Source organism: Herpailurus yagouaroundi, unplaced genomic scaffold (assembly GCF_014898765.1).
Source record: "Herpailurus yagouaroundi ecotype Mexico unplaced genomic scaffold, PumYag 67793, whole genome shotgun sequence".
In the NCBI taxonomy this organism is placed as follows: Eukaryota; Metazoa; Chordata; class Mammalia; order Carnivora; family Felidae; genus Herpailurus; species Herpailurus yagouaroundi.
Window position 1 is genome coordinate 17,658,245 of NW_024420586.1, and position 70,210 is coordinate 17,728,454.

A 70,210-nucleotide genomic window follows, 5' to 3' on the forward strand; every position below is an offset into this window, starting at 1 on the left:
GCGGTCTGGTTGGGGAGCAAATTCCTTCCCAACGCCCGCTGGAGAATAACGCACAGGCCCCAAGTCATAAAGCACTAGACAGGAGACAGGAGACAGAAGAAACAGGGGCGCCAGAGCCCTGAACGTTGTGTCGACGAAGTCAGATCCAGCACGCACCAGCTACTGGGCAAAGATTGGGCCCCTCTGGGTTCATCACACCAGAGGAAATTGGAGAGAAGATTTAAAAGGAGCCCATGGGGCGCCTGGGTGGCTCAGTCGGTTGAGCATCCGACTTCGGCTCAGGTCACGATCTCGCGGTGCATGGGTTCGAGCCCCGCATCGGGCTCTGTGCTGATGGCTCAGCCTGGAGCCTGTTTCCGATTCTGTGTCTCCCTCTCTCTCTGCCCCTCCCCTGCTCGTGCCCTGTCTCTCTCTCTCTCTCTCTCTCTCTCTCTCTCTCTCTCTCTCTCAAAAATAAATAAACATAAAAAAACTTAAAAAAAAAATAAAATAAAAAATAAAAATAAAAAATAAAAGGAGCCCAAGGCCAAGGAGAGAGTGAGATAAGTTGGCAGGGCAGAGAGGTTCAGAACAGGCCCAAAGCCCATTCAACGTTTTCTCTCTCTGGGTGTCTGTCTTTGCCTTTGTGCCTTTATTTTATTTTGTCTTTGTCTACAGTTTCTCTCTCCCCTCCCCCTCTTCCTTCTCCTCCTCTCCTTTTCTACTCCTCCCTCTCGCTGACTCTGTCTGGCTCCTTCCCGACTCATCGTCTCTTTCCCTTTCTGAATCCCTCTTTTAGAGTTTTCTGGTTTTTTCTTTCCAGCCTTTTAACCGATCTTCCCATCCTTCAGCTTTTCTTTCCGCGCCTCCCGTCCCGGACAAAAGGAGACAAGGAACTAAAAGTACGTTGTTGTTGTTGTTGTTGTTGTTGTTGTTTCGGCTCATCTGCTTAAAAACCATTCCACTTGATTTTTTTTTTTTATTGTAAAAAGTAAGAAGTGAACCAGCCTTTCGAGGGGGAAAACATAAACACTATTCACGTTACCGATTGTCATAAGTTGCCTTCGTGTGCGGTCTTCTTTAAGGTATTTGTGTCTGCTGTGACCAAAGCATATAAAAAACTCTTAGAAGATATTTTAAAAAAATAAAACATGGGGGCGCCTGGGTGGCTCAGTCGGTTAAGCGTCCGACTTCGGCTCAGGTCACGATCTCGCGGTCCGTGAGTTCGAGCCCCGCGTCGGGCTCTGTGCTGACAGCTCAGAGCCTGGAGCCCGTTTCGGATTCTGTGTCTCCCTCTCTCTCTGACCCTCCCCAGTTCATGCTCTGTCTCTCCCTGTCTCAAAAATAAATAAACATTAAAAAAATTTAAATAAATAAATAAATACCCCACATCGCCCCAAGCGGTGGGGGGGGGCCCGGGCGAAGGCCAAGGCCAAATAATACAGGTAAGCAAGCCATAGATGGGACACTCCTAAGGAAGATGCAGAGAGAATTGAGCCCCGTGAGTTATTAAGAGAGACGCAGACCCCAACAGCATCACTTCACTCCTGAGACATTGACAAAACTTACAAAGTTGAATAAAACCCAATGCCGTAGAAGATGTGGGGAAACGGGGAGTCTCACGCACCTGCTGCAAACCTTAGGAGCCAGGAACGCCCCGCATCTCCTCCCCCCCACCCCCGCCCCCGCCCCGCCCAGGGAAACTCGTGCATGGCTCACGACGGGGCATGACTGAGGCTGTCCGTCATAGCTGCCTTTGCAGGGGACAACCCGGGCATCCCTCACGAGGGCAAAGGAGAGGTAAGCTGCCCACACTTGCCTTCTTCCTCTGGCCCTGCTTGGCAAACTCCCAGCAGGACCGCCTGAATCAGAAGCCTGCAGATGGCCGATCGAGGGAAACGGCGGGGATGCTCGGGCCACGCCTGATGTCCGTCCACCTGTTGATGCTGGAACCCAGGCCGGGTCCCCACACGGAGGGGGCCGGGTCCTCCTCTTCCTCCCCCTGACCTCCGTGGGAGCCGCGCTCCTCTAACGGCCGATGGCGTGGAGAGGCGCGGAGCGGCACGGAGTAGCATGGCTCGCAGCCACTGTGTTGTCATAATTCTGTCCCCTGGAGAAAACTCCATCTCCCTCCGTCTGTGTGGGACGGATGTAATCCAGTTCTCCTTGGAACTCAGAGCACACAGTGATTCCTTTCTCCTTTTGTGGTCAGGAAATGAGTTTTGCTGTTTTTCACTTGGGGGCTTATTATGCAAGTGCTTAAAATATGCAACGGGATGCAGATATTTATATGAGGATGTTGAAATTATGACTTTTTAATGGAAGCAATCTAATTATGCCATATCTGCGCCCTTTTCGTTTTTTTTTTTTTTAATTATTTTTACGGTGTTTGAAAGAAGCAGCGATTTTGGTGTGTGCGTCTGGGTTGTGTTTTTGTTTTTGTTTAGGGTCTGCGGTTCTATTTAATCTCCCAGACTGTTTAAATGGATTGCAAAGGAAAAAAAAAAAATCCAAAAAGTATATGGCTGTGATTTAACAAGATAATTAGCAGCTGCACTTTATAACAAAATCTAAGGCAATTATCACTTCAGGAGGACCCAGAGGAATCCCAGCTGCCAACATCCTGCTTCTCTGCCAGAGGGAATGACATCACAACTGCTCCAGACAAAGGGGAGGTGGTTTCTGGTCACCGTGATGTCACTTGCTCCAGCAGACAGTCCCAGACAGCTGGAAGACAGGTGGCTGCTTCTCAGGACGTGAAGGAGGGGGATGGGCACCAGAAAGACATCAGTTATTTACGGGCCCAAACCCTGCCCCTTGCCCACCCCCCCCAACTCCCCCTGGGCCACCAAGACAGAAACACATTTACTTAGGCTTCTCCTCCTCCCTAAGACCTTGTAGTCCTCTCCAGAAGTTGAATCGGTCCTCTCCTCCTCTCCAAAGTCTCATTGCTAAATCTTTATCCCCACTAGTCAAACTTTCGTGGCGTGTTGGCTCTCGCTCACGGTCAAGTTTACCACTCAGCCAACACGTGTCCCTTCAAAGATGCGAACTGCTAAGTTACGATGGACAGCAAGTCAAAACAAGCTTAAGACGAAGATCTGTGTTTTCACATCGGGGTTGTGATCTTTCGCTCCGTGGCAGACGATTCGTCCTTCCGGCCTCCCGAGCGCTTTCTGGATCAGAAACAGAGCACGCGCCCGTCAGGGACCAGGTAGCAAACGGGAAATTTGCCATGGACTGAGTTTTATACATGACATTGAGCCAGACCATCTCATTCCATGATGATAAAATCCAGGAAACGTTTAAGTGCATCGCGGGATAGCCCACGATGCGCTTAAATGCTGAATACGCGCTCAGTCTTTGGAGGGTTGCAAAGGATAAAAAAAAAAAAAAAAAAAAAGCAGGCTGATTCTGGTTACAGGCAGCCAAGTGCCCCCACCCCCACCCCTTCGTGAAACTCTACAGTGCCAGATGACATTCCTGGTGCCCGGGTGGGAACTTGTCCTCTTGTCCTTTGACAGATAAATCACAAAAAGATGCGTGTTTGTTCTCACTCTCGGTTCCCCTTCTGCCTGAGAGCCATCCCCCTCGGGCCCAAGTGACAAACCCGGAGAAAATAAGAGCGGCAGGGACATCTTTCCTTCTTCCTCCCAACATCAGCTAGAAAGCGTCTGGGCCACACAGGGAACGGAGTGAGACTTGGACCGCCCCAAGAACGTCACCGACTGCCGGCTCTCACGGAAACTCTGCGGTTAACCTGGAGGTATAGCCACGCCAGGCCCGCCTCTGGAACTGGGCATAATCCTGCAGCGGGGGGCTAAGTGTGCAGCCACACAGCAGATCCTTTGGCCCAGTGCCCTTCTCAGGCTTCTAGAAAACTTCCTGCTTCCTTTATGGAAAACAGGTGTCCGTGTCTTCATGCATTAGTCTGGACATCAGGCAGGACCCTGGGCTGAGGGCTGTTTCCGTTATCTCTTTTTGTTCAACAAAGCTCCCAACCTTAGTGCTTTAAGCAACAAGCCTTTCGGTATGCTCCTGGATTCAGTGGGCCAGAAATCCAGACAGGGTTTTCTAGGGTCTCACTTGAGGACACTCGAGTGGCCAAGGGGTGACTCGCTGGCTGGAGGCCAGAATCATCCCGAAGCTCTTTTCCTCACAAGCCTGGTGCTTGGGCCCAAAGGGTGTGAAGGCTGGGCTCAGCCAGGACTGTGGATCGCCCCGTCCACACGTTGCCCCTCTGCGTGGACCGAGTCTCCACACGACATGGCGGTCAGACTTTTCACACAGCAGCTCGGAGCGCCAAGCGTGAGTGCTCCGGCCAAGAAGGCAGAATCCGCGCCGCATGGCCTTTCTGGAGTCACCCTTGGGACGGCGCTGGTGGTTGAAGCAGTCACGAGCCCACCCAGATTCAAGGAGAGAGGCCACAGAACCCCCCTTTTGGTTGGAAAGGTAACAAAGAATTTGCTGCCCTGTTTCAAAACCACCACGGGCCTGACGTCCCTACGGCCCTCACTGCCACCTTGAACACGAGGGCAATATTTTTTCCATCGGGATCAGAGACGTTAGAGCAACGCCTGGGATGGGGAGGAGGGTGGGGAGGGGAGGGAGAGGCACACAACTGTGGCTTGCCTTTTTTCAGTGTCTACCTCTCTTCTCTCATTTCCGAGGGTCCATAAAGATCTCTGGGACCCTCCCCCTGACGTCTTCTTCCAAAGCAGAGGGAAAAGGACGAGCCACGTGACAGCCACATTCTGGGCACAGATAACATGGCTGCCGTCGTACAGAGAGCGGAGAGAGGGAGACGCAGGAGGCCCGCCTCGAGAAAGCGGGTCTCTCCGTGGGCCCTGGGCAGGTGGAGGCACGGTGTCACTTCCCTCCCTTCTTCTCTTCCCACCCTCAAAGCCTGAACGCGGGTTGGGTTAGCCAGCGGCTCCGTTCTCGGGCTTCTGTCCCGAGAACGGAAATGTTCAGACGGAAAGCCACGGCATATCTGAGATTATGGCCAGAGTTCTTGGCAAGACACGGTCCTGAGGTGTTTGTTTTCCATTCCACCCCCTAGGATGTACCTGGTAGCTGGCCCGGGCCTCCGAAAAAGCGCCCGGCGTGGACATGGCCCCCTTCCAGGTGTTGAAATAGGTAAGGGAAGAGGGGGTCCCCGAGTCCGGGCTGGCGGGGAGCTTCTGGCCCAGGGAGGCCACCCCCCGACGCACACCCCCCCAGCCCACCCTGTCCTTTCTGCGGCTGAGGGAACCAACGCTCAGAGCGGCTGTGACTTGCCCAGGGTCACCGGCGTGTCGGTGGCTGAGCTGGCAGCTTGCGTCCCCTTACCCTCCACCGGGGGGCTTTTCTCACCGCCTGCTGACCGCCGGGGGTACGCTCAGGGGAAAGCCACCGGGTCACCGACAGTGAGCCGGCCCCGCCAGCCGCCCTGGGCCTTCGGGCCGCTCCGAGCATTAGACCTGGCATGGCTGCCTCCGGAGAGGTCGCTGGGAGGAGGCCGAGGCGGGGGGCCGGGGGACAGGAGACAGACTCGCCTCTGTCTCACTCCACCCTCTTCCACCCCCACCCCCGGTTCCCAGCCGGGGCCGCGATGACAATGCCAGGATTCACGAGCCCCTCGCACAAGCCACACGGGCCGCCAGTGTTGTGCGTGTCGGCGGAGATAACAGCTGTCTTTCACGGGGAAGGAATTGCCTGAAACCCAACTGGTCAGCCCCCCAGGAGGTGGCATCGGAGGGAGGGGGCCTTGCTCTGGGGGATGGGAGGTGACCCGGTAGGCAGCCCCCTCCCCGATTCCCATGATCCTCTGACACCCGAATGAGCTGCGCTGGCCCGTGTGGAAGATGGCCATCATGTCCCCGATGCCCGCCTGCGCCCCCGGCAAGGCTGGGTGGGGGCGACGAGGACGCTGGGGCGGGGCCCCCCAGGGGGGACTTTGTTGCCGGAGGAATTTCCCAGAGGCCAGGGGATGCTGGGAGACAGCAACGGAGGGCAGGACAAGGCCCCGGGCTGTTACCCGCCTTCCACAGCCTGAGAAATGGGTCCAAAGCGGAAAGGCTGCTCTGGGCCGAAGCTGGCACCAGTAGGTGTCACTGTAAGGAAAGGAGGGGCCCCGGGGGCTGTCTGCGGACTGTGCTGGTAAAAATAGAGCTCGCCCGTGTTCCCACTGCCAAGTCGCCGAGCCTGGTGATTTATAAGGCTGGGAGCAGACGTGTGTATAAATGTTTTTGCGTGCGAGATGCGTAGCCAACCGCAGGCTGGCTTTTTCAAACTTACAAGGAGAGAGGGAGGGAGGGAGGGGAGGGGGGGGAGAGCGAAGGCAGCCAGGGTGGGAAGCACATGGGCCACTTTTATGTAACACTCCTCTGATACACGCCGCAGTGGGGATTTATGCTCTCTTTGAAGTAAATTGCATCCCGGTGCACCATAGCATGAAAGTTAAGATTTACCATGGCTGGGACCTCCGAGACCCTGCTGGAAGCTAGAATAATTAGCACAGCATTTGGCTGCCTCTCCTCCCGCTCTGCGGGCGGTGACAGGAGTGCCACTAATAGATCTTCCAGGCCTGGGCCCCGTGTGTTTGTTATGGGGTCCATGGCGGCTGCGAGCAAAGAGGACTCTGGTCAAGCAGAGACATGGAGACAGGGAAGGGGCTGGGACCAAGCCCTTTGGCGAGGACAGTGGGACCTGCTCCTGCCGGAGATGCTCCTCTATCAAAGGGAGGGGCTTGGTCCCAACGAGCACTTTAGGAACCCAGGGAGGTTCCCTTATAAACAGATTCCAGGGCCAGACTCCTGACTTGCTACAGGTTGGCATCCGGGGGCGCTTGGCCTGTTTAGGATGCAGGGGGGGGGGCGGCCCAGATCACATCAGCTCCAGTATGCAATGGCTTTCAGAGGACAGTGCCTGGACCCACCCACCCCCCAAGCCCTCCTGACTTTGCCGCCTCCCCTTCCCCTCCTGCAAGCACCTTCCCAGGGTCCCAGCTCCTGTGCCAGGGCCTTGTACTGCCACGCCAGAGGAGCTGAGAAATGAACTTGACCGACACATCTTGAGTCCCGTGGGGGAGAGACCCAACAGCTGCCTGGACGCCCCTGCTCCGTCACTAACCAACTGTGTGATCTTGGGCAAGTTCCTGAACCTCTCTGGGCCTCAGCTTCCACCTGTGTGTCATGATGGGGGTAGATTTCCACTGGATCGTCTTGAAGGGCTTCCTCGAACGTTCCGTGATCTGACTCTCCTCCTCTCCGAGACACCCTCGTGGAGTTCTAAGGATTCAACGCACAGAAGGAATGGCCAGTCGTGGGGCCCCAGGCTCATGGTAGGATACTGGAGGGCAGAGGGGCCCGGCCAGCACTGCTCACCGCAAAGATCACAAGCGCCCACTCCAGGAAGGGCTTTCCTGAGGTTACGATAAGATCGTACGGTCAGTTATCATTCCACGGAGCAGAGCCGTTTCCTGGGGCCCCTGGAGACCCCACTCCAGAATCGTAATCATCAAAAAGCAACACCGAGTAGCATTTTCCGAGGCCCTCACCCGATCCTCACGATAGTTATTTTAAGATTGCTAATACAACTGTTCCCGTTCCGCCCCTGGGGAAACTGAGGCCCTGAGACAATGGCTGGCACAAGCGAGTCAATGGAACGTTGTAGAAGTACAGATGTTGAAATCAAATCCACGTGAGTGCAAACCTCAGCTCTGCCAGGCTAGCCGGGTGAAGCAGGATAAATGGGAAACGCTCAAAGCCTCGGTTGTGTCCTCTGTAAAATGGGCGTTAAGTCAACCGGAAAGGTTTGGAAAGGGCTGACTGAGCTTGCACACATGAAAGGGACACACGGAGCAGCCTCCCGTAGGGGACGTCAATGAGCAGAAGTTCTGCGGCCCAGAGTTGCTCGGCCAGCCAGGAGAGAGTCGGGCCTCAGACCCGGGCGGCTGGCTGCAAACCACTTTCGCCTCCCCGGTCTCAAGTGGTGCCCGACACGGTCGGGCCCAGTAAATATTTGCTGAACCGAATTACACCGGCTGCCACCACAGAGGCCTCACTGTCGAGCAGCGTTGGAGATGTGGCACATAAAAGCCAGGGGGACTGAAGTTTCTCCAAGGGAATTGGGGGCCTGCCACATGGAGAGTTTAGGGAAGGGGGAGATCCAAATTTAAATGTTTTTCTTATTATTTTTATTTGAGGGAGAGCATGAGTGGGGAAGAGGGGCAGAGGGAGAGAGAGAGAATCCTTAAGCCGGCTCCACACTCAGCATGGAGTCTCACGTGGGGCTCGATCCCACGACCCTGGGATCCTGACCCGAGCCGAAATAATAGTCAGACGCTTAACTGACCGAGACACCCAGGCGCCCCGAGTGGGGGAGATCCGAATTTAAAAGGCTCGCGCTGCGGGGTCTAGAGCGCGGTACAGGTTGGGACCAGAATCAGAAGCGGGCAGAGGTTCCTGGGCGGATTCTGCAGGATGAATCCCCAAACCGCGCTGAGCGGTCTTTCGGATCCATCATCCAAGGCTGGCGATTTGGGGAAATATGAATCCTGAGTGAACCGTCTTCCTGCTCCTCCCCCCCCCACCCCACCCTAAACCCCCTCTGCCAGGTACACACGAATGTGGGGGGGGGGAAGAGATGAGGTGGGGCTCTTCCCGGTGTAAATCTAGGCTGGAAAGGACGAGAGGGTCTCAGAATCACCCCAGCAAACCGCCAACCTCTGTCCCCAATCCAGGTTCTCTGGCCTCACGTCTCTCCCTGAACTGAAAGTGTCCGACATCCCGGGCCCTAGAGTGTTCCGTGACACCTGCCGTCTGCCCCATGGAGGGGAGGGCACAGTGAGGAGAGCCTTAGGCGCCTTCTGCAGAATGACCCCTCGTGCTCAGAGGCACCTCCGTTCCCTGAGGTCACACCCAGGACAGGCACCACAGTATAACCCCAGAGCTCTTCTCAAAGAACGGGGATGGATAAGTGGATGGATGGATGGATGGATGGACGGATGGACGGACGGACAGACGAACCAAATTCCCTAGCCCCTGCTGGCTCCTTGCTCTGGAGCCTGACAGCTATTATAATCAAGAGGTTATTCCAAGTGTTGTCCCTGCTTTCTCTCAACTGCGGCTTTAAAACACTCCCCTTTCTTGGGGCACCTGGGTGGCTCAGTCGGTTGAGTGTCCGACCTCAGCTCAGGTCGTGATCTTGAAGTTCACGGGTTCAAGCCCCGCGTCGGGCTCTGTGCTGACAGCTCAGAACCCGGAGCCTGCTTCGGATTCTGTGTCTCCCTCTCTCTCTGCCCCTCCTCACTCGTGCTCGCTCTCTTTCTCTCTCTCTCTCTCTCTCTCTCTCAAAAATATATAAACATTAAAAAAAAATTTAAGGGGCTAATAATACATACCTTTCTGGGTTGCCGTGGAGGGTAGACATATTTTATGGCAGGAGCCCAGCCCGTAGCCGGTGCTTAACAAATGGCAGCCAATATTATCTCCTGTGAAAGGATGTGGGGAAAGCGAGGCACAAAACGATCTGCCCAGGCAGGGAAAGAGCGATGAGGTCTCTGGGCTTCTGCGTGGCCCATGAGCCATGCCTCACCACCCGGGGTGACGTTACCTATGCCTGGTTCCCACTCAGGAAGCCTGGTGGGACCCAGCAGGCTCCCTCCCTGGTGATTAGGATTTGGCCTGACCTCTGACTGGTTGCTGCTCACAGTGGGGGAGGGTCCAGTCTCTTGGGCTTCCAATCCTGGGCTTTCCCCACACCTTCCCGAGGGGCACAGCCGGGTGATCGAGAACACCGGAGCCACGCCACCTCGGTTTCCAGTCCTGGGGCCACCACCGTGGGCTGCGTGACCGCTGGCCACGACACGGTCCCTCCGTGCCTCGGTAATGGGGATGATGACAGTGCCTACCTCAAAGAGGTACTGCGACAGGGAAACGGTGCCCGGGACATGCAAAGTCCCCAATCAATGTTAGCTACGATTATTGTTTGCTCTTTGCCACGTAGAGCTTTGATCTCTCAAAGACCCATTAATCGCTCAGCCCCTTCTTCAAGGGATTAAAAAAAAAAAAAAAACCCAGCAAATGAAATTCTACGTGAAATCATCGCTGTCATATTTCTGCTGCCGGGACAAACCATTAGGAGGGGGGAGGGGACCTGGCAGTGACACCACTGGCCTGCCCCGAATGAAAAAGGGACATTAGCTTGCCATCTAATGGCCAGGGAAGACGGAGGAGAAGCGGAGAGCGGTCAAAGGAGGGGACAGAGCGCTGGGCCCAGGAGCTTACCTCTCTGCGATCTCCCCCAGCCCTATATGGGCATCGGCTTTCCAGCTGAAGAGTGAGGGGTTTGGCCGAGGCCGCGGTTTCGAAAGCCGTGTCGGGGGCGCCCAAGGGGGCCCGCTGGAGGCCAAGGTTGGGTGTGGGCCTCCACCTTGCTTCTCCCAGAGCTGGCGCCCCACCAGCCGATGTGAGGACTGGGGATACAGAGAAATACAGTTTTGTTTAGCAAAAGGTTTTGCCGCTTCAAACTCAGGAACGTACGGAGGGGTCTCTGGCCACCCCTCCCCCAGCACATGCCCCCGGTCCTGGGAGGCACCAAGGGCAGGCAGGGGGCAGCTGGCTGGTTCGGCCCTGGCTCAGGGTCCGGAGGCCTCGCCGGTCCTCCTTCCCCAGTGGCCACCGGGCTATGCGTGTCACTTTCACCTCCAGCAAGGGCTGGCCGGACACAATGCCTTGGCCCAAAGCCCACTTGCAGGAGCCAAACCCAGCAGTCTCCTCAGCTTCCTGGCTTGTGCTGGCACCCTCCTTGGCAGAGGTGACCAGCGGGCAGAAGGAGCCTGAGGCTCAGAAGCACCCAGAAGGAGTCACATCCTGGGATCAGGCCTGCGGTGTCTCAACGGGCAATCCGTTCTGCTGGGGGGGGGGGGTGGGCAACGAAGGGTGGTTAAGGCGAGGCACCTGCTCGAGCCCGCCCTGGAGTTTTTTTCAGGAAGTGGTGTAAGCAATCCGGCACCCACCCACGCTGCGGGCACCCGCTTCTAAATCCAATCTTGCCTTCTGGCCAGAGACCCCCCTGGCTGAGTCATGGGGTATACATCTCAGAGAGTTTCCCAGCAGCGCGCCTTGTCGGGGCGAGGAAGAGCGCCAACACGTCAGGCCCGCCAAAGCTAGAAGTAGGGGTCGAGTGGCCCCGAAGGAGGAAGAAAGGTCCAGAAAAGACGGCCAGGGGGCTGACAGCCTTTTTTATAGTTTTGCTGGGGCATGAAACAGCCCATTGGTGTAGCAGTCAAGACCCTCTGGGTCAGGTTCCCGGCCTGCTCTCCCACCCCAGCAGCCGTTCATGTACCATCAGGCCACCTTCGTGCCTCTGTACCTTTGCACATGTCACGCCCCATAATGGAATGACCGTACCTTTCCCCCGGCCTAGTCTTAGCCTTATCCGCCTGGCAGGCTCCTACTCACCCTTCAGAACGCACTCTTCCTTCCTCTGTAAGGTCTTCTCTGGTTCCTTCCGGAGAGATTCTCACCCCCTCCTCTGTTTCCCCACAACATCTTACGCACCCCCACACACGTGCACATGACTTGCAGAAATTATTGTATTTATTGGAAGAACGTGTCTTTGGTCTGCATCACTGGACTGGGAGCTCCTGGATGTAAAGCGTAACTTTCTGTGTGCACATACGCTTACACGATTGTAAGTATTTTTGTCTCGCCCACCTAAAAAATTATCTGAGAGCACATCAGGAATAATGCTAACCAACATTCATCCGCGGCCCCGTGTGAGCCCGGTTTCCAACGGGTACTCCCCACAACACCTTGTAGTGGGGGCACCGTTACCCTATTTCACAAATGAGGAAACTGAGACTCAGGATGGTTAGGTACCACACAACCAGTAAAGCTAAGCCAGGGTGTGATCGCTGTCGCTGTTCTTGTAGATTCTAGAGCCCAGTGTTTGCACTGTCTTCTCATCCCACTGTCCTACCGCTGGAAGGTCTATCCCCATTTCTCCATCCCCCTGTGCCTCCCAGCGGATACCCAGACAGTGTGACCATGAACGGTCTGACAGCGTCCCCTGGGAGGGGTGGCCCTTGCTACTCAAAATGTGGTCCCTGGACCAGCATCGCCTGGGAGCTTGTACCAAATCTCGGGGCCACCCTGAGCTCCTGGATCGGAATCCGCATTTGAACGGGATCCCCAGGGGATTCGTGTGCAAGGTAACGTCTGTGCTTTGAGCACCCACTTCCACCAGGAAGAGCCAGGGGAAGCTTCGGACAGAGGAAGCTCACAGGGCCAAAGGAACAAATCACTTTTAAAGAGCGTCTCCAAAGCTCACTGCCCACGTTAAAATCAAAGTTTCCCTTTCTCACCGACCCTTGGCCAATTTCCCCCACGACAGTTTATTAGAGTATAAAAGGTATCAAAAATATTTTTTTTAATTTGTTTAAGTTTCATTTATTTATTGTGTGAGGGAAAGAGAGACAGAGAGCATGAGCAGGGGAGGGGCAGAGAGAGGGAGAGAGAGAACCCCAAGCAAGCTCCGAGCTATCGGCACAGAGCCCGACACAGGGCTCGAACCCAGGAACTGAGAGATCACGACCTGAGCCAAAACCAGAAGTTGGAAGAGTTGGACGTTTAGTGGACTAAGCCACCCAGGAACAAGAAGCTGAGGTTATGAAAAACCACTTGGCCTCATCAACTGCAGCTGAATGTACTTACACCCTTAGCTCCACCCACCGGGAGGTGTTACACGTATCCACCAAGGAGCCATGCTCTAGAATGTCTACAGCAAGGCTAGCCTACCCGGAGCCCATCCTCGGTGGGACGGATAAGGCAATGGTGGGAGGTCATGCAATAGCAAACCAACGGTGTTGAGAACAACAACAACAACAAATGCAACCACTTGCGACAAAGTGGGTACATCTCCCCATTTTGCTGTGGAGCAGAAGAGGCCAGACCCAAAAGAGGACCCATGTTTGGTTCCATTTCTGTAAGCTTCGCAGACAGGAGAAGCTGCCAGTGTAAAGTCAGGATACCTCCCGTGGGGGACGTGGTGACTGGGAGAGGGCCCCAGGGGGGCTCCCTTGGGGGCTGGTGATGTTCCGTGTCTTGACCCAGGGGCTCCTACACGGGGGCTTTCTGCTTGTAAGAACGGATCGAGCCTACGCTCAAGATGTGTGCGCTTCTCTGAATGTAGGTTATACTTCAATAAAAAGTTGAAAAAAAAAAAAGCTAATGTCGCCTAATGGCCTAAATTCTATAAATATGCAATAAACTTGCAGCATAAGAATTTTGTCCTGCAATTTGCTGCTGACTCCGAGTTCGGGAGGTGTCAGGGTAACAAAGCACCCCAGGGTGAGCATTTGACAGGAAGCATTAGCCGCCCCCCAGGAGCCTCAAATACCTGATGGGTTTTCTCCTGCTTAAAATTAAAAACCTGCCCGCAAAGATGCCGAGGAAGGGAGAATGTATCCACAGCCCTCATTTTGCAGTGTTATTAACTGTGGGAGTTGAACACAGTGGGTAGTGGGATTCGTTCTACAACTGCCGGCTGAACACCAGGTGCCCTGGAAGACGGGGCTGAGGCTTTCTTTCTTTACCTCTACGTGCCATGCCTGCGTGCGAGGGCGTGCGCAGGCACACACACACACACACACACACACCCTTACCCACAAAACCCCAAAGGTGTCTGTTGCCTAATAACGCTTGCCCGTGAACCAGAGCGCCATGGCAAGAGAAATAATAGCTCCTCCCTTTGATTTTGCACATGCCGTGTGCCCGGCACTTATTAAGTGACTTGTACGCATGATCTCACTTAACCCTCGTGACCACCCCGGGAGAGAATGGCCATTATTATTCCCATTTTCCAGATGAGACTTGGAGCTTGCCCAAGCAGAGCTGGGCTCGCACCCAGGTAGGGCATTGACCCAGAGCCTGCTGGGACCTCCAGGCATGGCTGCCCCCGAAGCCAGGGTAAGCCCCCAATTTTGCAAATGTGGCCCCTGGGTCGGTTGTTGGATTTAGCAAATAAGCATCCAGGCTGCCAAGTTAAAGTTGAATTTCAGCTAAATAATGCATCCTTTTTTAGTATACGCCAGGGTCACTGCGGCTCGCCCCCAGGCTCAGCCCAGCCCTAGGCTGCGGGGAGCACGGGGCCCCTCCTTTAGGGCAACCCAGGGGCTTCTAAATTCACAGCACGGGGACTCAGCCCTGCCACGGCTTCCTTTTCCACTGCGCGATCAGCCACGCCTGAACCCAGAGGCTTAAAACATGACCGTCGCTCCTCTTGCTCACGAATCTGTACTTCGGGCAGGCCTCGGCAGAGAAGACTCGTCTCTGTACCACAGAGCTCACCTGGGGACTGGAGCGGTCACCTCCCATGTGGCTGGTTCCCACTGCCCTCGCGGCTGGCAAGTCGGGGCTGGTAGTGAGCTTGGCACTTGGCCAAAGCTGAGGACCAGGGGTCATGGTTCCTCCGCGCAGGAGCCTCTGAAGGTCGCCTGGGCTTCCCCACGGCACGGTGCCCCAAGAGTGAGCGTCTCAAAAGAGAGCCAGGTGGGAGCTGAAGAGCCCTTTCGCGGTCCCCCCCCCCCAGGAGTCCCATGGTGCCATGTCTTTTCCGGTCAAGGCAGTCACAAAGACTTGGTTCTTTGGGGAGGGGACACAGATTTTATCTCCTGATCAGGGAGTGTCAACGTCTTGGAAAGCGTGCAAGACCGGAAATATTATTGTGTTACCTGGGACCACGCTCACACTTCTGAACCAAGGTTCAAACCAAGGTTCGGAGACCCCAGCATTGAAAATATTACGGCATGACCTTCCCACCGTTGGCTGGGCGCTCAAGATATTCTTTGTTAAAGGAAGGAAGTTCAAGGCGGCTGCAGAACAATACACATAATAAGATATCATTTGTGTTTAAACACGTTCACAAAAATTCTGAGTTTCTGTGTACGTCTGTGTGCATGGAAAGGCATTTTTTTCCGAGTCTTAGAGAAGAGGCATCCAAGAAAGGTACAAAGGTTTCCCCTTGGTGTTAGACTGGATCATTGTACCCAACTCTTCTCTCTGAGATAGAATCTTCCACCCATGTGCCCTTTGCTCTCTGACTGTGTCCCTCCTAGTGGACCAGACCCCTGACCTAGGCCTTATGACTGGCTGTGACCCGTGGAGTGTGGACAGAGGTCACGGTGGGCCAGTCCCAAACCTCGCCCTTCAGAGGCATTGTTCCTACCTAAATGCCCTCTTGAGTTTCTCCTCAGCCATGAGAACAACCTGCCCCAGGTACCTGCTCCTCCTTCAGCCTTGGTCCCAGGATGACAGAAATGGGAGTCCTGAGCACAACCCAAAGCCCCAAAGCCAGGAGCCCGGCCTTGGCCTGTAGAGCCACAGTCGAGCCCTGCTGACCCAAGAGGGGTAAATAAATGCCTGACGTCGCAAGCCACAAAGACATAGGGGCTGTTTGTTAAGCAGCATTATCGCAGCAGATACCTCGCTGGTGTAGTCTGTGAGACCCTGAGTAATCTGGCCCTTGACAGCCATTCCACACCCTTCTTTTTAAAGTATTTTTTTTTTAATGTTTATTTGTTTTTGAGAGAGAGACAGAGACAGAGACAGAGCGTGAGCGGGGGAGGGGCAGAGAGAGAGGGAGACACAGAATCGGAAACAGGCTCCAGGCTCCGAGCCGTCAGCACAGAGCCCGACGCGGGGCTCGAACCCACGGACCGCGAGATCATGACCTGAGCCGAAGTCGGAAGCTTAATCGTCTTCACATGAGAGACTCATTGTACTTAGCCTACATTCTACCCTTATTCTAGCTAATCCCTACTCATACCTCATGGCCTCATCTGAACACCCACTACCTCCCGCCTAAATTAGCTTCCACCTTGTTGGGCTCTGATGATTTATAATTTCACATCTCTCCGATTATTTGATTTCTGTGTCCTCCCCCACTGTCCTGTGCGCTCCATGAGGGCAAGGGCCGCGCCGAGTTCGTTCATCAATAAATATGTCCCCAGTGGTATCGAGCACGGTGCCTGGGACCTGGTGCCTGACTGGGTAAATGAGTATGGCTGAGTGTTTCCAATCACGTTCCAACAATCAGAGGAGGACGTCCTTCCCAGCAGGTCCAGGCTGCAATGAAGGAAGTGGGATCTCACTTGAGCCCTCAGTTATGGGTAGAATTTAATACAAGCAAAGACATGGCCACGGGAAGGTGCAGTGGCTCTAGGGAGCAGTGAAGGATGGAGAAGCTGGGTCGTTAGTACTGAGACGAGGAGGCCCGAGTCCATGCCTACCTGGCTGTGCTGCTCCAACTTTATCCAGTAGCCAGCAGGGGGTGGTGGCTGGGTTTGGAGCGAAGATAAGGAGTGACACAGTCATTAGAAGTCCCTTCTGGGGGCGCCTGGGTGGCGCAGTGGGTTAAGCATCCGACTTCGGCTCAGGTCACGATCTCGCGGTCCATGAGTTCGAGCCCCGCGTCGGGCTCTGGGCTGACGGCTCGGAGCCCGGAGCCTGCTTCCGATTCTGTGTCTCCCTCTCACTCTGCCCCTCCCCCTGCTCACGCTCTGCTTCTCTGTCTCTCAAAAATAATAAATAAACATTAAAAAAAAAAAAAGAAGTCCCTTCTGGAAGATGTCAGCAGGGGGGTGGATAGACTGGTGTGAGGTAAGGAGGGCGTGAGGGATGAGAGAAGAAACACCACTAAAGCAAAGACACTTCTGGCTGGGGTGGGGGGGGGGCGGTCCACATCGAGTAGCCCTCCCACCAGAGGAGCGATAAATATTTCTGGGTAATGACGACTGGATGTGGTGGAATAATATCCACGTTTCTGCCTTGAATGACTGGGGGAAATGGTACAACTACTAAGAGATGGGGGAGACAGGAAATGGGCTAGTTTGATGGAGAAGAGCGGAGGTCTAATTTTACATGTACCGGCTTTGATGTGAGCGCAGACTGCCCAGACGGCAATTTGGAGATGCGTATCAGAATTGAGGAGAACAGCTAGAGAAAATGCCCTTGTTTGGGTTTTTCCCGTAGCAGCTCTAAGACAAGGATCTCTGTGCTGGTGGCTTACGGGCCGGACTCCAGAAACATGGAGAGAGGAAGTAGGCTGGGGAAGAGAAGGGACCACGAAAAGGTGAGTTTCCCAGCAAGTTAGCACAACGGGATACTAGAGCTCAATCCTGCTGGGGGGCCGGGATCAAGCACCCACCTCAGAGTTCTCCCAGCCGGGGGCAGGGGAACAAGGTCCTTATGCACCAACGCCAGTCAGTCCTGGTTTGTAGGCTGTTCCGGAAAGAAAGTAGATTCTGGCAGTTGAAAGTGGGTAGCCATGCACGGAAATGGAACAGAAATGGTATCTTTTTAGTCCCCGTGATATGTCAGGCACACCCCTAGCGACTTACAAGTATTATCAGTTCCATGGTCACAAGAACGTTTTTACTGATGAGGAAACAGAATCCCAGAGCAACTAGCAGCTCTGAGCGTCAGATCACGGACACCTACCTTGCCAAAGCGAGCAGCCAAGAGGACGTAGGACCATGATGGCTACAGGGCATTGGTGACACTCAAACTTCCGGCCCCAAGAGCCCAAGAAGACAGCCAGAGAGGACTCTTGGGAGAGCCATGGTAATGGCGGCCATGTTGAACTCCCTGATTAACAACTGTCACAAAAGACAGAGGCGGTAAAGAACTTGGAAACCCTGCTGTTCCAATTTTAGTATATGTGCTGCCGAAGCGAGCACACCCTGCTGTTGTAGATGGACAGGACTGAGTGACAGCCATTCTAAGACTCTGAAGGAGGGGCGCCTGGGTGGCTCAGTCGGTTGAGCGTCCGACTTCGCCTCAGGTCACCATCTCACGGTCCGTGGGTTCGAGCCCCGCGTCAGGCTCTGTGCTGACGGCTCGGAGCCCGGAGCCTGCTTCCGATTCTGTGTCTCCCTCTCTCTCTGCCCCTCCCCCGCCTGCACTCTCTCCGTCTCCCTCTTTCTCAACAATAAACATTTTTAAAAAATTAAGATTCTGAAGGAAACGAAGCATTTAAATGGCACTGACGTAGACAGACTGGGGAAGCCTTTTCAACAGCGCGTGCTCCTAAAGATGGGAACGTCATAGGAGTAAGCTCCCGCTGTGGGCGTTCGTCTAAAGGCTGTCCCGTTGGGTGCCAACCCGCACAGGTTATCTCCCTCCTGGGAAAACAAGAGACACACTGGAGGGCCAGGTATTACAAACGAAATACTGGGCTTTCTCAGCCCACATCAAGGGCAAAAATAAAGGAAATTCATTTCTTGATGTTGTGTGAAGGCAAGGAATTGGCTCTGAAGAAGTGTGCCAAACGGCAGGGAAAATATGGAACAAAAAAAAATTGGAAAGCTCAGTTAATGCTAAACAAATTATTAATCATTAACAGTAGTTGGAAAACAGGCTGTACAGGCAGATGAAGGGAAATGGGATAGAGAAGGCTGTAAACAGTCAACTGTCTGTAAGTATGTGAGAGGTTATTAGTTATTTTCTTGTAATTCGGCGATTATGACTGAGGCAGTGTGGGAGGCGGGGCTGGGTAAAGAGGAAGGGGTAGTTATATCAGAACTAACCTGGGGACGCCTGGGTGGCTCAGTCGGCTGAGCGTCCGACTTCGGCTCAGGTCACGATCTCGCGGTTCGCGGGTTCGAGCCCCGCGTCGGGCTCTGTGCTGACAGCTCGGAGCCTGGAGCCTGTTTCCGATTCTGTGTCTCCCTCTCTCTCTGACCCACCCCGTTCATGCTCTATCTCTCTCTGTCTCAAAAATAAATAAACGTTAAAAAAAATTTTTATTTTAAAAGAATTAACCTGGGGAGCTTCTTCAAAATGCAAGTGACCCACGGCACCTCCAACTTCAGCAAGTTTCTCAGAATGTCCATCTCGCGCTTGCTCGGGCATCTGACATCTGTTGTCCTACGGTCATAGTAGAACTGCCTCTTGCGTGACTTGAGAGTGGGCCCTGCCATAGCTCACGTTCTCCGGGCTTCCGTGAGAAACAAAGGGCTGGGCAGAAAGTTCTTCCTCCCCCCGCGGTCCATCTGCCCAGCGCCCAGGTGAGATTGTGGAGCCCCCGAGAACAAGGCCTGGACGGCTTCGTGCGCTCTTGTCCTTCCCGCCCCCTGCTCGGTGCCCAGGACCCAGGCTGACGTGTGGTCTTTGAAGGAAGGACACAGGCACATCCCTCAACCCAACCAGAATGACCACTTCTGGGCGTTTCTTCCAAGACAAGGAGGTTCGTGATGGCAGCACGGCCTCTCCCTGGGTAGAAATGATAAGAGGAGAAATACGCACCCAGGGGCGAGAGGAGATTGGGCCCATGATGTCTTCAGGAAAACGTTAGCCCTCACAGCCACACGCAGCAGCAGCCGTGAGCCTGAGCCGAGGCCAGTCTCTGCCGTCACAGATCTCCCGCAGGCGCCATGGCCGTCCCAGCTCCTGTGGCTTTCACGGCTGTCGTGGCTGCTGTGGCCGTCTCAGCTCCCTCCGGCAGGGCTGCTTGGGAAGATCCCAGGGAAGACTGCCCTTGTCCCGGGCCCCGGGTGATTTATGGCCACATCCACACACGCACACTCACTCATCTTGTCCGCAGACTGAATCTGGGCTGAGGCCCATAAAATAGGCAACAGCTATTGGCAAATTCATTAATTAGGATTCTGTTTGTACTTTTATTGTGAAAGAAAATCATTTGTCAGCTTAAAGTCAGACCCAGTGCCTGATGAGAACTGTTATTCTAAGAAGGTATCGACGGACGGCTCTACGTGGCTTTCGCGCTCTCTCCCCGCCTGCACTCTGCCACCCCACCTCTACCCGGGCAGAGAAAGCCTCCTGTCCTTCCACTTGACCCAGGGCCTATGTGGCGGATTTGGGGAGGTGCTTTCCCAGTAGGCCTCCCCGCTTCTGCCCTGCCAACCTCCCCCCGATTTTGTTCAAGGACAGGGCAGTCAATGGGCGTCAAGGGCTCCTGGCCCCCCCCTCCCCGACTCTAGACAGTGAAGCTTGATAAGGCACAGTGAGTCAAGGCAACTCCATTTCCCTTCCCAGCGACACGATTCTGATCAATGACGTGTGAGAGGAAATCTGTTGGGACTCTTTTAAAGGGACTCGAGGAAGGTGCCTTCTCTCATCAGGCCTTCGGACTGGTGTTGGGACGCGACTGCTGGAACCAGAGGAGCCCTTCTGTGAACGCAGGGAAGCGAGACAGAGGACCGACACCGACATGCCGACGATGCCAGCACAAAAAGGTGGGAGGGACTTTGGTCCTGGATGACCCAGTGCTGAGTTAACCAACCCAGGAGTTGGCTTGCCTCTGGGATTCTGGATCACAGGACGTGATAATCTCCCCGTTGTCTACACCATATCCAGCGGGGTTTTGTTATTAGAACCAAACGCGTTGACGCTAGAGGCAAATATCCTACTACATTATAACCAACGCAGACTCAAAGTACCTCCGCTTAGATGCCTATTCCAGTAGATGGCAATGCTCCTGCTCCAGCTGCCTGTGGTTGTCCAATTTCAGACTCTCCCTAGACTCTAGTCACCCTGTCTTTGTTGGGAAAGAACCCAAGTCCTTCGTGTGAACCACTTTCCCATCAGCCATCTTGTTATCACTGGTGGAAACCACTCTCCCCTCCACCAAAAAACAAAAAAAAAAATCAGGAAGCTTGAGGCCACAGTGTGCAGAGGCACACACACACACACACACACACGCACACACACACAATCATCCCGTATGTGGATGTCTGTGTTATGGGTTGAGTTGCGTCCCCTCCCCCAATTCACATGTTGAAGTCCTAATCCCTAAGTACCTCAGAACATGACTGCGTTTGGAACCAGGGCCATTTTCAATGTCATTAATTAAGACGACATCGCGTTGGAGTAGGGTGGACCCCTACTCCAGTGTGAATGGTATCCCCGTAAAAAGGGGAAATCAGGACACACACGTGCATGCAGAGAAAACGCCATCCGAAGATTGGAATTATGCCACCATAAGCCAAGGAAGTGCCAGAGGTTAGAGAGAACGTGGCCCCGCTGACACCTTGACTGTGGACGACCAGCCCCCGGAGCTGTGAGGCAGCACATTTCCGTCGTTGAAGCCGTTCCGTCCATGATACTCCACGACAGCAGCGCTGCGAAATGAATCCGGTCTCTTAGACGATGAGCCGGGTCGGGGTAGTAGATGGAGGTACAGTTCACACATTGAGAACCCTAAGGCCGAGGTCATACCTTTCAGGTAGAACCCCGGTCTTCTATAAATTGCAGAGTCCCTCCTCGTGTCCTCAGACACTGAGCTAGCTGGGCAGGCCAGCTGGGTAGCTTCCCAGGGCACCAGTCTGTTAGAGGGTCCAAAATACCACTGGAATAAATAGAAATACCCCTGCCAGTTGACGCAAGTTTCCACAAGTTCCTACCAAAGTAAACAGCAGCCTTATATGGAAATTTAAAAAACACCCTGGCTGGCACTGACCCCTCTCTCTGGGTATTTTTGTAATACACACATACAGTTGCGATCAGCTGAAAATCTGAAACCAAATAAAGCATGGTGTAACTTTCTTACTCACGGCAAACAATGATTCGTTTTCTTAGATGATTTGTAAGCCCTTCGATAGGCTTCCCCCGCCAAATTTTCTGACTTGGGAAATTGCCAAGGCAAGCCGATACGAGGAAAAGAACCACAAAAAGTGTAAGACACTTTGCCCCTTTTTTAGACCATTAATTTTTCTACAGCCAGGGGAGGTAAATTAGTGAGTAAATCTGTCTGCGCATAAAACGTTTTAATTAATAAGTTTGGCGGAGTCCGCTTCTTAACCTACGGTGTCTTTTCTCCCCCCTCTTCCCCGCTAAGAGGATCAGCGACTGGAGCGGGGCACGTGGCCCCCGGAATACAGACCCCACGTCCCAGCCCCTCACAGCTAAGAGTGACCACGTGGGTGAGTTTTGGCCAATAGGCTATAATCAGAAGTATCACAATTCAGTTCTGGGGACCCTCTACTGCTTCTTCTTGGTCCTTTCTCCTCTCCGATGGCCGGAATGTCACTGTAGCAGTCAGTTGGGACCAACAGGTGACCTGGGGACGGGAGGCCATGCCTGGCAAAGCGGCAGTCTGGGTCCCTAAGGACTTAATAAACCAGGGCTCGCATGTCACACATAAGCCTGCTCGTGAGAGAGGAACACACCTCCATCTTGTTTTACATGGTGGGAAATGTATTGGTGGGAAATCCATTTTTTTTCCTTCTGTGGAGGGGCACCAAGTTATTCCCCTGTGCAGAGTCTCGGTCTGGCCTCAGCCAGAGAGAAAGCACGGCGTTCTCTCCTGGTCTGGCTCCCACGAAGGCTGTAGGTGGTGTGATGGCGGTCCTGTGGGAAGAGAGACCACGCATCGCGAAGGGTAGAGCCGTACGTCCCGAGTCCTGTGGGAATGGGAAGGGCGCTGGGAGCCGCTGCGGCGATCCTCAAGCATGGCTGCCAAGCCTTTGACTTTCCGGCCGTCGAGAGGTGGGTTCCAATCCCTTACCCTTGAATAAGGCCAGCCCCCGTGACCGCCTTCTAACAAAGAGAATCTGGTGGGAGTGATGGCGGGTGACTTCCAAAGCTGGTTAGTAAGGCTTCCATTGGGTACTCTCTCATTTGCCATCACAGAGGTTTCTAGAAAGTTCCAGCCTCGTTTCAGTGGGCTCCTGAGAAGAAAGCAGGGGTCCTGGGCCACACCTGGCCTGGGGGATGAAAGGGGGGACAGGTTGGTGGTTCAAGTGCCCAAAGCGGGGGCAGGGGGCAGGGCAGAAGAATCCGGCAGCCCCTTCCTGCCTGGAAGTTGTATTGTGCCCACAGAGACGTGGGAGAAAATGAATCTCAGGCCAGAACCCCAGCCCCAGGGCCCACACACAGAGCCCTCTACTCCCCCTCTTGTCATCTGACACTTCTCCTTCTAGGGCTCACCCAAGAGAGCCTGGGTTTCATTTCATTAAGGTCAGCAGTATTGCCTAGGTGCGCCCAGACATTTCCAGGAAGATTTCTTTAAAATTTTTTTGTTTAATTTTTAAAATTGTTAAAAAATATTTTAATTTTTTTTTAATTTTTTTATTTATTTTTAAGACAGAGAGAGACAGAGCATGAACGGGGGAGGGGCAGAGAGAGAGGGAGACACAGAATCGGAAGCAGGCTCCAGGCTCCGAGCTGTCGGCCCAGAGCCCGACGCGGGGCTCGAACCCACGGACCGCGAGATCGTGACCTGAGGCGAAGTCGGACGCTCAACCGACTGAGTCACCCAGGCGCCCCTCCAGGAAGATTTCTTGACACGAATCCCCGAGTCCCAGCAGCATTCAGAGTGAAGAGACAGCTCCCGAGAAGACCTACCTGGTGGGAGAATGTCCACGGTGGTCTGCTAAGAGTCCAAGGCCCCTCCCTGCAATGGAACGAATGAATGAACTCTGTCTTCCCAAATTCCTATGTAGAAGCCCTAACCTCCCCCCGCCCTCCGTGTGACTGAGGAGGTGGCTGAGGTTTGAGCTCGTCAGGGCGGGGCCCTCATTCAGCAGGACTGGGGTCCTTTCCAGAAGATGCACCAGAGAGCTTGCCCCTCCTGCGTGCACGCAGAGGAAGGGCCGTAGGAGGACACAGCGAGAGGGCGGCCATGGACAAGCCAAGGAGACAGGCCTCAGGAGAAACCAAGTCTAGTGGCACGCTGATCTGGGACTTCCAGCTTCCAGAACCGTGAGGAAATACCTGGGTGCTATTTGAGCCCCCCAGTCCGTGGTGAGGATGGCTTGACGTGCTGTGTCTCCCACATTCCCCTCCTCTTTGTTTCTCTCAGGCCGACTAAGACATTCCCTGAGAGAAACAAAGACGAGGGGGGAATGTGGGAGACACAGCACGTCAAGCCATCCTCACTTTGCTGGCGGTGACAGAGGCACACGCCCAGCAGCACGGTCCCACGCGGGGACTCCCCGCAGGCAGCGTGACTTCGGGCGACGTTTGCAGGAAACGACCCATCCTTGCCTCTCTCCCCTGAAATTGCCCCCTGGGGTTAAGCCTTGCCCTCTCCTTCCAGTCGACTCCCAGACCCAAAGTCCAGAAGGGCGCCACACCCTCCCTGTGCACTGACCTGCGGGGCAGCAGCTCTAGGGGTGGCGACCGCAGCCCTCCGGCCACGGCGCGGGGCGGGGGAGTCGGCATGGGTAGACCACTGCCTGACTTCCCCTCCCCTCCCGCATGCTTCCCGGTCACCTGGCAGACTGTCCCCAGCTCAGAACAAGCCCACCTGCCTCCCTGCTAGTGGCCGGGCTGGGCTGGCAATTCCTGCCTCTCTGCACCCGCCAACATCCGGGCTGCCGTTGTGCTTTGAATGTAAGTATGTTTCTGTCTGATTCCCTACCCCCTACCCCTCGGCCCCCAATACCTGAAGGGGAGGGAAGGAAGGAAGGAAGGAAGGAAGGAAGGAAGGAAGGAAGGAAGGAAGGAGTGAAGGACGGGAGAGGGAGGGAAGCATCTGTACTTCAGGGCTCAGAGATCCCTCCACCTCCCTACTCCATCTCAGCATGCTTTCTCGATGTTTCCTGTCGCTCCCCCCTTAAGGGCGCGACGCAGGGAACCCTGAGCTACCCTGTTGTCATTTGCTCTACTTGTGTGCCCAAGCCCAGCAAAGCTGCCCTGTGGCCAACACAGACGATCTGGCAGGAGTCCAAGACTTCTGGGTTAGAACCCCAGCTTGCAATGCACCACCGAGCAATACTTTGTCATGCATTCATCCAGCAAATTCTTGATCAATATTCACCCCACTGCTGCGGGCCAGGCTCTGCGCTAGAAGCACAGGCACAGCACTGAGCGAGGTGCACGGGGTCCCTGCTTTCTTCTTCTGGGAGAGACGGACAACAAGCAAATGAGCAAACGGCAGGTGGTGGTAAGTCCTACGCTGAGACCACAAACGGGACGCTTTGGTGGGCCGACTGGGGGGCGACTTTACGCGGGTGGCCAGAGAAGACCTCTCTCAGGGGACCCGTGAGGCGAACTGCGAAAGACACAAAGAAGTAGGCCCACGTTGACTGGGTGGAAAAGCATTCTAGGCCGAGGGAACAGCTATTACGAAGGCAGGGCCTCGGGGTGGGGGGGGGATGAACTTGGCACGTTCTGGCAAGAGCAGGACGGCCCGCGTGCCTCGGGTTCCCAGAAAGGTGATAAGGAGGCGACAGCACAAGTGCTTAACAGAGGCCAGATCACAGAGGTTCCGGGGACACCAAGATAAGTCATCAGGATTTCAACTGGGGTTAGGGACAGGAGGTGACCTAATCACATTTCCTGTTTTTAAAAGATTGCTCTGCCCATAAGATGCCTATTCATTACAAAGAAAAAAATAGCAACACAGTACAGAAACCTGGCAGACAGCACCGTCACCAAGTGATCAAAGTAAACACCACCAGTAATGGATCAAATGGACATCATGTGCCTCCCAATACGATGCCCTGAGAAGGACACACATCGCCTCGGCGGGGTTCCTGCCCAACACACAGAACCTGAATCTAGTCACAGGAAACATCAGACGAAGCCAAACTAAGCGATAGTCCACACAAAGAATCCCGGCCTAGACTTTTCAGAAGTGTTCATGTCACAAAAGGCAAAGACAGACTAAGGGACCACGCCAGATTAAAGGAGATTAAAAAGGCACAATAACTGAATACAATGTATGACTCAAGATTAGATCCTGGGCCAGAAAAATATTTTATTTCTTTTCTTACAAAGGACATTAGTGGGACAACTAATGAGAATTTGAATAAGAGCTGTCAATCAGGTAATAGGACTGCTTCCCTGTTCATTTCCTGATTTTGATCAACCAGACTGTGGTTATTTTACGAGAATGTCCTTCATTTTGCACTTTGAGGGAATGCAAGTGAAATATTTAGGGGCAAAGGAGCATCGTGTCTGCCACTTGATCTCGAAAGATTCAGGGGGAGAGCGGCAGGCGTGTGTGTGTGTGTGTGTGTGTGTGTGTGTGTGTGTGTGTGTGGAGAGAACGTGCACGCTTGCAAATTGGTAAAAATTGGCCAAAAACGCTTGGGGAGTCTGGGTAAAGGAACACGGGAACTCTTGGCGCTATGGCTCCGACGACTTTCCTTTGCAGCCACGCTGAAAAGCAATCAAAGTGAAAGCCCAGGGCAGCGGGGCCAGCGGGGCCTGCATGCAGCCCCAGGAGGTCTGTCAAGGAAGGGGGCAGACTGGCCAAGGCCCCTGCTGCCTTGTCACCTGCATCCCCGGGTGTCCCCCCCCCAATGCCTGTGCCCCCCCCCCTCGGCCAGCCTCAGCCCCTCAGGAAATACGGCTCTCCGGGCCCCAGCAGGCCTTTGCCAAGATCCTTTTGACCTTAGCCAGGGCTGGCCAGGGCTCGGTTCTGAAAGAAGAAAGGAACAAGGCTTCCTCCGGGGCCTGCCCCTCCCGGCTGGGTGCAGGCGACGCGTGGCGCAGCCAGCGAGGCTGTCTAAACAAGCAGGGCTTTAGCTGCGCACCAGGTGCCACGCTCATTAAACAGGGGCCGGCCGTGGGGCTAATCTGACAGGGCGGCCACCAGACGCCCGGTTCCCGCAGGTGGACGGGCACGCCCCGGCCCCGGGCACGTCTCAGGAAGCCGGGTGGCTGATGATTCCGGACAAATGTGCCGGCGGCTGCCCCGGGGAGAGAAGAAGCCCGCCTCTCCCGCCCTCCCTTATCGGGCCTGCGGACACACCGGGCTGTCGGGAAGGACGGGGGAGGCCCACACACCCCACATGTGATGGACCTCCTCGCCCTGCTTAGCGGTTCACAATTTGACACCCACAGCCCGCTTCGCTGGATTAGAGGCATTCACGGCTGGCAGGAAAAGGAGGCCCCAGCGTAGACGTGGTGATAGATTGCTATCAGCAGGCCCCTCGGAGAGCCTGTTGCTTTATTGTTTGGAGAAGCCTCTCACGGAGGCGGCCTAGGCGTGTTGACTCAGACGCTCCAGAATCGGGAGAAGCCAGGACCACGGGTCTGGGTGGGGATGTGGGCCTGTGTGTCGGGCCCGGCCCCTGGCGCCTGGCCAGCCGGGAGGCCGGGAGGCCGGCGGCCACATCAGGGAAGGACCCCGCCGCTGACTTACCTGCAGGTGATCCAGCTGCCGGGCGCGGGGAGATGGAATGACTTAGCCTGAGCCCCCCCCCCCACCCCCCGTGAATACCTACCCACCGCCTCCCTATGGTAGCAAGGCCTCTGGGAAACTTGGAAAGAGAAAACAGCGATGACCCACGCCTTCCTAGGTAGCCTGGCCCCTCAGGCCTCAGGGCTCATGCGTTCTGCCCGGGGTGGGGCAAGCCTGTGATGTTTCCCGGATTGTTCAGAGACTCTCTCCTCTTGGCTGGAAATGGCACGGCACCCGGCAGGGATTCTCGAACTATCTGAGGATGTGGGACCGGTCTTGTTTGTGTTGGTTTGTTTGTTAATTAATTTCAATCCGTCACGGGCGGATACTTTTGTCAAGTACAATAAATATGAGTTGCTAGAAAAAGGAAGTGAAGAAGAAACACGAGCTACAAAATACAAGCCCGAACTTTCATCGTTCGATCGTCTAACAGACATAAACATCCTGTCAAGTTGTGCCGTCAAGGTGGCTAAACACAGGCTCCCAATTTCTGTGCTTAGCTCACCGTGGACAGGTGCCAGTTTGTGGCCTGGCGCTGTAACGCCAGGTCAGAGCGTGTGGGTTCTCATCCCACTTCTGTCGCTCACCGGCTACGTGGCTTCTCCCTCGGAGCCACCACGTTCGTGCCCGGGTGCTCTTATATTTCCACGTGCCCTGTACTGCTCTCCTACAGGGTGGCGTCGGGGCGTATGGGGGAGGAGAACGGAACTCACGCCACCACCTCTCACACTTCAATGTGCACACAGATCCCCTGGGGAGACTTAACTTCCTGCACAGCGGGGGGGGGGGGGGGCGAGATTCTGCCTTCTTACCAGGGTTCCCGGTAAGGCAGCGGCTGCCGGTCCTGAGGCCACACTTCTGAATAGCTTCTGAAGGATGAGGGCTTATGGGGCCTCGTGCAGAGTGAGGAGTCAGGTCCTAGTGGATCGCCGCACAGGCCCCTCCCCCCCGGAAGGTTCCAGGTCTCTGCCGCGGAGTGTCTGGTCTTGGCCGCCCCTGGAATGGTGATTGCTGAGGTGCGGACAGTCCCCCCCCCCCACCACCACCACCTCCCTGACGTAAGTGTGCGCCCAGAGAACTGGTCCAGCCACCTGGGTGCAGTCAGAGACCCGTCACCCCAGCCAGCTCCATCTCCCCTCAGCAATCATGGGTGCCGTGGAACCCTCGAAGACTCGGTGACATTCCCCCATCTGGCCCTGGGCCTCGGCCCACTGGCCTCAACACAGCTACGTTACTCCCACCAACGGAAGCTCCAGCGCCATCGCCAGCCGCCAAGCAACAAGGACGGCTCTGCTCAGCACACGGTGCCACCGCTCCGAGTTCTCTGATGTGGAGCCCGCCGCACGAGTAAGGGCTGCAGACTCCACACTGTCCCCCCAGAGCCCCCAACACAGCCAGACGCTGCTATGCCGCCGCCCGAGACATGCCCTTCACTTCTCAAATATCCCCCCTCCCGCCAGATCCCCGAGCGGGTGAGCGGAACTCCTTCAGAATGCTTCCCCAGCCTCAGCCCCATCTTCCCGCCACCCTCCCACCGTCCTCCCGAAGCAGAAGGAATAGCCTCTCCCCATCCCTCTTCCTGTCTGGTTGGGATTTCCCTCTCAAAATAAAGGAAGAAGTGAAGGGATATAGGAAATCGTCTTCTCTCCGGACGATGCCTGACTTCTGCCCAGTTTCCCCCTCCCCACCCCCCGCCAGTTTCCTCCCTGTGGGTTGAAACACAGTCTGCTTTGACCAGAGCTAAGCAATGGCCTCCGTGGTGAATAGCGCTCTGGAAACCCAGAGAGCCACTGGCACCCCACCTGTAAACACTGTCCCGAATGATCCATCCTTGCCCCGTGAGAAATGAAGGTGTCTCTCATTAGCCCCAAGAAACCACAAAGCGCTAGTCTCTTAGCAACTTGGAAGAGGAGCACACTTCTTTTTTTAATGCTTATTTATTTATTTTGAGAGGAGAGAGAGAGAGAGAGAGAGAGAGAGAGAGAATATCCCAAGCAGGCTCCATGCTGTCAGTGCAGAGCCCGGTGAGGGGCTCGATCCCATGAACCGTGAGATCATGACCTGCGCCGAAATAAGGGTCGGACGCTCAACCTACTGAGCCACCCAGACGCCCCCAGGGGCACACTCCTTAAGGCCTCTGGGGCGGGTCTCAGATGATGGCACGGTTCCACAGGTTATCAGGCAGCACCCACTGGGCGCAAGGCACCTGTCGGGGACTGGCGAGATAGCTGGCCCAGAGTTTCTTTCAAAGCACTTACAAGTGACATCATCATCCCTCGTGGCAGGCACTGCGACGCACCATCCAGCTCCCTTTGCAAGGTCTGACTCACTTACTGAGAGCTCTTGGCCACGGCCACACCCTCCCGGGCAGCCCACACCCAATGACTGATGGGGAGTATCATCTGGGGACCGCTCTGAGGGGCCATTGGGCTACAGAGCTCCCCCTGGGCCCAGCTGAGGCTCCTCCCTCTGCCCACCCCAGTTCTGTCCTCACCCTTCCTCAGGTGTGGACCCCAACGGTCCTCCTTAATAAACACCCCGCAGCTAAACTCCATCTCAGAGTTTGTTTCTCGAAGAACCCAGCCCCCATCACCCGCAATGCCTGGGGGGTGGGAGATGGGAGGGGGGAGTGACCAGGAGATTTGCCCAGGCCCATCCTGAGAGAGAGCGTGGCCGGACCTGGGGCAACCGCCAGCAAAAGTGGGGGCTGGCCCTCCAGGAAGGCAGGCCTCGCTCTCTCCCTTCTTCGAGGAGAGCTGTGGAAGCAGCATCTGCTAGGCCACAACTGGGGGCGGGGGGGGGGGGGAGGAGAGGGGTAGCGGGGAGCTAGGAGGGCTGGGAAGCAGGATGGGAGACAGGCCTGCGGGCAGGAGTGGGAAGAAGAGACACGGTGGGGCGAGGTGGCAGGGTGCAGACACGGGACCCGGGCCTGGCCCTTGGGAAACACAAGTTCCCCCCCATCCAAGTTGGGCTGGGTGACACCGACCAGATCCCTCCTGGCTCTGGGCCTGCCCCCTCCCCTGTCAGATGAGGGAGTGCCTCTGTGGATGAGGTGGCCCGTGAGGCCTCCTGCCTCTGGCGTGCTGGCCTCGTGCTAGGCCGTGCCTGCGGCCCTGGGCCTCACAGACATAGCCCAGATTGCTGAGAAAGCACGGCAGAATTCAGCAAGGGGACATCGGCCCTCTCCGTTTCTGGCGGGCCAGGAGGAGTCTCGTTGTTATGGGTTGAACTGTGTCCCCCTGAAAATCATACGTTGAAGCCCAAACCCCCCCAGGACTTCAGAATGTGACTATATCCGAGATAAGGCCTTTACAGAGGTGATTCAGGGAACATGAGGTCATTGGGGTGGGCCCCAATCCAATCTGACCGGTGTCCTTATAAAAGAGGACATTAGGACACAGACATGCACAGAGAGAAGACGTGAGGACGTAGGGAAGGGACGACCATCTACGAGCCAACGAGAGAAGGAGGCGTCAGAAGAAACCAACGCTGCTGACCCCTCGATCCCAGACTTACGGCCTCCAGAACTGCGAGGAAAGTGCATGTGTGTTGTTTCAGCCACCCAGGCTGCGGTCTCGCCATGACAGCCGGAGCACGAGAAAAGGCTGGTCAGTTAAACGTATAGACAACCCCAAACCTAGCACTGGAAGGCTTTGCTCCGCATCGGGAGGCCCGGACACTCCTGAGGGATTCCTGGCTGAGCAAGCATGCTTGGGCTTTGGGCTGGGCACGGCTCCCGCTCACCACACGCCAGGCTCCGGGAGGGCTGCGTGGGGCGGGAAGCTGCGTGCGGACTGCAGAGCCGAGAGCGATCGGGTGGGGCCCCGACCGTGTGGTTGACAACCTCACACCGTGTACAGCCCGGCCTGGGTGTTCCGCACCAAGGAGGGAGAGGAGAGAATGTTCTGACGGGCCGTGGACCACCACCGCTGTCTGGGTCTGTTTCCTTACCTCTGAGGAGATTTTCCAATAGGCGTGTGGTTCATCGCTCACTGCGAAATACAATCGGAGACGTAATAAGCTGTCCTCGCGGCCCAGACTTGGGGAGGGTCCACGACCCTACCATGGCCTGCTTTGCCCACTCAGGGCAGCCCGGGGTGTCTCCGAAGGGAGGCCCGGGACCACTCCCAAGGCTCCAAGAGCCGATTCTGCTTAGGAAAGGCCTTTCTCTAAATATTTTCTCTCCAGGTTTGGCTGGAGACAGTCACAGCCCGTCAGGGGGCTTGGAGAGCAAGCCTGCCAAGAGCCTCTGAGGACCGCCTTTGTAAAGAGAACCCCAGGAGCAGGGCTGGCCCACACCCAGGCAGCAACGGGACAGGCCCCCCCCTCCCCTCCCTGGGTTCAAGCCAGGGCACCCACTGCGGCCGGGAGTTCTAGGCCCAGGCAGACCCCAGAAAACAGCCCACAGCCCTCCAGTCAGCTGCCGTGTGTTTGTTTTTACAGCTGGTCCTCCCCGCTCCGCTGTTCCAGTGAGCAAAGGAATCTGTTTGTCTGAGAAAAAGAATGTGGCAGAGAAGGCGGGAGACGGCCCCGGGGCAGCCCCGACGGACTCAGCAGCTACAGAGCTCGCCAAATCCAGCCAGACGCCCAGGAGAGTCACCCAAAGGCCTAGAGGCCAAGGTCACGGACTCAGAGACACCCTCCCCTCCTCCCCCTCCAGATGGCCCTGCTCCTTGGTGGGCCAGGGCTTTGCCCAGAGTCCTCTAGGCAGGTACCAGGCTGGCAGTCTAAGTGCACGGAACAGGGACCCACCCTCCGGAGGCATTTTATTTGCTTCTCTCTCATTCACACACACACACACACACACACACACACACACACATTGAGAAGGAGGTCAGTCAGCTGTGTGTATGAGACAAGCACACGGGACTGAAAGCCAGCAAGCCCGTAGACCAGCTCAGGGAGGCCATCTGCCACACTGGAGTTCCAGCGAGAGCCCTCAGACCTGTCCTCTTTGTTCTAGAGCATTCTGGGAGGTCCAGCAGGAAGCCAGGCAAGAATCAGCTCAAAGTCACCCTCATTTGGGTGGTCTTGGTCGCAGGGACACCTGATATCCACATGTACCCATCACCCTCACCAACCCCCTGGGCTGACCAAGAAGTTGCCCCGGAGGCTGGGACGAGGGGTAGAAGGGACACATCGTTTCCGGGTAAAGTTTCTAGATTACAGCAGGCCCTTGCCCTTAAGTCGTCAGATTTGGGTTAGAAAATACCCCCACTGCTATTGTGATCTGGCTTGTGTTAAATCCCTCAGAGGTGTCGGGGAAGAATGTATAACAACCAATCCACCCCCTAAATCTTTCCTGGTCAGATTAATAATCAGGCATTTCTGTGAAGCCCTCAGGCGGGGCCCTCATGCTCTTGGAGAATGTTCAGTCTTACTGGGTCCCCTGTCCTGGTTGCCCCTTACCTGGCACCTGAGGCTGGAATTTTCAAGGCTCCCCACTAGCCTGTGATGAAGTCAGCCTGTCAGGGTGTGCAGCTGGGGGAAGAGGTTGAGGTAGAAATAGCCACGGCGGGGGCGCCTGGGTGGCTCAGTCGGTGAAGCGTCTGACTTCGGCTCAGGTCACGATCTCACGGCCTGTGAGTTCGAGCCCCGCATCGGGCTCCGTGCTGACAGCTCGGAGCCCGGAGCCCGCAGCCCGCTTCGGGTTCTGTGTCTCCCTCCCTCTCTCTCTGCCCCTTCCCCACTCGCGCTCTGTCTCTCCCTCTCTCAAAAATAAATACACATCAAAAAAGTTAAAAAAAAAAAAAAAAAAGAAAAAACCAGCCGCGCCAACACACACACATGCACACACGTGTGCCGGTCGGACGCTCAACCACCTGAACCACACAGGTGCCCTTAACATGAGGACATTAATACCTGCCTCAGTCCCCAAAGGCTTGGTCTAAGCATTACACGTAATAGGAGGGCCTTCCTACCACAGCCACCGATCCATAGCAGGGGTAGTTAGCCATATTTGCTTTTCTTGAGGTGAAATTCACATCACGTAAAATTCGCCATGCGAAGCATCTCAGCACGTACACGGCGGCGGCATTCGGTGCCTTTACAACGTTGTGCAAGCCTCACCGCTTTGCAACGCTAGAACATTTCATCTCCCGACAAGGAACCCGGTACCCATGAAGCAGCCACTCTCCCTTCTCCCCTCCCCTCCCCCGCCCCCGACAACTCCCGATCTCCTTCCGGTTCCTGTAGACGTGCCGACTGCGGACACCTCATACAAATGGAACCACACAAGAGGTGGCCTTGTGTCCCTGGCTTCTATCACTCAGCACCGCGTCTTCAAGGTCCATCCAGGATGTAGCAGCCGAGTCTTTTATTCCTTTCTGTGGCGGGATGCTAACACCGCGTGGCTAGACCTCGTTTCGTGGACCCCTTCACCAGCTGATGAACATTTGGGCCGTTTCTATTCGGGGCGGGCTCTCCATGAACATGCGTGCCCCCACGTTTTCTGGGTGCACGAACGTTTTCGATTCCCTCGGGTACACGCTTCCGCATGAAATTGCTAATCCCGCAGCAAGTCTGCGTTTAACTTTTTGAGGCCCTGCCTCTCGTCCGCAGCAGCTACACCGGTTATGTTCCCACGGGGTTTCTATTTCTCCACATCCTTGCCAACACTTGTTATTTTCCTTGGGGGGGCCCCCCCCCCACGGCCAACGATGCTGGAGCCTCTTTTCATGTGCTTCCCGGCCCGTGTGTTTTTTTCAGGTGCCGGTCATTCCCAGCAAGAATTACCCCGGGATTCAGCCAGTACACAAGAGTGGATGGAGTTCAACAGGAGAGGGGATTCGAGAATGCCCCGACCTCCATCCCCTCGGTCCGGATGTCGGAGCCACTGGATGGCTTCGAGAGCCCGGAGCGTGAGGCCACCACGGTGGCTGGCTTCGTCGACGGCCCACAGTAGGAAGAGGAACGGCATATCCTAGCAGCTCATTTACCTACTTTTCCCCTTCTTTCGGATAGATTCCAGGAGGAAGGCCACCAAGACACAGGGGACAGCAGTCATCACTGCGCCCGTTGAAACTGCCACGAGCTACACACCCGTGGATTCTCGCTATCCTGACCTCTCCAGCGGTGGCTGTTGCGGGCACAACGCTTTCAATGTTTTTGGGAACTGGACATAAAATTGTTTTCTATTTTTGGATTATGTTCACATAACAGAAACCTAGAAATTAAATGTATATCTTATGTTTCCCTCTTCAGCTACCTGTGGATTTTGCTCATTTACTAAGATCAAGCCATAAAATGAGCTCTTTCATGAAATAACTGCATCAACTATATGCGTTGTCCTCAATCGGGTTTCCCTTTATAATTTGATCGGAGCGTGGCTTAGTTTTTTTCGTCTTTGCGTTAAGCATTTTTGATGATCTGTGCAGTTAACCTTTATTTTCTATTTTCTGATTCCTTCTATCACATCCAAACTTAAAACGTCCTTCCCCGGGGGCAGAACATTGTTTTAAGATGAGATTCTTCAGAGAAGAATGTTCCAGCTCCCGAGAAATCACAAAATCCCTCACACAGGTTAGAGGACATCTGTTTCTTCCTGTCCCCAAGGTCCTTCCAGGGAGGGGGGATGGTTTAGCATCACAGTTAAGAGCACGGGCTCTGGGGGCGCCTGGGGGGCTCAGTCGGTTGAGCGTCCGACTTCGGCCCAGGTCACGATCTCAAAGTTTGTGAGTTCGAGCCCCACGTCGGGCTCTGTGCTGACAGCTCAGAGCCCGGAGCCTGCTTTGGATTCTGTGTCTCCCTCTCTGCCCCTCCCCTGCTCACGGTCTGTCTGTCTCTCTCTCTCTTTCAAAAATAATAAAAATTAATATTAAAAAAAAAAAAAGAGCAGGGGGTCTGGAGCCAGACGGCTGAATTTGCCCCAGCTCTGTTGAATAGGGTTATTGAGAAGATTAAAGTGTACCCTACGTTCATCTAAGGAACGCTTGGATCTGGCCAGGGTCGCCGATGTCCCAGGGTAAGTGAAGTAGAAGGAGGCCCCAGGTATTCTTTCTGGGGCTGTCAAAGAGAGGGCTACGCACAGGTCCAAGCCCGCGGCAGCTGCAAGTGAAAACGGTCACTAGGTCAGGGCTCCTGTCCCGTCCTCTCCCCCACCCGGCCCCCACCCCCGGGTGGCCCAGTCCCTGGAATTTTAAGTGGCCTGGAATTAGAAACTCTGTTAAAGAGAGGAGCCCGGAGACAGGCCTGGGGTTGGGCTGGGGGGGTGGGGGGAGGGATTCAAATGCTTGTGACTTTCAGGTGAGGGACTCAGCTCCCCAGGAAGCCAGTCAGCAGGGGGATGGTGACACGGCCTCAGCCAGACCAGCTGGGGGAAGGGGTGGTGCTGAGCCCCGGGAGTCTCTGCTGTGGAAAACAATGATCCCCATGTTTCTTCAACCCGGGTGGAGTTGAAGTCCCTCAGCTTAAAATTCCTAACCCTCCCCAACCACCCACAAACATCCTGCAACGGAGTAGCTGATAATGATAACAGCGGCCTCGCCTTGGCTTTGCAAACGGGTCTTACATTTGCCGTCCGAGAGTCATTCCTCTTGTGAGGCAAAGAAGCTGAGTGCTGTGGCTTCCATTTTGCAGAAGAGGCGACTGAGGCCCAAAAAAGGAAACACCGAGGCCAAGGTGTGGTCAAAGTGGGTCTCAAGCCAAAGGTTCTAAATCTTCGCCCAAAGCAGTGTCTTTGGCACCTCAGAAGCCCCTGGAGAACCCCAGGTGCCCACCCTGCCCCAGATTTCTGATTTAGTGGGTCTAACCCGGGGCCAACAATTAACTTTTTTTTTTTGCCCCCGTCTTTATTGAGGTATCACTGACAAATAAAAAGTTGTGTATATTTCAGACGTTCGACTTAATGTTTTGATGCACATTGTGAAATCACCATCACAGTCATCCAAGAGAAATGAAATCAGTGTCCCGAAGAGAATTCATTTTTCTTGTTAAGTTTATTTATTTATTTTGAGCGCGAGAGAGAGACAGAGCAGAGAGAGAGAGAGAGGGAGAGAGAGAGAATCCCAAGCAGGTTCCGCAGCAGATCAGCACAGAGCCCGACGCCGGGCTCGAACTCACGAACCGCAAGATCATGACCTGAGCCGAAGTCAGACGCCTAACCGACTGAGCCACCCAGGCGCCCCGAGAACACACTTTTCTAACAAGCTTCCAGGTGACACTGATGCCGTAGGGCTGGGGTGCGCGCTTGGAGAATCGCTGAATTCTGCCACTGCCTCGTACCTCCTCATTGCGTTCATAAAGAAACGCTTCCGGCAGCTCTGGGTGGACAGATTTGGGTGTCTTCCAGAGAATCTGTTAACGGCAGCATCCCCGAAACAGAAGGCAGGAGCAGCAGCGTCCAGCTGCGGGGTGTTTCACACATCAGGGAAGGCGCTTGGACGGAGAGGCTGGGGTAGTCCGGGCCGGGGACCTGAGCACAGGGGGTTAATTCTCAGTTCCTGCTGGGGAGTCCACGTGACTGGGAAGGAAGCAGGTGGAATGATTGCTTATATACAGAACCATCAAGGTCTTGGCTGTGTAAAACCCAATCATTACGTCCAGGTAGTAATGCGTTTTAGGCAATGTCTTCTGCTTATGCTCAGCAATGCATGAGTCTCAGAGCGGTGGCCAGAGAAATGGCGAGTTGTCGGATATTGAGCGAGTGATAATGGAATCCAGGAGGTGGAAATTACACGTCGAAAAGTAAAATCAATGCCCCGACTGTGAAATGACGGAATGCCTGGTGAGGAACCGTGCAGAGATGTCCCCCCTCCTCCGACCGCCCCCTCGCTCGGCACCGACCCTTAAGGTGCTCATCAGTTCCGAAGTTCCTTGAGGGCAGGGACCGTGTTTGAATCATGGGGGTAATCATATCAGGTCAGGGCAGAAACGGACCTCAGACAGCTTCCAGCCCTGGAATGGCAGATCGGGTGCCAGCTCGGACCATTTAGCGGTGGCTGCCTGAAGTCTCTTGGCTCTGTGGGGCGCTGAGCCATCAGCAATTAGCCATTCTTACCACGGGGCTGGGGAGGGGACGCTACACGATACAAGACAGCACTTTGCTCGGATTGGCCAATCCAGTCTAGTCCCACCTGCCCCGCTGACAGGCGAGGGAAGGACCGCTCCACCGCCCGTCCGTGTCCGCAGCGTGCCCCTGTCCCCTAGCAGCCACTGCCTGCCAGGCCAAGGGGTTTGTGCATATGATTCAAGGGTCCACCACCCTGGATGGGAGGGAAAAAAAAAAAAAAATGACATCTTCGGTTTTACTAACCTCTAACTGAAATCGAGCACTTCCTTCCATTGTGAGCGTGGGCAACAAACCAGAGTAGCATCAGCAGTCGCTGACTGTCACCAGTAGAAACCACAGCTATCTTTGCAGCACATCAGAGTCACTGCAGATCTCGCCACAGATCGCTTACACTCCTCACTAGGATGATAGCAGTTATTAGATCTGCCCCGAAATCTCGTTGCCGAAGGCATTTGTAAGGAAGCACATAGATTTACTGCATCACAAAGTCGTTTGAAAATATTTGGGCGGCTGCGTCCCAGTGGGATTGCTTCCTCTGTAATCCCGGTGTATACCTTTAAGCACGTTATTCTGAGAAGGGGTCCCCCGGCTTCATCAGACGCCAAAGGGGTGCGTGGTCCGCAACAAAAGGGTAAACCCCCTCCCCCCCCCCCCCCCCCCCCTGTGCGGACGGCAAGTCCCGGGCGCCGGGGCCCCTCCGGGGGGCCTGGGCTTCAGTCGGAAAAGCGGATGTGGGCGACACGGGCCGCCTCTGGTACCTTGTATACTTTGCCGTGACTTGGCGGCGACTGGCAGTTGAGACAGTGTGTGAACTGGCTGCTCTCCACTCTGGGGAGACAGCTGACCTCGGGGGCTCGCTGAGCCCAGATGCCCAGACGGTGACAGCTCTGGTCCCGTGCCAGGGCCTCCCCGGTTTGGCCTTCCACAGCGATGGCCAGTCTGGGTCACAGACGCGGCTGCCTGATGCTCGGCTCCGGCCTTTTTCTTTCCCTCGCGGCAGCCCTTCCCTTCCACCGTGCTGTCCCCCGGGAGCCTGAAGGACAGGCTTCAGGGCTCTCACGCTGCCGCGTCTGGATGCCTGTTTGCTCGGCCTCGGGGCGGGGGAGACAGACAAGCTGGAGATTTCAATCACGGATCGCAAGCCGCAGCACCGTCTCCGTTTCATCTCCAAAATGCATCTCTCCCCCTTCCTCCAGACATGCAGATGCTAAATTCTAGGCTATTAGCCCAGAAAAGCACGTCAGAAAACTGTCTGTTGCTCACACCCTCCCTCCCTTCACTTTACAAAGCAGGACACGGGCTGCGAAAGGCAGCATGGCCCGCCCGCGTGGCACAGACCTGGAACCGGCAAGCCGGTCCTTTCCCCACCGTTGCACAGCCTCATAAATAATGTAAGATTTTGGCATCGTAACCATCTGTCTTAGGCCAGTGAAAAATAAAACCGCAAACCTGTTTCTCTTCAAAATCACTGTTTGATTAAGTTGGGGGGGGGGGGCGAGTTGCAGAATCGGGGCCACCGCCGCTGCTCCCTGTTCACGGCGGCCTCTCCGTAACTGACGCAGCTGGAGGGTCTGTGCCGAATGCTTGTTTGTTTTCATCTTCAAAGAGCCCTCGAGGAATTCTAGAAGTGTGGGGTGAGAGCGACAGCCTCCCATTTTCCATCGGCATCGGAGAAAACGCGTCCGGGAAGCTTTCGGTTCAGAGGCTGCTCCTTCTTCCGAGGATAGAAGGCGCTTCAGTTAGTCAAGAACAGGCAAGCAGCTGTAACAAACATCCCACAAATCCCAACAGCTTGACGAAACGTATGAAAGGTTTCTCTGCGAGCACCTGGGGGGCTCGGTCGGTTAGGCATCTGACTCCGGCTCGGGTCGTGATCTCGCGGTCCGTGGGTTCAAGTCTCGCGTCGGGCCCTGTGCTGACGGCGGCGAGGAGCCTGGAGCCTGCTTCCGTTTTTGTGTTCCCCCCCCCCCCTCCCCCCCCCCCCCCCCCGCTCGTGACCTGTCTCTCAAAAATAAATAAGCATGAAAAAAAAATTTTTGTTTAAAGGCTTCTTTCTCACTCAGGTCACATGCCAATCAGGTGTTTGGGGGGGTCAATCTTCCACAGGGTGACTCAGGGCCCAAGTGTCCTCCACCTGGTGGGAAATAGTACAACCAGCTTCAATATGTGGCTTCCAAGGTCCAAGCAGGCTAGGAAATGAAAATGAAGGTTCCTGAATGGGAGATTTTTGTGGTTGGGGTACATCACTTCCACCCTATTTCCATGGGCTAGAACTCTGCCACATGGTGCCAAGGAAGCCTGGACTCAAGAAGACAAGGCAATGGATTCCGTAGGAACAGGTTACTGTCCTTGCCACGGTCATTAACGTTATACTATTATCTCCGTGAAAGTTCTTTCGGTTGCATGGGACAAACCAGCTTCAGCCGGGTGGGGGAAATGTTGGATGAGGATGACAGAAACTTGGCATTGGACCAAGGATTCAGCTCCACTGAATGAGGCAGTGGAGCCCCATCAACAGCTTCCCGTTCTATGGGACCCCATGGTTTTCACCCTTTTTCTGTGATTCGTTCAGTCATTCAGCAAGCACTTAGTACCTGCTGGACGCCAGACCCGACTTGACTGCAGTGAGCACCCAGCCGTGTCCCGCTCCCACGGAGCTGACCCTGCGTTCAATTCTCTCTGCAGACGATCTTCTCTGCTTTGTGCCCGTGTTCCCAAGGACCGCTGTGGTCCCTGCACGGGATGTGATGGTGCTGGCATCTTGCAGGACGTTGGAGGGGCCACGTTGGCCTGTGGCTCTCCCAACTGCTCTTTCTGTCCCTTCCCCCTGCTAGTGTCCCCCACCTTCTGCCTACAGGATGTTTGGACAACCGGTTTGTGCCATCACTTGCGAGAGAGGTGCTGTCAGATGAGGACCTCCTGCTTACCATGCAGACCAGCTATCCTAATTCGAGTTCCCCCCAAAGGAAAGCCTGACACAAGGACTTGGGTGTCAGTGTTGTACTGCGGAGGTGAGCGCAGGAAGCATCAGCAGGGAAATGAGGAACTGAGATGGAGAGAAGAGGGAAGGTATGAAGGCGGGATTCACGAGCTGGTTTCCACACTGGGCAACCAGGGCTCAATCCTGGTGGGTACTTCTAATAGACTGTAGGGGGCACACCTCTGAATCAGCCCACCAATGGGCAAGAGGAAGCTCAGGATTCATCCCTTAACTTTTTTTAAGTTTATTTATTTCTTTTGAGAGAGACAGAGAGTGTGCGAGTGGGGGAGGGGCAGAGAGAGAGAGAGAGAGAGAGAGAGAGAGAGAATCTCAAGCAGGCTCACTGTCAGCACAGAGCCAAGCTCTTCAAAGTGGGGTCCAGGACCAGGACCCTCCACTTTGGAATCACCAGTACGACTTGTTCGACCTTCCCCCAGCTCCAGATCTTTCTGGAACGGGCACTTTCTACACACTCTCTAGGTGAGCGATGCCCTAATGTTGTTTAGCGTCCCGCTGTACTCGCAGTCCAAAGCACACACGACTGGAAGTCCATATATTAGAAGGAACCCACTCTGATGCCACCCGGGCCTCTGTTTCCTGCTCTGTAGAATGGATGTACTACTTACCTGAGAGCGTCGTGAGCGTTAAGGAAGCTAATGAAATTTACATATAAACATTGAGCGTGGTACTCAGTACCCGGAAGCATTCCGTAAATGCTAGCTTCGGAGTCTCCTTCCATCTGTCAGGATGCACGCGGCACATTGCCTGCCGCGCGGGATGCCCTGGGGATGCAAAGGTGGTCTTGACCTGGTCCCTGGGGTCTCCCAGATTTTGAAGAACCCAAGAGGGACAAAGTAATTGCCACCTAAGGTAAGCACAGCAGTGGAGCTGGGGGGGGGACCTGGCCCCAGAACCCCAAAGAAGGGACCTTGGGAGATTAACCAGAGTCGGCCGAGCTGCTGCTCTGTCTTATTCGCCTCACACTTCCCAACGGTTGGGCTTGGAAAGGCTCTATCATCGGGTCCCCAGTTAGAAACCCAGAGCAAAGGAAAGAAAATTCTCACAACCCCCATCACCGCAACCCCTACCTCCAGCCTCGCTAGCTTGTACTCACTGATTTTTACGAGCGTTACTTTTTGACCCTGATCCCTTGACTCAGGGTTTGGGGCCCAGACATGGGCCAACTTTAGCTTATTTCTATTTGCCCCTCTTCCGGAACCCTGCCGCCTGTGCCGTGGAGGTCAGCTCAAAGCGGGGCTTGGCAACATCGCACGGGGTGGGGGTTGGGGGGTGGAGAGAAGATGATGAGATTTCAGTTGCTTCTTGCGTTTCAACATCCCTTCTGATCTGGGAGGGGGGCGGGGGCAGAAAGAGGCAGCCCACGTGGGCGACTGGGGAAAACAAGGCGAGATAAGAGCTTCTTGACAGACCCGGCTAGCAAGGCCCTCATTCACACCGCTTCAAAGACAAACACTTTCCGTTTGTCGATTTGTTTTAGGCCTTGCCGAATCTGCAACTCTGTGGCCTTGACTCTAAAAATAAATCTCCTGCAATAATGACAAGGCTGCTGCAAAGAGGAAGGCGCGCACAGAAGGAAAGACGGGGAGAGGCGAAGGCGAGAGCGGGCGGGAGAGAAACCGAACACCCAAACAGGAAGTAGGGATGTAGGGAGATTGCCCTGGCTCCTTCCTCCCGACCTCAGGCCGGGCCCACTGCAAAAGCCAGCAGCGCCCGCCAGGCCCAGGCTCATTGGAACCCGACCCTGGAACGGGAAACCGTCCTATCTGGCCATCGCGACCCAGCTACTGTGGCCCCCACACCGGCAGCGCGGGCAGCCCTGCTGAATCCGAATCTGCGTGGTAACCAGCTCCCGGGGGGATTCGTGCACACCACAGTGCTGGAGTAGCCGGCCGAGTCCCTGGCGTTTCAGCGAACACAGCAACGTAGATGAGCCAGACCCTGAATTCTCGTCCCTTCTACCAAACCAGAGGTCAGCCCCTCCCCCCGGCCAAGGGGCTTCCTCCGGGGGCCTTTGCTTTGGCGAAAGGGACCTAGTGGCATCCAGCAAGTTTCCTCGTTGAGCCAGCTCATGTCATTAGAATGTTGCAATTCCTCACCCACCCCCCAGGATAATTAGGGATCTCTTGGCCCCGTTCTGTGGTCATTCAGCGTTCGCTTGGACGCGGGACCCAGGCTCATTACAGGCTAGTTACTCCCAGGGGTCTCTCTGGGATTCGTCATTTGGGTCCTTTCCCTCTCAGACTCTCGCTCTGTTATTCGTTCACCGGCTCCTGGCCTGAAATGTTTCCCTGTCTCCTCATCTTTATGAAACTCTATTTCATGGCCTCCGGGCAAGATTTTGATACACGGTGACACCCCCTCCCTTCGTTCTCCCCTTCCCTTAGGGCTCACGGACATATTTCAACCCTCCTTACTGTTCTCCCTGGTTCTCCAAAGGGACCGTCCTCTCCTCCTTTCTGCCTTGGCGGTCATAAACTCGGTTATTTAGTGTGGACTCTGGTTCCCCTTGCTCCTGTCCGGGCTGGGCAGGTGAGCAGCTGGGCCATTGTTTAGACGCTGAGCAGGTGACAAACAGTTATGGTTGTTCTTTGCTGGAATTCTAAATAGTGGCTGTCACTCTTCATTGACTATAAAATGTACAAATGTGAATGATAAGAAAGAACATAACTGTGCCCCATCTTATCAAATTTATTTTAGCTGTGCTTTAAAATCAATTTAATTTGTAAATTATTCATGGCATGTAGCAACTATTACAGACTTGCACTACCAAAACCTATGCTTTAAAGATCGTACTAACTTTTTCGAGGCATTTTGTGGATGCTTTTTATCATTTTGTATTACGGAGGTAATGCGTATCTATTTTGGAAAATGTGGATACTACAGATAAGCAAAAATAATTATTGTATTATTATCACCTCTAATCCTATGACCAAGAAATAATCACTGTTAACATTTCAGTATATACCCTTTCAGGGCTTTTTATTCCACACACACACACACACACACACACACACACACACACATACACACACACATACACCCACCGTACATATAACTCTCTGTCTGTCTCTTTTTTTAGGGTTATTGGATATGTACTAGCTTGTCTCCAAAGATAGCCACCATTAATTCCTTTCCCTCTGTTCTGGAGCCGCCGTGTTCTGGAGCCAGCTCATACCAACATTCCAGAGCCAACGGTTCACATGTCCTTCCAGTTCCGCATTCAGTGACACCATGTTGATCGCTTGAAATCCGCCATGGCGGCAAATGCCACCAATCAGGGCTTTTCTTTTTTATTGTCTTTTGTCTTTTTTTTTTTTTTTTTAGATGCGCAATGGTTAAACATTTCCCACCCTACCGCTGTGTAGGTATACACCCAGGGCCAACTTCATGGGCGTGCGGTCTAGGCAGGTGTACAGGGCCCTGTGATCAGAATGGCCTCGTTGTTTGGCTTAAGGCTCTGCTGTCACCACCTCGAAATTCTTGGTAATGTTATGTTTGAACTTGAGCTTTGCAACTGAAGTCTGATGGGACGAAGGAGCTTGTGCATGAGTAGAAGAGATACATACAATATGTGTGTCTGCTATTTCTTGTCGCCCCGTTAGCATCGGTATTCGCGATGCCCCATGAGCACACAATTCTGATGAACCTGCATTGCGTGGAATTCAGCAAGACCCAAAGCAAATGCAAAGTAGGCATGTGTTGCCTACAACTAAGTAAGGGAGCTGTGCCCTAAGAGGCTGTGCTGTCCATTTGAAATGGTACTTGCTCCAAATGCAAGAAGCAAGCGATGGTGTTGGGAGGAAACACAGATGACCAAAGGACCCCATCGTATTCGATCTTGTGTTACATCCCTCTATTATTAACCAACCACTTACACTGAAAATGGGGACGTAGGAGGAATGGGAAACATAGGCCTCTTGGAGCCCTGAGCCTACAGTGAAGGAAGCCCAGGCTATTCTGTTAGAGGGAGAGAGGCCATGTGCAGGAACACTGGGGTGCTAGACACAGGAGTGAAGAAGCCACCTTGCAGGTCCGGCCCACGCGAGCCTTCGGAAGATTCCAGCTCCAGCTGCCCTTGTAAGCGCAGCCGCGTGAGAGACTCCACGCAGACAAAACCACCCAGCTGAGCTCTGTCGACCCACAGAACCATGAGGGACAATAAGCTGTTGTTTGATGCCACCAACCTTTGTGATGGTTCGTTCAGCAGAAGAAATAGCCACCACTGTATCCTCCTCCTTTTATAACCTGTGTTTTGAGATTTGTAGGGAGAAAACTCTAGAGGTTTTCCATCCAGGAATTGAAACGCCAAGTAGAAAATATTAAGGTGGGGGGAGGGGGGTGAGAATTGGGGACATACTAAAAGTGTAGTTCTTCTGGGGTGCCTGGGGGGCTCAGTCGGTTAAGTGTCCGACTCTTGATTTCAGCTCAGGTCGTGATCTCACGGTTCGTGGGTTCGAGCCCCGAGTCGGGTTCTGCGCTGACAGCTCAGAGCCTGCTTAGAATTCTCTCTCTCCCCTCCCCCACCACCTCTCTCTCTTCCCCTCCCCCCTCTCAAAATAAAGAAACATTTTTTTAATGCAACTCTTCTGACTCCAGCCCCCCCTCCAGATTTGAATTCAGTAAATCTGGGGTGTGGCCCGGGGATGGGTACTTTTCCAAACCCCCCCCCCCCCCGCCCCCATGATTCAGAGCAGGCTTTCGATGTACCGCAGGACACAGGACACGGCATCGCGGGATGGACTCCATAGCGGCAACGGGCTGTTGTTTTCCGAGCCAGAAGATTCCTATAGCCGTCCCAACCCTGAATTACAGAGCTCAGTGATAGCCCTGGAGAGTTAACTGGAATACGGATAGACTTGCCCCTCACAGGACTTCCCTTGTCATCCATTTGAAAAACAACAGAGAGAGCACATAAACTAGTTTTCTTACATGCTAAGCAGAACTTTCAGGAAAGGCATCCAACCAACCCTTATTGATTACTCATAGGACCGTGCTCGGGAGCTGAGAGAGGGAAAACGCCCATCTTTTGTCCGCCTGAGACCCTTTCTTTTGTCATCATTCCCAAAAGAGACACGGGTGGCCCCCAAAGGCCACTCCCTTTTAGTTCTTCAGAGGGAGCTAAAAACCATAAGGACGTTTTAGGTAGCCCTACGGAAAGAAAAAATGATACTACTAAAATTCAAATTTCAGTCCGATTGTAACTTACGCATCTGTATTCCCAGCTCCTGGCATGGCGCCCGCCTCAAAGCGGGTTTTCATTTAAGTTAGCAACCCACGTGAAGCTTCAAACAAAGCTATGAGCTTCGTGTCCTACAGACATCACTGGATGCGATTAGCCCTCGGTGGACCTAATCTCATCCCTGTAGGAACTGTCCTAAAAGAGATGAGCATATCCTGGTGAAATAAACTCACCCAGAGCTTCCCACAAATGTCTGAGTCCCCGGGAAGCAGTTTCAATCTAGCAGCTCTCTGGGAGACTTTCATGGAGCCAAGTTCGGTGAGGATAACCCACCCACAGATGGTGAGGGCTGGGAGGCGCTCCCTCCCTGGTTCTTGGGGCGTAGCCACGGAGAGCGTGTGGGACCGCAGGCCCGGACAGGAGGGCAAATGGGCATCTGAGTGGCCCCCAGAGAGGAGAGCTTACGACCTTCAAGGTGATCGGTATGAATGCTGTCCGACCTCCTCCTCCTCATCTGTAAAAAGGCAAAAACAGTACATAGCTCACGAGGTTTTCCGAGCATTCGGAAGGTCGCATACACAGAGCATCTTGCTCAGGGCCTGGCACATAATAGCCCCTCCCGAAAGTATCTTCTGTTTCCTTTCCTTGAACTGTCACTACCCTGGATGATTCTCTCAAGCTTCAGCTTGCCTGAAGATATAGTAAATGTTTGTTATAAAGGAAGCTCGGAATGGGTGGTGTATGAGTCAGCTTTGGCTGCGTAACGAGCTGCCTCAAATTTGGTAGCTTAAAACATTACTCATTTCAGTTGGGCTCCACGGGGCAGCTTTGCTTCCGGCTGCCATCTACCTGGCCACGGCTCCTCACTGCAGATTGGGGTCAAGTCTGACTCGGGGTCACACGTGCAGGGCCAGGGGCACCCGGGTGGCTCAGTCGGTTACGTGTCTGACTCCTGATTTTGGCTCGGGTCATGATCTCACGGTTCGTGGGGTCAAGCCCCACATCGGGCTCCGTGCTGACAGCGGGGAGCCTGCTTTGGGATCTTCTCTCTCTCTCTCTCTCTCTCTCTCTGCCCCTTCCCCTGCTCTCATGCACAGTCTTTCTCTCCCTGTCTCTCAAAATAAATAAAGGAACATTAAGAAAAAAGAATCCAAGTGGAGGGCCAGCAGCCACCAGGGGAAATTGCTCCTCATGGCAATGATACAGGTGCGAGGGGGCCCGCCCGACCCCGCAACCACACCTCCAGCCTGAAGGACAAAAGGAGACACACTGTATCAGAGGAAACTGAGGCCTTGGAAGAGATGGAAGAGACGGGGAAGGGATGCCGTCCAACACAGAGAACAGGGAAGAAATACCCTGGCTTCTTCCCTCTTCCTGCCCTGGGACTTCCATCAGTTTTTCCCCATTGGCCAAACCTACCAGGAAGCCAGAGCACAAGGGAGCGGGGACGTCCGGCTCCCCGTGAGACGGAGCAGCGTAGAAAAGGCAACGATGGACCTGGACTAGGAGGCTCCTCTCCGCCGCGTGCGGGACACCGTCCCCTCCGTTCCTTTCTCGGGAGGAAGAGCAGAGCAAGACAGGCTCAGGAGCCTCTCCGGCCAAAGTCAGGGGCAGACGTGGGTGTGGAAGCTTCTCCCGGAGCCCCTCCCCTAGGCCCGCTCCCACGCCCCCTCCTCTGCCCCCAGCACCCCCCAAAGGGCCACCCCTCCTCAGAAGGAGGCGGCTTAAGCGCCGCGTTACCCAGGAACTGCCACACTAGCCACCAAAGTGACTGCTCGTTATTTGAACACTTTCTTCTATTTGACTGAATACAGGAAAAATGTCACAAATAGAATATTCATCATCCCCCTCGCGCGCCTTTTCTTTCCTGCTTATCTCCCTGCTGTCATGTACGAATCCCGGCTTCAGGTTCATTTGGTATGTTGAGTGCGTGCCCGGGGAGAGGATGCCGCTGCAAAGCCTTGCCCACACGCTCTGTGCCGTGACAGCCCTCCCTCCCCACGGGTGACACCCCACCAGACAAACGCCACTCACACTGACCCCTCGAGGGTAGGACAACGTCTGCCTAAGCGGAGGGGCCTGCCGCTGCACGCAGAGGGAACATAAAGGACCCGAGGAGCCTTCACAGCCAGTTAGCGATTCTCGGCATGTCACTTTTACAGACACCTCAGCTTCCAGAGCTCTTATCCTCAGGTGCTTCTTAGAAGACGCAGGATGGCATCCCCACCCCACTTCAAACACCGTCTGTTTCGAGATCCTCCGAGGGGCTAACGCCGCCTGCCAATTTCTCAGCCACAGAGTCATCAGCGCGGGGGCGTCTCTCCCTGCTTCTTTCCCGTCAGGTGCCAGAGCCCGTTTGCCCGGCCTGGTCCTCCTCCAGCCGGGCCTACGGCCCTACAGGCTGCCCTGTCAGGCTACAGGCAACACGTTTCTAGCACCAGAAAATCAAAGTACTTATGAGTGCGCTGACAATTAGATATTATGTTCAACTGCAGTAACGCAGGCCTGAAAACGGGTAGCTTAAACGAGAGAGGGATCTCTTTTTCTCTCCCGTAGGATAGCTCCAGAGGCAGGCCATCCAGGGCAGCTAGGGACACTCCACGAGGACACCGAGGACGCAGCCCCTTCCCCCTTCTTCTCAAGGGGGTGACCATCAACCCCCTGCTCTTAAGGCGGCCACCGGAACCCCAGCCATCGCATCAGAATCGCAGGGATAAAGAGGAAAGGTAAAGGGGGAGGGGGGGCTCCCCAAGCTGATTCGGCCTCTCTTCCAAGGGGCTTTCCGGAAATCCCACCCAAGAATGCCAGCTTGCATCTTGTTGACCAGTAGCTGCAAGGGAGGCTGGGAAGTCTATGTTTTTAGCTGGGTACACGTCCGTCATGCATAACATTGGAGTTCTGGTGGTGTTACAGGCTTCACTGTACCTCCCTACAATTCATATGCTGAAGTCCTACCCCTAGTACCTCAGAACGGGACTGTATTTGGAGCTAGGGTCCAAAAGAAGTAATTAAGTTAAAATGAGGTCATTAGAGGGGCGCCTGGGTGGCTCAGTCGGTCGGGCGTCCGACTCCGGCTCAGGTCATGACGTCACGGCTCGTGGGTTCCAGCCCCGGGTCGGGCTCTGTGCTGCCAGCTCGGAGCCTGGAGCCCGCTTCGGATTCTGTGTCTCCCTCTCTCTCGGCCCCTCCCCCGCTTATGCTCTGTCTTTCTCTCTCTCTCTCTCTCTCAAAAATAAACATTAAAAAAAAATTTTTTTTTAAACGAGGTCATTAGAGGGGTGCCTGGGTGGCTCAGTCAGTCAAGCACCCAACTGGGTTTCTTTCAGCTCAGGCCATGATCTCACAGTTCGTGGGTTCAAGCCCCGTGTCGGGTTCCAGCCCGTGAGTACGGAGCCTACTTGGGATTCTCTGTCCCTCTCTCTCTCTGCCTCTTTCTCTCTCTCAAGATAAATACACTTAAAAAAAATGAGGTCATTAGAATGGGCCCTCATCCAGCATGACTGCTGTCCTTCTAAGAAGAGGACGCTAGGACACAGACACACACAGGCGGAAGGCCGTGTGAGGACACAAAGGGAAGGTGGCCATGTGCAAGCCAGGAAGAGAGGCCTCAGGAGAAACCAATCACACTAAGGAACCGCCACCTTGATCTGGGGCTTCCAGCCTCCAAAAGTGTAGGAAAATAATTTCCCGCTGCTTAAGCCCTGCTGCCCACCTCCGCCACCCCACCCCCCGGTCGGTGGTATTCTGTTAAGGGGGCCCGAGCAGAATGACGTAGACAATGAGCAGGACCCGGTACGTGACGGAAAACCTTGTCTTTAGTGCTTGAGCTTTTTAAGGGATTTTTTTTTTTTAAATATCTTAACATACTTTTTTAAAAGATCCTTTTTAAGGTACTTGTTACCAAGTGCTATCTAAAGGGCCTGTGCCCCGGGGTGCCTGGGTGGCTCAGTCGGTTGAGCGTCCGACTTCGGCTCAGGTCATGATCTCCCGTCTGTGAGTTCGAGCCCCGCATCGGGCTCTGTGCTGACAGCTCAGAACCTGGAGCCCGGGGCCTGCTTCGGGTTCTGGGTCTCCCTCTCTCTCTGCCCCTCCCCCACTCGTGCTCTGTCTCTCTCTCTCTCTGTCAAAAAATAAATAAAACATTAAAAACTTTTAAAAATAAATAAGTAAATAAGTAAATAAATAAATAATAAAGGGCCTGTGCCCTGCCCAACCTGCTCGGGCCGGCTCTCCTCCCACCTCCATTTCTCTCTGGTCTTTGCCCGACCCTCCTCCCTGGAGATGCGTGTGTAAAAGCTGTGGCCCCTCTGCCATGATGTGAGGAGTACGGACGTAGCCCTGGCTCGCTTCCACTGGCCACCAAGAGCCTGACAGCCTAAAGCCGGTGCTTCGTTCCTCCGGTTAATCCATTACCTCCTAGGAAAGCACGCATGAAATAGCAAATGATGTGGATCTGGTCGGCCCCGGGCGTGATGGGGGACGAACACGGGGCAGGCCCCGGAACCCCTGGGCCCATCCTCCCTCGCTAAAAAGGCATGTGGAAGGGTTCTGGGGTTAGGGCCAAAATGGTCCCTTGGGAATACGCTGTGTGTGTGTGTGTGTGTGTGTGTGTGTGTGTGTCTATTTCTCTCTCTCTCTCTCTCTCTCTCTCTCTCTCTCTCGGCCCCATCTCAATGCCTGATGAAACCGCACTCAGATGCCATCATCCTAGACCTTCCCTCCCCCGCTTCCTCCCTCCCCTGCCCACCAAGCTGCCCCACGAGGAAGCAAACAGGCAGTTGCATTGGGATGTTCCGCCTCCCCCGTGCGCCACGACACCGGCTCCCTCACCGGGGACGCCACGCGTGCGGGACGTCTGTCTCCGTCGTGGCCACGTTCGCCCCTTCTCTGCCTCCCTCGTCTGTCCGCCCGCGCACTCTCTTCTCGAACGGAGAGCACCGCAAAATGATCCCCTCAGAAAGCGTGAAACTTCCCAAGTCCCTTTCACATCCAATCACATCTTCAATCTACCCTCACGGTTGAGCTCGCACCGACCAGCGTGTGGTATTATTTGTTGTCTCAGCCCTTCACCCCGCTGTCAAAGCGTGCTCTGAACCGCTGGGGCTGGGAGACTGCAGACGTTTCCCAGGTGCCTTTCTGCCCAGAACCTTCTGCCCATCGGAGGGAGGCCGCGGTTAAGAGGTCGAAGGCAAGAGAAAGAGAAAGCCTTCCTGCTCCTGGCTCCCATGGCATCCGGCCGCCGGGATCTCTCTTCCCGGTTGGAGCCTGCCTGATACACTTACAGAATTCAAATCTCAAAGTCATCGTCCCTCAGATTTTTGAAGACATTGCACCCTTGTCTTCCGGCTTCCCCGCGGACATGGTCAGCATCAGATTTCTATTTTTTTATCTTTCTGGAAGGTTTGGACTTTCTTTCTTTTTAATTACCTTTGGAATTCAAAATGGTGATGCCCTTAGAGATGAGTCTTTTAGAAGTCTTCCTGTTTGGCACTCAGTCTGCCCTCTAAATCTGAGGCTTGAAGTTTCCCTCCAGCTCCGGGAAACTGCTCGTTCTAGTATTACTTTGATAATTTCCTCTCCTACGGGCTGTCTGTTCTTTGCTTCTGAAAACTCCTATTAGATCGATATTTGAATTTCAGCTCCGGATCCATGTCTCTTAATTTTTCTCTTGTGCTTTAAAAAATATATATATCTATACATATATATATGGCGCCTGGGTGGCTCAGTCGGTTGAGCGTCCGACTTCGGCTCAGGTCATGATCTCGCGGTCCGTGAGTTCGAACCCCGCATCGGGCTGTGTGCGGACACCTCGGAACCTGGAGCCTGCGTCGGATCCTGTGTCTCCCTCTCTCTCTGCCCCTCCCCCGCTCGTGCTCTGACTCACTCTGTCTCTCAAAAATAAATAAATCTTTAAAAAATAATAAAAGTAAATACATCTTGTCTTTTTGCACTTTCTGAGAGACTCCTCGAGCCCAGTCGTCAACGCAATCTTCAGCCACGGTGGTCGGCCACTCCATCCAAGGGTCTGATTTCATCCCGAGAACTCTGACATGTTCTTTTGACGGCAGTCAGCTCTTGATTTATAGATAACACTCCTACTTCATTTAAATATCTGTCTATACCCTGGGAGAATTCTGTGGGGATTAGTTCTCTCATTTGTTTAGTTTGGTGCCTCTCTTTCACAATGTTAGTTTCCCTCGAATATGTTTGATAATTCTTTCCTCTCTGTTCCCGTCAGAGGTGAAGGTCCAGGCTGGTCTACAGTGGGGGCTGGTGTGCGTTTCCTAAACTCCAGTGAAAAATGTCTCCTCTCATGACCGTGAAAGCGAGTTCCGGTTGTGGAAGCCTGAATGCTCATGACTGTTGTGGTGACGAAGGCCTTGGATGGCCTTTCTCCGTTGACGTTTGCGAGCTTGTTCTCCAAGCGTGGGGGCTCCCTTCCCTGATGGCCACGGCTATGGGGTCATGCCCTTCTCGCGACCCCCTTTCCTGTTTCCAGGTGACAGCCTCCCACACCGGAGAGTTGTTCTCATGGCTTTGGCCTGGAAGCAACTATTAGGAGCTAGCTTTCTGAGAGCTGGGGTCAGGGGTACAGTCCTGAACTTGAAACCTCACCAACACCCCCACAGCCCACCCTCCCTCCTCCAGCCCTTGCTGCCTCTGGTCTTGGGACTCTTCCAGAATTCTCCAGAAAACTCACCTTTGCGAGAGAGAGAGAGAGAGAGAGAGAGAGAGAGTCCTTTTGCCTGTGTGGAATTTTGGGATCTTCAGCACTGCTGTGAGGATCCTACCCCCCTTACATATTCCCAAAAGTTCTGGCCAACTGATGACAACTTTCCCAGCTTCCCGGCTAGGCTTTTGGTTTCACAACATCTTAGTATGAAAAATTGCACGTCTATACAAAAGTAGATAAAATGTTACAGTGAGCATTATGCTGAATGAAACAAGCCGGTCACAAGAAGACAAACAGGGAGCTGGTGTTCGATGGGTGTAGAGTTGCAAGATGAAAAGAATTCTGGAGGTTGGTTATACAACAATGTCAACATGCCTAAGAGTGCTGAGATGGCCACTCCAAAACGTCAGATGGTAGGGACACCCGGGTGGCTCAGTTGGTTAAGCCTCCGACTCCTGATTTGGGCTCAGGTCATGATGTTCGTGAGTTTGAGCCCCAAGTAGGGCTCTGTCCTGAAAGGGTGGAGCCCGCTTGGGATTCTCTCTCTCTCTCCCTCTCTCTCCCCGTCCCCCATGCTCTCTCACTCATGCTCTCTCTCTCTCTCAAAATAAATAAACTTTTTAAAATGGTTCAGATAGTAAGTTTCATGTTATGGGTATCTTACCACCATTAATTATTTTTAAGTATTTTTTTAGATTCTTTAAACTATTTATTTATTTTTGAAAGAGAGAGAGAGACAGAACATGAGCAGGGGAGGGGCAGAGAGAGAGGGAGACACAGAATCCAATGCAGGATCCGGGATCCAAGCTGTCAGCACAGAACCCAACGTGGGGCTTGAACCCACGAGCCATGAGATCATGACCTGAGCTGTAGTCAGACGCTCAACCGACTGAGCCACCCAGGCGCCCCCAATTTTTTTAATACTGTATGAATCCCCCTGGACCTATCACCCCACTTTAGCAAGTATCAACTGATTGATCTGGAGGCACACTCACTCCCTGGGACCGACCCCCCACCAACACGTCCACTTGTTACCTTTCTATCATTTCAACGGAGAATGAAGAAGGATGACAATACAACAGTAACCTTGAAACACAAATTCGTTTCTTCATGAATGCTACAGGACGACCGTTGAACCCAGCTAATGGCTACATGGGGGCTCATGACCTTCTTCTCTCTACCTCTGAGCATGTTGGGAAAATTCCATAATCACAAGCTGTGGCATTTTATTGTATTTTATTTTGATTCTGATCTTAGAGAGGGAGCGTGCAAGTGGGGAAGAAGGTCAGAGGGGGAGAGAGAGAGAGAGAGAGAGAGAGAACTTTAAGCATGCTCCACACTCAGCATGGAGCCCGACACGGGACTCAGTCCCGCAACCCTGCAATCACGACCTGAGCCGAAACCGAGGGTTGGACGCTCAACCGCCTGAGCCACCCAGGCGTCCCTATCATTAAAAGATTTTTAAAAAAGTAAAAGTCGGGGCGCCTGGGTGGCTCAGTCGGTTGAGCGTCTGACATGGCTCAGGTCATGATCTCACGGCTCGTGAATTCAGGCCCCGCGTCGGGCTCTGTGCTGACAGCTCGGAGTCGGGAGCCTGCTTCGGATTCTGGGTCTCCCTCTCTCTCTGCCTCTCCCCGACTTGTGCTCTGTCTCTCTCTCTCTCTTTCTCCCAAATAAAAAAAAAAAAAACATTTTATAAAAGGGAATGGCTAACCCATAGCACATCCATACAAGGGACTACCACTCACCAATGAAAAGAAATGAGCTACTCGTAAATGAATCTCACCGACATAATACTGAGCATCAGAAGCCGGACTCAAGGGTCCATACTGTCCAATTCCTTTTATGTACAGGTCAAAACCAGGCAAAACTCATCCATGACATTAAAAGTCAGGAGATGGGGCGCCTGGGTGGCGCAGTCGGTTAAGCGTCCGACTTCAGCCAGGTCACGATCTCGCGGTCCGTGAGTTCGAGCCCCGCGTCGGGCTCTGGGCTGATGGCTCAGAGCCTGGAGCCTGTTTCTGATTCTGTGTCTCCCTCTCTCTCTGCCCCTCCCCCGTTCATGCTCTGTCTCTCTCTGTCCCAAAAAAATAAATAAACGTTAAAAAAAAAATTAAAAAAAAAAAAAGTCAGGAGGGCAGTGAGTCTGGAGGGAGGAAGAAGGGGCACAGAGCAGTTCCAGGGGGGTGGGGGGAGGGGTGGCCATATTCAGTTTCTTGTTCTTTGTGCTGGTTTCACGGGTATGTCCAATGTATGAAAATGTGCTCAGTGTTTTCTCATGCCTTGCGTGCTTTTTTGTATATATATATTATACTTAGCTTAAAAAATTAAAAATCAAAATCACACAGGAAATACATATGGATAGGGCAAGATTGGCCATGAGTTGATGGTTATTGGGGCTGGGTGAGGGGTCCGCAGGGGCTCGTTATACTGTTTAACCTACTTTCAGGTGTAGTCAAAACTCTCCATAATCAAATAACTTTTTTTTTAAGCGACCTCATTTTTTTAAGTACATACTTTCTCCCGTGAGGTGGGGAGGGTTTGATCATTGCTTTTAGTTGGCAGATAGAAACATTGTATCCCAATTCGATGCCCTGTACTTCCTTCTGTTCCGGTAAGGGTAGATTTCCTAGTCATGCCAACCGTCCTGCCTAAAGACCCTCAGGCCTTCTCTCACCCCCTCCTCAGCCGCCCTCTGCACCCCCACAAAATGAGCCTATATATGCAGGGACAGATGTAGCCACAAGAAAGCTGTCCAGAGCTTCCATTAGCCACCGTGCGTCTTTATTGATTTATATCTGCCTGGTTCCAAGGATGTGTTTAGGGTTTGCAAAGATGCATATGATAATAGGACAGCATAAAATAAATTACAAGTAAATAAGAACAAATGAAACAAAGGGGAAACAAGGATAAGAAAGTAAGGCAGAGCCAAGAACGAAGTGACCGCACAAAACACCTGCCACAAAACCCACTATGCTCCCGAGAAGCGGAGCGCAAGTTTGAGGCTGGGTTCCCTGGCCCCCCGTGCGAAAAAAGAAGACAGATCACGCTGTGATTTACACACCTGATGATAGAAACAGCCAAGTCAAGAGAAGCACAACTATTTCTAACATACAGATCAAGAGAGCAGGTCTTCGGGAGGCCTGGGTGGCTCAGTCAGTTCAGCGTCTGCCTCTTGATCTCAGTTCAGGTGGTGATCTCACGGTTCGGGGATCAAGCCCCTCGTCGGGCTCAGCACGGAGCCTGTTCGGGATTCTCTGTCTCCTCTCCTCCTGCCCCTCTCCTATCCATGCTCTCTCTCTCTCTCAAAATAAATAAACACTTTTTTTAAAATGAAGGCCAGTTTTCACCATGGATTATCATAAAAATAATATTATGAACAGCATCCTCCCCTTACCCACAAGACTTTCTTAGTCACACACGTACTATGATAAGGTGATGACGTGAATAATGTATACCTCTCCACAACCGTAGGGACTTTCTCGTAACTTCCTTTGAAATAGACCGAGGAAGAACCTTTAGATGCCATTCAAGGAAAATCATTCTGCGGGGACCAAGAGAGACCTTGACACCGAAGTGAGTCGCAGCAGGACAGAATTTGGAGCATCCAAGGCAAAGATTCATACCCTGTAGACAAAACTGTGTGTGTGTGTGTGTGTGTGTGTGCTTTTTCCAAGGAGGAGGTCTGTACCTTTCATTAGATTCTCAAAGGTGTCAGCGAACCCAAAGAAAGCCAAGAACACCCAACTTCAGTCCAGTCCATGACCTCACGGTCCATGGATTCGAGCCCCATGTTGGGCTCCACGCTGACATAGCCGAGCCTGCTTGGGGATTCTGTCTCCCTCCCTCCGCCCCTGCCCTGCTCGCGTTCTCTCTCTCTCTCTCTCTCTCTCTGTGTTTCAAAATAAATAAACGTAAAAAAAAATAGTAAAACTGTCCGTCATCGCTGCTTGTCTCAGGCTCCTGGCACAGAGCTCCTCGGGTTGCCGGGGGAGGGTTGGAAATGCAGGTTTCACGGTGAATGGAACTGGGGACAGGACTGACATCCTCCCGGGCAAATGAGCTGATTAGAACCAGGTCCAAGTGGAACTAGAAGGTGCCCCCGCCCCTGGCAGAGACTCGCAGGGGCGGGGGGTGGGGGGGGCTGAGGGGCAGCGCAACTTTGAGAGGAGGGAGTGATCCAGATGCCACAGTGGTTCTGGGCCATCAAGCAGGGTTGCAATAATCTCTATCAGGAGCATTCTTTCCAATTTAAGATAATTATAACTAAACACCCACCTAAATCATTTTTTTTTAAGTCTTTAATCTCTGATCGTGTGGCTTCCTAATGAATCCTCCAAGCTCAACTAGTGCCAAATGTGCTCCAAGGTGACCCAGGTGATTAGTGCCCGGGTGATAAGCCAAGCGCCAGGTACAAGCTGTGGAATCCCTACCGCAAACAATGGCTTTGGATCCAGGACAATTAAACTCGAGTTCTTTCTGCCAATAATGAGATGGGAGTTGTTGATGAAAACCGTTGCTGGGTGTCATTACCGATAATAACAATAGCTAATATTTATTAAGCATTTATTAAATGCCAAGCACTGTATTTTCTCATGTGGTCGTCACAACAGCACTCTGGTTGGGGGGGGTGGGGGTGGGGGCGGGCGGACGGCTGGCTCATCATTCCCACTTACAGATGGGATCCAAGCCTCAAAGAGGTGAGGCAATTTGCACAAAGTCAAATTGTAAACCACGATTTGTCTGACTTACCTGCCTTGGCCTTCAACCACCACGCCGCAACATGTGTGGATACGAAAAGAGTCGGCTCACCAACAAGGGTGTGGAGTGGTTAAAGAGTGAGTTTCAACGTTGGGGCGGGGGCGGGGGGGCAGTGGGCAGGGGAGGGAACGTCCTGCTAATCCCCCTGAAAACTCAGAGTTGGGAAGAGACATATACAATGGGCGCTCACAAGTTGGTACAAACCGATCCGGCACAGCTCGGCCGACAGATCTTATCCCACGTGTGGCAGGGGAAGTGGGGAGAGGCGATGAAAGCGAGGGAAGGATTCGCGACGCCATGTTTGCCCCAATGAAAGCAGGCTCCCCCCTCTTACCCAACATGACCCTGATCTCGGCTTCCTTCCTGCCTCACCTCACCTCCCTTCCTATCTCACCTTCAGGCTCTGCTGGCTTATTTTTTAATGCTAAGAATCTGATCCATGTGGACTGTAGCTCTGAATGAGAGAAGGAGCACAGCCAGCGAAACGAGAGCTTCCCCACAGATGGGAGAGCATCTCCGAGGCTGTGTGTCCCTCCATGGCCCCGGGAGATGAGGTTCTGTCATTCTCCATTTTGCTCTTAAATGTTCACAAGATGGCAACACGGCAGAGGCGGAGGACTCCAAGGGACAGAGCCAATAAGGAAGCCATTTGCTGACCACTTGAAAGAATCTTGGCCAGAAGGGGCAAGTGTTCTAGGCCTTTTGGGGGGTGGGGGGAGGGGGGCTTTTATGTAATATTTAGTTGGAGAAAATGCCTCAAGTTCGACCGCTGTGAATTACTGAACCCAGAAGACAAATATCAAAAGGAACCCCGCTTCAAGAAGGAGCATGAAAGGCAACAGGGAGAGGTGCCTGGCTGGCTCAGCCAGAGGAGCACACTGACTCTCCATCTCCAGGTCGCAAGTTCGAGCCCCACGTTGGGTATAGAGATTACTTTTAAAAGGGGGGGGGGGAGAGAAGAAAGGCACTGAGAAAGAGAGGAAAAAAACCTGACAATACAAAAATTAGATCTCAATTTAAATCAGACCTGTGAATATAGGGAAAAGAAGAGGTGGCTTTATTTATTTTTTCTTCAGGTAGAGTGGACACACAATTTCATGTTCATTTCAGGCATTGGGCAGCTGTCTTTTTGAATTGAAAACACAAACCCTTTGTGGCTGGAAGCAAGCATTCGCTCACAAGAGAGCGGATGGGAACTTTCTGGAGCTTCCCAGACTGGCAGAGGGAAGACTGCCTGGCCTCCTCACTAAGTTCTAATTGGCTTAAGCCAACGGCAGTGGGAACCCCCCCGGGGGGGGGGGGGGCGCCATATATAAAAAGTTACAGGACAGTTCATCTACCTCAAGTGTCTTACAGCGCACACCTCTTGAATTTTAACGACCAGAGTTACGACTGGGCAATTAACCTCACGTGCAGAAGCCCTCCACCCAAGACAGCTCACAGACAAAAGGCGAAATGACTCGCCTCTCTGCTGTCACCAGCCAGGCCCCCGCCCCACCCTCCTCCTCCTCCTCCTCCTCCTCCTCCGGGGCAAAAAGTAAATGGCTTTTCTTTTCACACCAGGATCTCCAAAAAAGGAAGCAGGCGGCCAGGGAACCTCTGTATAACCTATTGTTTAAAAAAAGAAGAAAAAAAAAAAAGGCAAAACATCCTGTTTCATTCAAATGTACTGTAATGTTAAACGTTTGGAGGGGACAAGTGGTAAAAAAAAAAAAAAAAAAATCCCTTTAAAAATCCCAAAGGCCCGAAGCAGGTTTTAAGCTGTTTTAAGAGCGTTGGCTACTTCACGGCAATAATTAGCTACTCCATGCAAAAATCACTTTTCTATCCAAGCTGGCACAACAGTGGGGAACGGGTTACTGGAGAGAAGTTAAGAAGGTAGTTTCTAAGGAAATCCTTCTGCTTTCTGGAAGGCAGCTTTCGGGAGGGCGGGGGGGGGGGGGGGGGCGCGGTAAGTATGCAGCATTTTGGAAAAGGATAGCATTTTGCCAGTTGTCCCTTACCCCTGCCCCAGCCCCTCCCCTGCTGACCAAAGCAGAGAAAAGGGAGCAGAGACAGCGTGAAGCTCACAAAGCATCTAGAGGCAGAGTGCAGCTGTTGCTTTTTTAAAGCAGAGGTGACAAAAGGGCGCTTGGGTGGCTCAGTTAGGTAAGTGTCCGACTCTTGATTTCGGCTCAGGTCATGATCTCACCGTTCTTGAGTTCTAGCCGTTCGTGAGTTCGAGCCCCGCATCGGGCGGCTTTGCGCTGATGGTGTGGAGCCTGCTTGGGATTATCTTTCTCCTTCTCTCTCTGCCCCTCCTCTGCTCATTCTCTCTCTCTCCCCCAAAATAAATGAATAAATAAAACTATAATAAATAAATAAATAAATAAAACAGGTGACAAGGGTATGAGATGGTCTCATTTAAAATTGTTTTAAAATATTTTACTGTTTATTTATTTTTGAAAGAGAGACAGAATGCGAGCAGGGGAGGGGCAGAGAGAGAGGGAGATACAGAATCTGAAGCAGGCTCCAAGCTCTGAGATGTCAGCGCAGAGCCCAACGCGGGGCTTGAACTCACGAACCGTGGCATCATGACCTGAGCTGAAGTCGGACGCTTACCTGACTGAGCCATCCAGGCGTCCCTAAAATTGTTTTTTAATATTTTTATTTATATTTGAGAGAGAAAGAGAGCGAGAGCGGAGACGGGGCAGAGAGAGAGGGAGACACAGAATCTGAGGCAGGCTCCAAGCTCTGAGCTGTCAGCACAGAGCCCGACAGAGGGCTCGAACCCACAAACAGTGAGATCATGACCGGAGCCAAAGTCAGACGTCCAACTGAGCCACCCAGGCACCCCAAGATGGTCTCATTTTCAGTGTGGAGGTTCCTGTTACCCAAGCTTCCGTAAAAGCAGTTGCAGACACAGAAGGGATAGGACCATGTGTCATTCCAGTGCCCTAGGGAAAAAAAAAAGACTTATTAAGTTAGGTTGCGACCTGAACCCCCTCAACTCATGTACCACAAGCTCTGTGGTCCTCTCTCAAGGTCTTGATCTTGTCCCTCTTGGTGATGCACTCACTACCAGAGACTGCTAGGTGGGGGGTTAGTTAAATCATTCACGTGATAGTTTTAATGAAAAGTTCACTCTATAGGACAATCAGTAGTGGCCCTATTGTGTCCTACTTTTGTCTAGGTGTGAGTTCAATCCATTCTCTTAGACCCCTGCTGCCCATGGTGGGTGTCCAGTTGGTGGGGACGGCACTCTCGAGTTGGGGGCCAAACCGGAGAAGCAAGTCTTGCAAAATTGAACCTGTTGAGAATGAGTCATATCACCACACAGACCAGGCTCCATGGGCCTGCGACTAGTGCAGTCACACAGGGCCCCGGGCTCAGAAGGGTCCGGTCCTTGAGGTATAACGCTCTGTGGCGGCCATCTTGAAATTCCGAATAATTTTATCTTTGGATTTGTGTTGTGTACGTGAGGTTTAATGGGACTAGAGCATGAGTCGGGGGCTCGGAGCCTCAGCTCATGCACAGTCCCACCTCGTGCCAACCCACCTGGCCGCCACGCTGCCACTGGACACCCCTGGTGGGAAGGTCAGGGTGAGATGAGCCATGTCCAGATGTCCAGGAGGCCGACTAGGCCAGCGCAAGCCCTTCACCCACCGCCATCCGGGTGCCCAGCCCAGCAGGCTAGACTGAGCCACTCAGACACTTTAATACCTTTTTAATGGGACTTCTCTTGCTTTAAGTGAGTCTCGCTCAGCCGGCGCCAGACCTTCCCCATCCAGAGCCAGGACTGGGTGCCCCACCCAGGGTACCTGCCCGGGAGTAAGGTTCTCTGGGCCTGCCAGCCCCGATCTGTCTGTAGCATTTGCCCATTTCTGTGGTGTCAATGCTCCGACCCTACATGATGTCAAGCCACCAGCATGACCTCACTGAACCCAGGGGCTTCACTGAACGCGCAAACCGAAAGAGATGCACACGGTCGGCTCTGTGCGCAGGTGCCCCGGCACCAACACCGCAGAGTCCTGCAGCCATTGACCCCGGGCTCCAGGAAGCAGAGGGAGAGACTAGAACAAAAGAGCTTTCTCCGAGATGCAGGGTTTCCCACGTTGGTGGCACATTGGAGTCACCTAGGGAACCCGAAAAATGCGTAAACCCAGACTACGTCCCAGACCAATTATATCGGCATCCCCGGAGGTGGCCCGGAAAGCAGAATATTTAAATCCCCAGGTGGTTCTAGCGTGCGGCCAAGGTTGTAAACTTGGGTGGATCCATGGTCCTCAAACCTCAGGAGGCATCAGAATCTCCCAGAGGTCTCGTTTAAAACAGTGGTTCCTGGGCCCCATCCCAGAAGCTTCTGACCCTGGGGTCCGGGGTGGGGCCCAGGAACTGGCATTTCTAACAAGCTCCCAGGTGATGCCTGCCTGGTGTCGACCACCTGGGGTTCACCCTGCTTAAGAAGGTGCCAGGTATAAAGATGCGACTTAATTGGAGGCCCCAGAGACGGGGTTTCCAGAAAAGCTCCCTCCTGTGAAGAAGCCATTTGTTAAGCGTGAGAGGCAGGAGCCTGGTAGTAAAAGGCGACTGAGCTGTGACATGCCAACTGCTTAATTAAAAACGCAGAAGAGGAGACGGAGGCCAGGTTGATCAGCCCTGGGTGGTCACCTTGAGGGATGTGCCGCCCGGCAGGGCTGTCTGAGGAGGAAGCAGAGAGCGGGGAGCCTCCTTCTCCGGAGACCGAAGGTCACTTGGGCTTGGTCTAATCTACTCCAAGGGCATGTCGGCAGCCTGCATGTGGCTTCTGAGCTCCCTTGGTAAGTTGTTTCCTGTGTTTGTGTACCTTCTCATTCACCCTCTTCCACTTCTGTCTTCCCCTTCCGCGGGCTAACACAGGGAGCCATGCGTGGTAAACGAACTGATTACTGGCAACAAGAATATCAACCTTTTTTAAACTGTGGTGCTGAGGGGCACCTGGGTGGCGCAGTCAGTTGAGCGTCCGACTTCAGCCAGGTCACGATCTCGCGGTCCGGGAGTTCGAGCCCCGCGTCGGGTTCTGGGCTGATGGCTCAGAGCCTGGAGCCTGTTTCCGATTCTGTGTCTCCCTCTCTCTCTGCCCCTCCCCCGTTCATGCTCTGTCTCTCTCTGTCCCAAAAATAAATAAACGTTGAAAAATAAATAAATAAATAAATAAATAAACTGTGGTGCTGAAATTCCTGCTGCCTCGTGTCTAGGAAAACGTTCGGCGGGAAGGTGAGCGTGGGGGGAAAACCCTGGTTCGCGGGGCAGCTGTCGCACCTGCTACGACTATCGAAGCCCCGTTCTTATAGAATCCATCTCTCAAAAAGTAATTGGAGCTAAAACTAAGCACATGCAAATATTCCGAGCCAGGGATTCCGCTCCTAGAAATACCCAGGAGAAATGAGTTCATGTGCCCACACAAAGACATGCATGTGAACATTTATGGCAACTTTATTCAAAGGAGTCAAAAAAATGGAAACAGCCCAAATTGCCATCCACAGGAGAATGGATAAATAAGTTGTGGTGTATTCATACAATGGAATACTACTTAGCAATGGGGGGAAAAAAATAGAGCCACCAATACGTGCCACAACCCAGACAGACCTCACAGACATTCCGAATGCAAAGAGCCAGGCATGAAAGAGTACCTATGTTCTGATTCAAACTATGCAAAGTTCCAGAACAGGCAAAACTAATCAACCGTGATAGAACTCAGGATGGCGGTGAAGCAGGTAGGGTAGTGTTGACTGAGAAGGGGAAAGAAGGAACCTTCTGGAATGCTGGGAATGTTCTATATCTTGACCTGGCTGGTGATTACACCAATCTATACATACGTGAAAATGTATGGAGCTCTACACTTAAGGTCAGTGTGCTTTGTGATACAGAAGTTAAGCTTTGAGTTAAAAATATAGATAGATAGATAGATAGATAGATAGATGTCACATGGCCTCAGGCGATAATTTCTGATACCTGGGAACTGAGGTTTGAAACAAATTTTGACAAATTAGCAAAGGTTGTTTTTTTTTTTTTTTTAATCTTCTTCTTGAATTGAACAACAGAAGAGAATGATTCTGGCCAACCCAAGACCCTGAGAGCCAGCACACTGGGATTTAACCACTACCACCAGCATGGGTTGAATGTGCTGACCCTGGGCCAAGACCCAAACAACATCTTAAGCGTGTTCTCACCGCAGAACAGCCTGAAAGGCGGACACAATTATTATCCCTATTTCGTGGACAAGGAGCCCGAAGTTCAGAGAGAATGTGAGTAACACCTAAGAAGGCAACCTGGCCCTGTTGTCGCCAAAACCAAGCGCTGACCCTCCTGTCAAACTGAGTCTACAGGGGAAGACATCCTGTGTGTTTCATGGAGAGCAGTCCTTAAGGAAGTTTCCTCATCCTTGTGGTGCCACGGACGCCTTCGGCATCCATTGACTAGTCGAACCCATGGACCCCTTCTCAGAATAATGCTTTAAATGCACATAATAAAATACCATGGCGTCGCAAAGCAAGCCAATTATACTGAAGCAGGCATCAAAACATTTGGTGATGTAGTCATAGGTGCTTATTTAATGCATTCGCTAACAAGGTAAGATCACCGCCGCGATTTCACACTGATGAACGTAAATGGTCCTTGGACCTCTCCTTCATAATGTGATAACAAGATACCCGTGATTTCTGTTGGTGACAACTTTCCAGCCATTGCCAACAGCACTGTGGTTTCTTTCCTACGTCCGCGAAAGGAATTAATAGATTTCACTTAGAAGTTAGTGAAAATAAAGACAGTAGTTTTTTTTTTCCCCATCCAAGTTCACGGACTTCCTGACGTCTATCAGTTTAAGAATCCTGCCTTCCAGGAAGCGGCCAGAGGTCCCGGCAGGAGAGGGGGGCAGCAGGGCTGGATTTGGGGCCTGGTTCTATCAGGAGCTCACTGAGCGACCTTCCAGAACTCACTTCTTCCCTCTGGCTCCGGTACCCTCACGTGTGGGAGAAAGGAGGTCATCCCTGGGGAGTCCTCACAGTCCCGGGCAGTGTGTTGCCCCCGGAAGCCTCCAGGTCTATCTTCAACCAATCAACACGTGTTTAATGTGGACCTACCCTGTGCTAGGAGCCTGGAAACCGCCCCCCTCCCCGAGAGGTGCTCCTGTGTTTCCCAAATGCACTTGGGCCTCCCTTCCTGAAACTGGGGGCCAGCGATGGGTCCCAGATGCACGACTTCCTTCGCGGCCAGCTTCCCTCCAGGAGTCCGTGTGCCTCCAGAGAACTCTTATCGCTGCCTGCCTGGCATTCGAATGATCTATGGGCAGCTCTGTCCTCCCCCAGCGGATCCGGGAGGACCAGGAATGTCTTCCTCACCTCTCCACCCCCTCCATTCCAAAGCGGGGGGCGTGGGCAGTCGGAAATTCTTTGTTGTGTTGATTTTGTACCCAATGGAACCCGGGGTTAAGTGAGAGGAGCGAGTATATAACCCGGGTTCGAGTCAAGGCAGTAAACGCCCCCGGGAAGATAAATAACCACGCAAGGTCAGATCAGGCCCAGGAAAGAGTGATTAATTACCAAACAGCCACTTCGAACACAGAGTGACCTGTAAGAAAGGGAAAGCGCTGGCGCACCTGAGCGAGTGAGCAAAGCTCTCAGTGGGATCGGACCCTGTTTCCAGAGGCTTTTTGCACATGGAAGGGCTGGGAGATGGGCCTGGAAAGCTGGCAAGATGTGAACTGGCCGAGGGGAGGGGACCCAATGGCCAAGGTCAGTAGGTCAGGGCCTCAGACTTCGCTGCCCAGTGAAGTCCCCCCGGGGGCTTTTTTCAAGGCAGCAGCCTGGGTCCCTTCCTCAGAGATTACGATTTAATTCGAGTGAGGCGAGGCCCAGGCATAGGGATTTTGTTTCAAGCTCCCCCACGCTGAGGAAGCAGGCTGGCAATGAGGCAAATTTCCTCTCCCACCCCCCTGGCGTGGGGCGGGCACTGGGCATCTGGGAGATGCGAAGCAAGTTCTAGGAACTCCCTGAGGTCAGACCGCCCATCCTGCTTTCACTGGTATTGGCCAGTGCAGACACCTGCTGCGGTGTCTTTTTCCCTTTCGCTCCCCAAAACCCCAGGAAAACTATCTGTGAAGGCCGGAGCACCCGCTCTAGGGGCTGTGGTGGATATAAAAGGGTCTGCATACATCTAGTCTTACCTGCCTACGTGCATAAACAAAACAGTGCCAGCTGCCACAGCAAAATGTTGTTGTTACCACTCTACCCCCGAACCGAGGGCTAACCAGAGTTCCCCGGGTTATTTCCCGAAACCCCCGAGAAGGCCTCTCTGCTCTGCCCAGGGGCCCTCCAGCCACAGTGGGGAGGGAGGCCCCCTTTCTGACGCGCCTGCTTACAGGACTTCCCCGGGGGGCGGGGTGGGCGGCGCTCAGCGTGGCTAGACCAGGCCACGGTCAGAGACAGGATAGGGGTCTAGGGGTCGGAGGTGACGGGGTCAGGAACTGGGGGCAGTGGGGAAGAGAACGGTTCTTTCTCCCACTCTCGCCCCACTTGCATGACCCAGGCGCGATGCCCACCTTTGCCCCGAGCCCCACGCGCTCATGGATTGGACAAACATTGACACTGAACTAGATGCTAAAAATACCGTAGGAAACGAAACCCGTTTAAAGAAAACCTCTGCCCTCTCAGAGGCTGCCATTTTGGTGAGAGAGAAAGGCCAGAAATGAGACCACCACATAAACTATAGAGCGGGTCAGACGGATAACAATGCCAAGGGCTACAAGAAACAGGGAGGAAGGGTAGCGTCTGCCTGGGGCTTTTCGAGACGGCGCAGGAAATTCTCACGCTGGAGCTGACATCTGCGTGAAGACTTGACGGAGGCAGAGATCAGCCAGCATTAACTGAGGTGGGGAGAGCATTCCAGGCAGAGGGCAGAGGAAGTGCAAGGGTCCTGAGGCCAGAGCAGACCTGGCCAGCTGCGTTCCCACCCACCCGCCCACACAGGCCCTCCCCCCACCCAGCTTGGCTGAAGCAGAGGAATCAAAGCAGGAAGAGAGGATGAGGTCAAGCAGGTGACTGCTGGGTTGACACCTCTAAGGGACAATAGAGTTTCCCTTAGTGTTGCTTTCACTCTGAGTGTGCTGGGAAACTTTGGACAGCTTTGAGCAGCCGAGTGATGTGACCTGACAGAGGCATGCTGGCTTTGTCACTGAGACTTGACTGCAGGGGGCAGGGGTGACACAGCCAGGAGTCACAGCAGAGACTCTGGGCCCAGCCCGTCAGCAACCACCCGTGAAAACAGTCTGGTGGGGCGGGGGGGGGGGGGGGGGGGCTTGTTGACAGTGAGGCCAACAAGGTTTGGGAGGAAGGGGTAGCTGTTTACTGAGATGACTGGTTGGGGGGGGGGGGTGGGTTGGCGACGATTGGAAGAGGAGACACTTAAGGAACCTTTCTGACATCTTGCCGGTGACGTCAAGGAGGTTGAGCAGGCTTCCATGTTCCGTCCCTGAGCGCTGAACCCTAAAGGCCTCCCCCATCCTGGTGGGGGGCACAAGAGGCCCACACCCTTCCATCGCCCTCCGCCGCCGAAGGAAACCAAAGCCCCTATGGGCCCCTCAGCTCCTGGAAATCCTGGAGACCTTGTCACCACAAGTCCACCAACCCAAGGGAAACCCACTCAGAGTGAAACCACTTCAGAGACCAACGTTCCAGAGTCGATCAGGAGAAAACAATGTTACCCGGGACTTGATCTCGAAAATGACACCTGAATCATCGAAGCAAGTTGTCTTGTCTGTAACCAAATGGAGCTTCGAAGCGCAACTGCGCACGAATTCTTAGCCGTAACAAAGCGCTAACCAGTTCGGTTGGAAGTTCAAAGCTTTCCCCTCCCCCTCCCCCACGAAAACATCTAGCGGCCCATCTTAAAGAGGGTCATTTTAGCCAGAAGATTCAAAGGCGTCATCAGTTATCCCAAGGGTCTCTCTTGAGTCTTTGTTCTTCAAAGGGCCCTCTTTTAGAAACTCCCATCCTGCCTCCTGCTTGGGGGTCGCCTCTCTGGTTGAGAACCCGGCTAACTGTCGGCCAGGTCCTGATTCTCCTGGCTCCTTGTGCGACCGGAGCAGCTGTCCTGGGCCCCGCTTTCATTGACCTCAGGAGACCCAGCAGCGCTCCAGATTTTGCTTTACAATCGTTCGGCGCTGCCCTGGGCTGTGCTCCGCGCCCTGGACCCGCGCCTGGGAAGCCCGGAGGGATGTCTGCGTGGGGACACATTTCACCGCGGTCAGTTCATTACCGAACAGTTCTCCAGCGTGACAACTTCTGCCTTCCTCCAGCACTGCATGGCTGCGGCCACCCAGGGAGCAGATGTTTGGAGAAGGAGGAGCCCCTCCTCCCCACCCCCCCCCCCCCTCCCCCCCCCCGACCCCGTCCGTGGCCAAGGGCATTCTAAAATTCAGAAATACCTGAATCTACGCCCTAGCTGCCGCCCCGAGAGGGCTACTTCAAGGAGTTCTCGGCTAAGGTGCCAGAGATGCGTAGAAGTTTCCCGTCCTGCAGCTACGATTCTGCGCCCCCAAAGTCTTTCTAGACCACCAGCTGCATTTTCTCCTTCGTTTGGCTGTGTTTTTTTCTTCACGGGCCCAACTCCCGACACAGGGTGTTACCCCCGCCGAGCTCTGCCCCCACGAAGCTACGTTTCTGTAATCATTCCAAAACTCGCGACCCCTGGAAACTTTGAGGAATGTTATTAGGCCCTGTAGGCCAGAGGGGTTGTTTCCAGGGTAACAGCAGCTCCATATACTAAGGAAGCTAGGCCTTTCCTGTCCCGCACGCCCGTTGGAGTTCAGGCCGCTGCAGAGAAACCCATTCCTGGAAGCCGAAGGACACTGCGCACTCAAGGGCCACACCTCCTGCCTCCGTCTTGACATAAATCCACCCATACTTGTGCGTCGGCACGTCCCAGTCCGTGGTCTGGAAAAGTCAGCGTAGATGTGAGAGCCACTGCTGCACAGAGGTTGTTTTTCCACGGTATAGCTCGAGGCCGGCCTGGCTTTCTGTTTGGAGCCGAGGTGGAAATGCAAACAGCGTCTCCAAGGGAGAAAATGCTCTTTCCAGGTGCTCGGCGGCGACTCCAGGCCTGGAGAGGTTCACTGTGCCCCTTTGACCTCGGCCCGAAGATAAAACACCGGTGTCCTCCTCGCCTGAACAAGACACATTTCCTTCATCTGATAAGGAAGGTTGGAAATGAGGAGAGTGGCCCTCAGGGGAGCATTCTGGAATCGCTGTCCATGTAAGGCTTTCTTCCCTGTGTTTGTTGGCTTTCTACGTTGCCTGATGTAGCCCAGCTCTGGCAGGACTGCTGAAGGGGAAGCCGCGTTCAGCCGGATAAGAGTCACCCCACCCCTCCTCCGTGGGATCCATGACATCTCGCTCAAGTCCAAGAATAGGGCTGTAGAGCTCACAGGGCCAAGGTGGGTCACGGCCACTGGGTCATCCAACCCCTCCCTCCTTCCCCGTCTCTGTGCTCCCCACCCCTGCTGCCCCTATCAACAACAAACTTGGCCTTGGCCTTGAGTTTACTTACAAGCCTCTCACTCGGGAAAATTCTGAGCTATGGCTGGAAAAACAGATGTTTCTGCCAATGACACGAAGCTTCCCTGATTCATATGGAGTCAGACCTTATGATACCTCCCGGGTGTAGAAGTGACGAACAACAGGAAGCCCTTGGGATTGTGGGCCTCTCCCTTGAGAATGCGAGCGCTCAGAGGAGACAGGAAACGAACGCACGAGACAAAATAAAGGGGCAACGGCGAAGCTGAGTGGCACTATTAAAATTCAATAGCATTTCAGAGAAGGGAGCTCTCGGGATGGGCCAACTTGAAAGGGGGGGAAGGGGACGGTTGGGGGGATCTTGGCTAAAAGAGACTTCCAGAGCAAGAGCCGGCCAGGCAGCGGGGGGAGGGGCAGCACAGAGACCGATCCATCAAAACACGAAGTCAGCTTATGTCATTTAGAGGGCTGTCTGATCCAGATGGAGCCACTCAACACTCACCACTCGCCCACCTCAGGGGACCTGCTGTGGGCCCAGCACCGTGTTGGGGTCTGCAGGGCCTCCGAGGCCAGTTCAGCAGGACCAAGATAGACCAAAGCAGGACAATAGACTAGAACAAATGAAGTAACATGCCATCTAAACTTGGGTCCCCCAGGAGCCCCTACAGAGACAGGGATCTGAGCGCAAGTGGTTTATCTGGGAGGAGGCAACAAAGGGCAGGTTACCGGCCTGGGCTACTGGGACTCAGTCCAGCTGGGGACCTCTGAGAGGCTGCACGGAACAATCACTCCAGAATGTTCTACCACGGGGTGAGGGAGCTGGGGTGTTTATCCACCAGCTTCCGGCAGTCATCAGTCGAGGGCGGCTCCCGGGGAGAATTAATCCCCTGGCACTTGCTGCCTGCTGGGTGGCCAGAGACAGCCCCCAGGCATGGGGACGCGGGTGCCGGCAGCTGTGTGCACAGAAATGGGGGACGCAAGGGGACAGGGTGAGGCATCGGTAGGGTCTGCTGCCCATGTGGTTGGAAGGGGGGAAGAGGACACAGACTTGTGGCCTCAGTAGAGACACCAGGATGGAGACGGTTTCCCAAACAGGCCTCGAAAGATCCTCAGTGTTCAATACGCCCAGCAGGGGCGGGGGCGGGGAGTAGTGCGCTGTCTCGCGCAGAAGCAGCATGAACAGGGACAACCAAACAAGGGTCATGTCTGAGGGGGACTGAAAGGTGGGCCTCGGCTGAAACCCGGTGGCCAAGGAGGCCAGAGGGGGACCCGGGCCGCCCCACGGAGAATGCAAAACCTCCACGCCAGGCAACAGCTCTATTCCTCGTTTCATAAGCCATGGGCGGCCACCGAAGGTATCCGAGCAGGGGTGGCCTTGAGTTGTGTTTGGGGAACATTAACCTGGCCAAAAAGCTAAGGGCAAAACTCAGAGGTGGGGTAACTAGGTAAAAAGTCCCCGAATGAACCATGTGTTAGCCACAGCGGTGATGAGTTCGCCAGAGAGAGGCATGAAGGTCCCTGTAAAGAACTGTGTGGGAGTTGCTAAAAAGGGGACCGGCCCCTCCGCCACCGGTCCCGATTGTTCCTTTCGGCAGAGACGTAGGCCCACTCATTTCTGTCCTGTTTTCTTTCCTCCAAAAAACGCTTTTGGCCTCTGCTTTCCGAAAGCTTTGCTCAGTGAGTTTAAACAGCATCGCACAGCATGGCCAAGCAGTAACAAATGGCGCCTGGTGGCTCGCCTGCTGGTGGCTTAAAAAACAATTGATGACTTTTAATCAGCTGAATGAGCATGGGACAAATGACAGCATGGCCTGAATGCGGCCCAGACGTCATCGGCTGACATCAGTGGGGAGGAGGGAGGTGCCCTGGCTAGCCGAGCCGAGGAACAAACAGGAGCCATTCCTGGCGGGCTCTCTCGGCTCTCGGGGCTCCAGGAGGC

General features: G+C 53.8%; 2 long non-coding RNA genes and 1 other non-coding gene across 3 annotated transcripts; 1 reads left to right on the forward strand and 2 right to left on the reverse strand.

The window, feature by feature from the left end:
- Positions 1-21,659: 21,659 nt before the first annotated feature.
- Positions 21,660-23,751, reverse strand: LOC121026058 (uncharacterized). Its single transcript, XR_005788248.1, has 2 exons — positions 23,331-23,751; positions 21,660-22,690 (listed from the first exon to the last, which is right to left on the reverse strand). It is a non-coding gene; the product is annotated as an uncharacterized LOC121026058 (long non-coding RNA).
- A 172-nt stretch (positions 23,752-23,923) lies between these two features.
- Positions 23,924-25,387, forward strand: LOC121026108 (uncharacterized). The gene is made up of 3 exons (XR_005788268.1): positions 23,924-24,320; positions 24,609-24,873; positions 25,282-25,387. It is a non-coding gene; the product is annotated as an uncharacterized LOC121026108 (long non-coding RNA).
- Positions 25,388-52,801: 27,414 nt separating this feature from the next.
- TRNAC-ACA (transfer RNA cysteine (anticodon ACA)) lies at positions 52,802-52,886 on the reverse strand. The gene has a single exon. It is a non-coding gene; the product is annotated as a tRNA-Cys (tRNA).
- Positions 52,887-70,210: the final 17,324 nt, after the last annotated feature.